This window comes from Ictidomys tridecemlineatus, chromosome 6, assembly GCF_052094955.1.
Source record: "Ictidomys tridecemlineatus isolate mIctTri1 chromosome 6, mIctTri1.hap1, whole genome shotgun sequence".
Classification (NCBI taxonomy): domain Eukaryota; kingdom Metazoa; phylum Chordata; class Mammalia; order Rodentia; family Sciuridae; genus Ictidomys; species Ictidomys tridecemlineatus.
In genome coordinates this window covers 38,164,749-38,236,837 of record NC_135482.1, presented here as the reverse complement: position 1 = coordinate 38,236,837, position 72,089 = coordinate 38,164,749, and the positions used below count along the sequence as shown (strand labels likewise).

The window sequence follows — 72,089 nt, the reverse complement described above, 5'->3', positions numbered from 1 at the left end:
CCTACTATTTTTTTTAAATATAACTTTATAACTTTGAGTGGCCGGCTCAAAGTGTAAAGTTTTGACATCTATTTATTCAGTCAAATTCCATTCAGAGTGAATGTATTGAATACCTATGAGGTTTTAGTCACTGACATAGGTGTAAAAATGACACCAAGATAAATAAGATTCAACCTCTTCTCTGAAGGAATTTACAATGTAGTGAGGGAGATGGGTATACTTAAAATAAAATCATTCATTCTGAAATAAGTGAAACTAAGTAAAATAAAATCACCAAGGGAGGACTACCCCAAGATAGACAAGAAAATGAAAATCGGTGTCCTTGATAGACAAGAAGGGATAACTAACCAGAGTCTCTGGATATTCCTGTTGTCTAGTGTAAAGGAGATCACATGTAGAGAATAAACAGTTCATGTGCTCTACCTGTAGAAACCAGGCCATAATGTGAAAGTTTTTGTTCAGAGGTGCCTGAAAAACATAATACATTTACATTTATAGTGATATACATGACTAAACACATAATTTCTCAAGTAATTCAGTAATCATAGATATTACTTTAGAGTCATTAGGGAGTCCTTTGAGGAATTATTAAAGAAAGTTTCCAAAGAATGAGTAAAAATTCTATATTTCCTCAATTAAAAAAAAAGGAACACTTAAAAAAAAGGCAACTTGTCTTAATGGACCTATTAACCACAGAATGACACAAGAGCTAGGAAAGCAACTTTTTCATTATGCTAAAATTATAGAATTTTAGGATATGTAACAATTGAAACATCAGATATCCCAACTATTTATTCAGGGCTTATTCTATAACATTTCCACAAATGAAGTTGTAGACTGTATCATTTATCTGTAATTCCTCTTTTTCCTCCCTGGCATGATTCACTTTGGACCTAGCATCCTTCCCTGCCCCATTGACTTTGGCCTTGGCTGTGGGACTTCATTTGGTATTGGAACAAGGGTGGTGAGAATATGCCAGTTCTGACTAGAAGTCTCGTGAAACATTCAGGACTTTAACTTACATTTCTTGGAGATTTTTTCCTTTGGATTTGAGAAGTACTTGGTCCAGTGTCAGGACTGGAATGAGAAACACATCATAGTGAACTCAATTTGCAGTCCAAAGTAGAGCCAATTTATACACCTGTAAGAATAAGCAGGTGCTTGTTATTTTAGGCCATGGAGGTGTTTGGATGGCTATACATCAAGAGAAACCTGACACATACAGATAATTATCTCACTGCCTCTTAAATCTGTCTTTGAATGAGGATAATGAAGATAAATAAATTGCACTAGTGCTTGCTTTGTTAGACATTGTTGTAGATATATAATGTTTTGTGTGTAGTAAAGCTTCATGATTAAAACTCAGTTCAATTTCTAGCTTCATCACTTGGCCACCTGTGTAATCTTGGGAAGGTTATATAATATCTTGGTGCCTGATTTTTCTTTGATAAATTGGAAACATAACATAATCTATTGCATTAGCATTTTAAAGTTTACCTAAAATAAAACAAGAAACATATTGCCAGGCACATAATAAGTACTCAATAAATATCGGCTAATATTTTATAAATACTCTTTATCACAGGCCAGTGAGGCATGTTTTAAGTTTTATAGATGACAAAAAAGAGCTGTATTAATATTTTTTTCATCAAATTGCTCTCATGTTTGCTTAATTATAAAGGCCAGACTTGTTACACAGACCTATAAGTTAGAAATATTTTCCCCTAACAGATCGTACATTTAAAAGAAACCTCTTAAGTCTTTTAGTTTTTAAATGTCATGTTGTTTTTTGGCAAATGCATCTATTTATATTAGTATGCTCTAAAATATGTGGAAAGAGCTAACTGAAAAAAATACAGAAGGAACTAAAGTTTTATTTGAGGACAAAGAGGAAAGAAGACATGAGAATTCATTTTCTGATTATTTAAACATTTTAAAAGAAACTTTGTGTTTTTTTAAGCATACCAAAGTGAATAATATTATAAACCTTCATGTACTTTTTAACCAACTTTAACAGTTATCAACATTTTCAAATTCAGAATCAGATCACAAGATGTGATAAGACAAGGTAATTATACAAGTTATAAAAATGTAAGTTGGTTATCTTTTGCTGTATTGAAAATTGGCTCAAAACTTGGTGGTTTAAATCAACAAATATTTATTATCTTAAAGTTTTTCTGGATCTAGCATCTAAGCAGAAGTTAGCTAGACAGCTAACTCACATCTTCATGATGCTGCAGTCAGACCATCAGGCAGAGCTGTAGTCTCATCTGCAGGCTCAAGTGGGAGAAGATCTGATTCCATACTCAATGATAAAGGTGTTAGTAGGACTCAGCTCCTACCGGACTTCAGTTGCTTGGTGGAAGGAATCTTCCCTCATTTCAGGTGGCAGGATTTTATTTCTTTTCATTTGTTGGCCAGATACTGTTCTCATTTCCTTGTCACATGGCAGCTCACTACCTGGTCACTGGCTTCCATTGTAGAAATGAGTGAGAGACTAAGAGGGAAAAAAGCATACAAGGTGCAGTCCACAGTATTTTTCAGAAGCTCATCTCAAAAATAACATTCTCATTACTTTTGCTCTGTTCTGTTTGTCAGAAGGAATTGAGTTAGTCTAGCCCACACTTGAAGGAAGGAACAAAAGGTGTGAAAACCAGGAATCAGGAAGTTGGCAGCTATCCTGAAGCCTGCCACCCACGGGTTAGGAACAACTTTAAAGTAGAAGATGTCTAAGACAGCAGTACTGTGAGTACATGAAATGGACATTAATCAAGATATTTGACTTATATAACAACTGCATGATTGGGCTGGATCTGGTTGTGAATTGTATTCACAAATTTCTTTAAGGGAATGTGATTATCTTTAACCGACTAGATCACAGATTAATCAGAGATCCATGAAATTCTGGGGTGTTAATAAATACTTTTAGGATTCTCTTCTTTTAGAAACACAAGACTAGATACTCTGCCATTAGGAAATTATGTCATCTGTATGTTGCACAAAATAGGAAATATGAAACAATGAAAAAAATCCTGGTTAATAAATCTATTCTCTTATAGGCTTTTAGGTAATCATATCTAAGTGGAATCATTAAATAAATCACTGAATTGTTGAACAAAACCTACTCATTTCTCTGTTAGCCTGTCAATAAGATGGGTTTCATATATGATTATTAACTCTGGCATCAATCATCTAAAGAAGGAGATTCTTTTTGAAAGAAAACTAATTTTGGTTTATTATACCGTCTTACAGCTTTTCCATAGATTAGAATATCTAGCAATTACACTTGTATTTTTTTAAAAAATATTTTTTTCTAAAATAAATACTAATTTTCTATTTGAATTTTTGTAAGTTCTCTTTCAGTTTATATTAATATTTTGGTAGTATTTGAATGATATAAAATATTTAATGAATTATGAATGAATAAGCTTTACATCCAGGCTTTAATGCATAGAAATAGTTGTATTTTCCCAGTGATTGATGACATTGTGAAGTTAGATTTTTACTTTCTACTGCAAAATCAATTTTTAAACTAGAATAACCTACAACTATAATGAGTTTGGAAAAATCTTTTCTGGTTTCATGCTGAGATTCCATTAGCTGCATTTTGAGATTGCTTTATACACAGATGCACAGTATCAGTGGAATACTGTTTGTCTATCGTTGCCCCAAACCATTCAGTGACATGAAGTTTGAATGGGTGTCCTAAAATTACAGCCTTCGGAGAGTCTTAAAAGTCTGGGAACAAATGTTATAGTGTCAATTAATGTAGATGTCTTCAAATCTGCAAGCTTATTTCTCCAGAGTAAATGTTTTGCTTGGGGAACTTCCAGAAATAATAGGCTTCTCAGACCCTGTGAATTCTACAAGTAAAAATGCTCCTAAAATGCCTGTGTTTAGAGAAAGCTATTTAAGTTCTTCTTATTTTCCTTTACGTGTGTGTTCTTTTTTTTTTTTTTTGAGATAGTCAACAATGACAAAGCACATTTTATAAACTAAAATAAATTAGTATTTTATTTAAAAGTTACAATATATTGGCAGTCATAATCTGATTCATATTGCAATATTCTTTAGCGTGAAATTGTTCATTTAGAAATATTTGTAGCTGGGTCAATCAAGGGCTTTAAACTAGTATTAATTAAAACTTATAATTTATAAGTCTCATGAAAGAAAGTTTAAGGAGTAAAATCTGAAATGTCCATAGTTATAAGATCATCTTATATAATTTTTTCTTCTATTTTTTAGACTGTACTTTTTTGGATGCATCCACAAGACATTAATATGTATTTAAAAGCAAAATCACCTATTTGATCAATGTTTATGTAATGGAAAAGAACCCAATGATATTTTCCACAAAATTTCTTGAATTCATCAGTATTCTCCACCCTATTTATTTAGACTTAGAATGTTTTAAAAAATTATTCTGAAATTGACAAAAGGGAAGTCAATTTTATACCTCTTGAGGGGAAAAAAATAAATCTAGTGCAAAGCATGCAAGGTGAAGGAAAACTTGTGAAGAAATAATGTTAAAATAACCAGAGGTGAGAGCAGAAAGAAAATTGTATATGACCTTGCATTATCCATCCAACTGTAGCAGGACCACACAAAATGCTATTGAGATTTCCCACTGGATACAACTCGATCATATTACCTATTAGGGAGGTGACAGACTTTCTACTTATGTTGCCCTTGTGAGAAACCCCCTGGAGTATTAAATTCAGTCCTGCACAACCCAATACTGGAGAAGTAGAAAAGACTGAAGGGGGTTTTAAGAAAAACAACACACTATAGGAAATATCATAGGATCATAGGGCTGAAAGAGACCCAGAAGGTCATCTAATCTCTCAGCCTGCCTCTAGGCATGATTGCATTTAAAACCATTGAATCTCCTTTGAGAAGGTGAATTGTACAGCACTTTTTCATTGTTTTAATCTCAGATATACATTTAGGACGTTTAACCTAAACTCATCAGATATTTAACTCTTTTTATAACATATGAAAAAAATCCTTGCACAAATTTTAGGTTTAAAACTCCATGAATTAACAAACAAAAAAATACAGCAATGAAATTACAACCAAAATCAAAGTGTGATATTCTCAGCATTCTAGAAACCTCAATTCCCTATAAGACCCCACCCTCCACCCATACAGTCTGAAAGTAACTACTGTTCTTGTTTCTATACCTGTTGTTTGTTTTCAACTTTTTAAAAATTTTTTTTTGCTTTTGAATTTATGTAATTGAAATAGTATATATTGGACTTTTTTACGAGTTTCTTTTTTTAATATTATGTAATTTAACCTGGAATAAAGGCATTTGTTGTTTTATTGTTCTATGCTATTCTATTGTGAATTTATTACAATTTATTCTATTGATATTTATTTTTCTGCTTTGTTTATTACCAATGAAGTTATTTTGAGTGTTCCTAAACATCCATTTGTAAAAAAATTTTGTATAATTACACACACACACACACACACAGTTTTCTTGTGAAGAAAAACCTAAGAGTGTAATTGCTAGATAATAGAAGATATATATGATTAGGAGCTGGGGTTATGGCTCAGTGGTAGAGCGCTCACCAACACATGGAAGGCCCTGGGTTTGATCCTCAGTACCACATAAAAAATTAAATAAATAAATAAAATAAAGGTATTGTGTCCAACTACAACTAAAAAATAATTTAAAAAAAGAAGATATATAGGATTAGCTGTAATAGTACCCTCAAACTTACAAAATTACATTGTTACTGTCATTGTATAAGAATGTTTTTCTTCCCAGTTACTATTACTTGACACTAAAACTCATTTTTAAATTGTAATCATACTGGAAGGTATGTAATAACATTTCATTGAGGTTCTAACTTGCATCTTCTTGATGACTAATGAAGTTGGCCTTTTATCTCCTTATTGAATATTTTTATATACTTTTTTTTCTGAAATACTTATGCCTGGTGTCATCTTAAAATGTGCATTAATAAAATTACATGGGTGCATGTATTTTAAATGAGTCTATCTTTGATACAGAACAGTGAAATTTTCCCTGGGGTCACTCTATTATAGCTCTATTAAACAAGAAAGAAATGGAGGATTCTATGAGAATACATTTATAGAGAAGACCTGCAATTGATGTGCATCATTTCTAATCACTTTCTGCAGGTCAAAATTTAATTGGCTGTAGGAGTTTCCTTAGCTATAGGAAAATGTCATATTGCAGATTGACAAAAAACTGGAAAACAAAAGTTTGCTTGAACACCTTGTTGGTTTCTGGCACACAATATAAATGTATTGTCTAGAAAAGGTTTTTGGAAAGCAAGGCATTGCGGTATTATAATTAATTAAATCAAACTAACTTAGTAACATGCTTAGATTGTTTCTCTATAAAATCTAAAACTATGTCTATATATAACCATTCATTTCTGATTTTGACTATATATATATACATATGAATTCATTACCTCTAGATGTATATTATATTGAATTAATTTCATATAATTTCTTGTTATATTGATTTCTAAGTCTTTTATAGAATCCCAGAGTTCAAAAAGACCACAGAGGTCATCTGGTCCAATACTTATCCAATGCATAAATCCCCTCCAGCTGGTTAAACTCATTTTTAATTCCAGAGCTATTCTCCAAGCTTCTAGTCATTTCATCAGCAAACTTAATTAACAAAGACTCAATTCAATCTATTGACTCATGAGGCCAGCTTAACAAAACTAATAAATATATAATTTGGCTGACTGCACAGTGAGGTGAAAGATGTGGGAGTAATGTGCATTACTTTAATGCCTGTAATTCCTACCATAATAATACCAAACAATATTAGATAATCCTAAATTCACTTTTCTGGGTAAAAAATGTCTAGTTACAACAGCATGTTCTTGAGGGATCTAAAATAAAACATTGGGTTTGTACGTTAGAATGCACAAGCTATATGAATTGTCATTCCCAATGAACCACAGGAAATAAGGAACACTTAATTTGGTGACTTGATAAAAGTTTTCTTGAACAATGTATCAATTTTGGAAAAGTTACTGTGATTCTAGGCTGCTCATCTGAGGTGGTACCATTTATATGAACTCTAAAATGAAAAACATTCTCTAGTGTTGAGCATTTCACAGGCATATGATTCTAACCAGCTTGCTCATTTCAAATCTCAGCAAGGAGAAAAATAAAAAAATAAATATATATAATATTTGAAACTTAAATATGGTTACAAAGATATTGGCTATATCCATTTTTCAGGTATAAGATAAAATGGTTAACTTTATTTCATGTTGGTGAGTGTGTGTTTCTTTATCATTACCACTATTACAGTTTCCATAGTTCATACCACAGTGAAGATTACTGACTGATCAACTTCATGTGAAATTTATTTCCCAAGGGACCATACTATAATTGATCCATAACATAATAAGAACCATACTATAATTGGTACTAGTTCTTATAAATTACCTTCTGCAAATTATGATTATGAAAAAATTTCTTGCTTCAGGAGTAGATTTGAAAAATCTAAAAACAAAAGATTATTTAACTTTAATAAGTTGGATAAAATGTTGGTAAGGTTGATTTGATTCTTTAAATTCATATTTTAATTAACAAATAAGCTAGTTCTTAAGATTTTAAGCTTAGCTTACAAATATTTTTCTTCTTATTATAAGTCTAGCAAATATAAATAATCATTTTAAAGGGAAATTTTATTTAATATTTGGCCTCCTTCATACATTTGGAAAATTAAATACATCTAAATATTTTAAACTATTATTATAAACTATTAAATATACATATATGTACTTCTTCATATACTTCAAGTGACAAATCTTTTAATTTATTCTAGTGAATTTAAGTGTAACTCCACAAGGGAATTTTTTTAGGGTTATCTTCTTAGCTAACTGATAGTTTTAGTCAGTTTGTGTTATTGTAACAAAATACTTGACATAATCCATTTTTAAAAAGGAAAGGTTCATTTTAGCCTTCATTTTTGAAGGTTTCATCCTGTGATTGGTTGAGCCCACTGCTTTTGGGACTATGGTAAGGCACAACAGCATGGCAGGTATATATGAGAGAGGAAGTTGCTCACCTCATGGCATCCAGGAAGCAAAGAAAGAATGAGAAACTGGCATTCCATGGTTCCCTTCAAGGACACAGCCCCAGTAACTTGAAACATCCCACTAGGCCCCATCTCTTAAAGGTTCCACCATGTCCCAATAGCACCAAGCTGAAGACAAAGCCTTTACCACATGGACCTTTGTGAATATTTCAGATCCAAATTATAACACTGATTTGACTTATCAACCAGAGAAAGACCTAATACAAGGATGAACCCTGCAAATGTTTGAAATTAGTATAATTTTTCCCTCACCTTCCTGACTATCCTCATGAGACTTCTTCTTACAACTATTTACCTCAAACTCCTAAATATAAAAACAATTAGTCTGATTACACAAAATAGAGGGCTTAAGCCTTATTATATTGCCTGATTTCAGTTTAATGAGCGCCTGTAATTCTCAGTAAGATGAATATATTACTTGTTGAATATAACTAATATATTTTTAAATTCATTTAATTTTAAATTCTGCTCATATTTTTGTCTTCCCTGTTAGGACTACAGTCCTACAGATATTAAAATGTCTTAGTGAATTTTGGATACTTTTATTAGTATATTTGTACCCTAGAGTCACAATCTGTAAAGTCTTTCTATTGACACATAATACTAAATATTATGCATTAATTTTAAGTGTAATCATCTCACTCATTTCACATTCTAGGTACCAAGGATGCAGTACAGTGAAGTTGGAAGTAGGAGTAGAGAAATAAAATCACTCCATTCTTGGATTTTCCTGGTATTTCACCTCTCTTATTGTTCCAGGTGTAGTTTTCAATGAACTTTCTTATGTTAATGTGGGTTTTCTAGCAAGTAGCAAAACCTGCTAGAACAGATACAGAAAATATACCCACAGCCCCCTGGTCTATTTGGAGAAAGCAATATCCTACTCCACAATTTTTTATAAAAGGCCAAAGATGACCAAGTTAATGTACTGTATGCAGCAAGGTCCCTGGTGGCCTGCCTTCATCTAGAGTACCTGGAGTCATGCTTTTCAAACTAGGGTAAATGCAGTGGTCTGAATGTTTATGTTTCTCCAAACTTCATATATTGGAACCCAGTCTCCAACGTGGTGGAATAAAGACAAGAGTCCTTTAGAAATTGATTAGGTCTTGAAAACGTGGTCATCATGAATGGGATTAGTTACCTTATAAAGGAGATCTGAGGAAGCTCATTCATATCTTCTGCCATATGAGGACACACAGAAGGCATGATCTACGAATAGTGGGCCCTACACGACATCAAATCTGTTGCTGCCTTGGCAACATTATCTAGAACTGTGAGTAATAAATTTTTCTATAAATTACCCATAGCATTCCAAAGAAAGACAGTGTCTTCCAGATGACAGCTTGTAGAGAGTGCAAATGAATTCAGTTGTGCCTACCATCCAGTTCAGTGTTAATTTTCTTTGAATATTTGGAGAAAATAATGGTTTTGAATGTGTCTGCTCTTTAAAGTATCTTAATAAATGCTCATGTGCAAAATCAGCATAACACTACTTTTCTATAGTGGTCAATCTCAGGGGTATTTTTTGATAGTTCTTTTGAACTAGGAAGCTCTATGGTACAATTTTATTGACATGAACAAGGTATATACTCTTTTAGAGTAAATAACATATACCAATATATGGCATAAATGAGCATCATGATTTTTTGTTAAAGTTATAAGAGGATTGAAAATGTGTTTTGAAAATTCGGTTTATCATTTTCTGAACAAGCTTTAGTTTTGTTTGTAGCTTAATGACTTAAATAAAACTTGGCCCACAAATTCATTCATCTTCCTGCTATAATTATTCTAGATTAGATTTTTGGTTACATATTATACTTCTTAGTTCTAATTTCTCAAGAAAAATACCAACCAGTCCAAGGTTTGTGACCTAGTTACATCTATAATTTACCATTTTATATTATTCTGTTTTCAAAAGAATGTTACCTTGAAGCAATAAATCAGAAATTTAAAAAATGAAAGTGTTAGAAGTATAAAAAGGAATCCTGCTAAAATATGTAAGAATATTTTTAAAAGTTCAAAGGAACATTAAATCATTAAGACTTCACAGCAAGATGTATATTAGCATCATCCCAATAATAACATGTGACTTAATGGTTGGTAGCAATGAGCATTAGAAGTAGAATGTATTTACATCCTTATTTAAAATATGGATGCCAAAGACAAAAATATGTTATCATCCTGAGAAAAAATTATATTAATTCATGTCTGTCTATACTAAGTACATGGTAATCATGGAAAATTTAAGGGAAAATCACCAGAGGAATTTACACATCAAAGGAAAAAGGTATTGTTTGCATAATACAAGTATAAGAAGTCAAAATAGCAAATTAAAAAAAAGGCTTCCATAAATATAACTGACCTCATAGAAAAAGAGAGGAGAAGAGTGGGCACTAGAGATGGGAAAGGTTAGTGGGGAGAGAGAATGGAGAGAGGTTAGATTACAGGTACCCAAATAAGTTCCATAGGGGGTCTTCTAGTGTTCTGTAGCATGGTGAGGTTAACTATAGTCTACAACAATTTATGATATATTTCAAAATATTTGAAGGTTACCTACCACACAGAAATGGTAAACATTTGAGTAGATGAAAAGCCTAATAACCCTGATTTACCACTACATATTGGATATACATATCAAATTATTATAATAAACCTGTCCACATAAATAATTTTTATGTAACAGTTAAAAGAATTATCTCAAGCTTATTTTAAAACCAGATTCAGAACTACATAAATAGTTTAGGTTCCAGGGCTGTAGCTGTAGCTCAGTGGCACAGCACTTGCCTAGCCTGTGTGAGGCACTGGGTTCGATCCTTAGCACCACATAAAAATAAACAAATAAAATAAAGGCATTATAATTATAAAAATTTTAAAAAGTTCAGGTTCTAGATAGTATACATGCTTATTGTCTTAGGTAGTTATTATTTTAGTTATAATTAACCTATGATAGAAATGAATAAAATGATTTGGGTAAAAAGCTGATGATAAAACTGAAAATAGTCCTTATTAAACAATGCTATCTAATCATAATTAAAATGCAATAGGAGACTGTGGTGAATCTATGTGACAATTAGTCAATGAATGTTTGTGTCTCCTGAAGATTCAAATGTTGAGCCCTAATCGGCAGTGGGGCCTTGGGGTGATGATTAGGTCACGGGTGGAGTTAATACCCATATAAAAGCGGCCATAGAGGCCTCAGGGACCACAGAAAGCTGATTTGCTTCTTTCATCATGTGAGAACATATCAAGAAGGTGCCTCTGTCAACCAGAAATGGGCTCTCACTAGCCTGACCCTCCCAGCACCTTGACCTTGGACCTCCCAGTCTCTAAAACTGTGAGAAATAAATTCCTGTTGTTTATAAGCTACTTGATTTATGATATTCTAAGTGCAGCCTGAATAGATTGAAACAAACTTTAATATGAATTATTTATTCATTGCATTTGACTTTTATATATTTATAATGTAATGATGATGTCTCTCAAAACATGGAAACTTAATAGAATGATAGGATAAATTACTAGGTGAAAAAAATCTACAGAATATATAAAGATAACTTATAGATAACTTATTGATTAGTCTTAAAGCTTATTTTCTGAGAATAATAGAAGTAACAGTTCTGTGTATGGAGAGGACTCTGGGAATAGTTATCCACATAAAGGTCATCATATACCCTGTTCAATTTTCTTTTTCAAAATCATCCACCTATTTTTATTTCTCTGTATCTTTCCATTGTTTTGAAAATATTTTTTTCAACTACAATGAGGAAAAAAACCTGGAGTTTTAGCTGAGATTTCATTGAAATTACAAATCACTTTGGAGGAAATTTATATCTTTACATTAGGGGCTCCAATACACAAACTGTGGATCCTTTAAATGTCACGATAGCATTTTGTAGTTTCGTGTGTATATTTATTTTGTTTTCCTTCCCTTTTACTGCAAGTGATATAGTATACAAACCTATTTTCAGTGAGTAATTTCTTTAGTATTTCTTTTGCTATCATATCTATCAACTTATTCATTTGTTTATTTGTTTATTTATTTTTATTTATTTATTGTGCTGGGGATGGAAACCAGGGCCTTGTGCATGCAAGACAAGCACTCTACCAAGTGAGCTATATCCCCAGCCCCAAGTTATCTGTTTTTTTATATATCTTATTCCTTAGCTCTAGATTTTACATGGCTTTTATAGTAAATCCTCATAGATCCCAGTTACATGCTGACTAACCTTATCTACCCCCATTTCTTTAATATGTAATCATAACTATTTCTTAAGTCCATGTATGATGTCTCTATTATTGGAAGCTTATAAAGTTCTCTTTCTTTTCTTTACTCTTGTGTAATTTGGTCTTTTCTACTGGTGTGTTAGTTAAATTTTGATTGAATGCTGAATATTTTGCATAAATACCACAGAAACAATTTAAGTCTCTTGAAGGTGTTATATTTCCTCAATGAGAATTTTCTGTTATTTGGCAGGAGTTAGACTAGCAGAAGATCATTTGAGTCAATCACAGATTAAATTCATTTGAGGTTGGATTTCTGTTACAGTGAAGACTCTATTTCTAGTTATACATTGTCTGTTGTAATTTTTCAAGTACCTCAATTAAGAATTTGGAGATTTTACTATTCTTCTTCTTTGATAGGCTCTAGCTGTACTCTTCTTTCTTTGCTGCCCCTTGAAACTGATAAAAGTTGCTCAGTGGTTCATGTATCACTAATGAGGTGGCAAACACTGCAGGGAGGAGAGATGAACTAAATGTCAGACTGTCCCTATGTATTGCTCTTCAAGATCTTGGCTCCAAGTTCAGGGGCCTTTGTAGCTCTCCCATGCTTTCAAATCAATGTTTTCAATATAAGTTAAACTCTTTTCATGTTATTGTGAGAGCAATAGTCTGATAAAAGCCAGTTCATTATAATCAGAATTAGAACATCATTCTCACCTCTTCATTCGGAAACAAACTTTAAAGAGTATTTATATGAGATTGTCAAAGTGAATAAGCCACCTTGGGTGGCTTTGCAATTTCATGCAACTTCATTTCTTAACAATAAAATGCACATCAAATTTCCCCCATTGGTGACCTGTGCTGTGCCATCTGTTTTGAGAGTACCCTGGATATTTCTCTTCTGTGATCACCTTAACCTGCTCATCAAGTGGCAAAACCTCTTGCCATTTCCCCCATATTCTAAAAATTTTATTGTGCCTAAGATGACACGGATTTTTAAAAATAACACATCATATTGAAAGGATAAAAGAAACTAAAGTTAAAATGTAAAGGACCAGGTATTGTAAAGTTTCTAAGCTGCACTCAAAGCCTGAAATTCCTGTAGCAGTTAAGACGATTCCCGGAACTGCCCATTAGATGTGTGTCGAAATCCCCCCTGACCCCTTAGCTGCTTAACCCTGACCACTTAGTTTCTTAACAACCTGGACACCATGCAGCTCTGCACGTATGCACCCCAGGGCCTAAACCAATCAGTTTGAATGTATACCCCGCCTTAGGACTGACCTATCACCCCTACCTGACCTGTTCCCGCCAATGAATGTGCTAATCATGTTTGAGAGTTGTTGTTTGATTTTCCCTCGCCTTATGATGATTTGCTCTGATGTATGCAAAGCCCCCGCCCTCCCCAAAAGGTGTACTTAAGCACTGCTTAACCCCTGCTCGGGGATCTGGGCTGCTCTCCCTCCTTGAGTGAGCACAGAGCCCCAGTGCGCTGGATCTTCAATAAACCCCAGTAGCTGTTGCATGAGGCAGTCTCTTGGAGGTCTCTTCGCTGGTCCTTTACAATATGCTTCAAAATAAAGAAAAAAAATCTATCAATTAAAACTTCAAGGTGACAAAGATTTTTAGAAGTCTTTTGATTTAAAAAATGACAATATTAAGGGTTGGGAGTACAGCTCAATGTCAGAGAACTTGCTTAGCATGCAAGAATCCCTGGATTTGATCCTTAGCACCACCCATACATAGCAAAAAGACAATACTTTATAATATAAAACCATATAAAATATGAAACTATATTAAATAAAGTTTTACAGAGTTTTTACTTAAAATTGAGATCTCAAAATAATGGAAAGAAGAGAAAATTTGCCTGTTATTGCAATCTGATGTATAATGTGGATTTTCTCAATTCAGTCATAATGCCAGAGCTCACCAACATATTGAAAAATAATTAATGAAAAAGTTGAAAAACTTTAAAAAATTATCTTATAGTAATGTAAAATAGTTATATTTTAAAGTATATATACACACACATTAAATACTTGAGTACACAAGTTACACGGCACACCAAAGTTCTTTGTGAAGTATTTAACAATAACTAATTATGAGAAAAGGGTAAACTTTGCAATCTTTTAGAACTTCTTCAAAATAGTGATCCTTTAATACATTTCGACTGCTGCCTAGTTAAACATTATGTTTCTGTCAAGTGGAAATTTGTCTGAATGAGGATGAAAGAACAAATATCAAAGCATATACATGTTTTTTTAGTTTCTGTATTTTACTAATTCAACAACTATTTAGCACCACCATGCCAAATAGTATAATGAACACAGAAATTACAGTTCATGTTATACTACCTGGCTCTAATGATACATTAGGCATGATTCTTGCTTTACAGATGGTTCCATATAATGAGAGAATCAAGAGTGCAAATAGGTTATTTAAAACATATAATATAAACTGGGTGTTGTGTCATACACTTGTAATCTCAGTGACTCTAGAGGCTGAGGCAGATGTATCACAAGTGTGAGGCCAGTCTCAACAACTTAGTGAAATAAAAAGGTTCAGAGATATAGCTCAGTGATAAAGTACCCTGGTTCAATCCTTGATACCATAAATAAATAAATAGATAGATAGATACAATAAAACAGATGAGATTGGACATAATGGCAGAAAAACAAGATAGTGAGAATATAAATACAGAGAAGACATTCTGGTTCCCCACTGGGAGGAGAAATATGCTAGACAAATATTCTTGGCTTCCAAGGTTCATAGCCTCTTGAAGGACTAAGATATGAAAAAACATAGCCTATTTAGGATCTCAGATAGTTTCTTCTGACTAAAGAATTATCATCACTTGAGGTGGAGAGCTAGAAAGTAGTATTGGAGGGACAATAGCAAACCAAATAAAGGTTTGCTACCAAGTCAAGGGATTGAATCTTTACCATGTTGGTTTAGTAGGGTTATTAAAGAAGTATAGTAAGAGAATGATCAGATTGCAAATATTTCCTAGAATCTTCAATTGCTGAGAGCCATTGCCAAGTAGGAATGACGCATGGCAATTTCTTTGTCAGCCTACCCCATGTTGCTTAGAGGAAGGACTCTCCATTATGGAAATGGGCTTGTCTTAGACTCAGGTCATTTGCAGTGACTTTGTATTGAAAGATGACCTTGCTCAAGGACCAGGGCGGATCCTGGTTTAGGGCGGATCCCGGTTTAGGGCGGTTCCAGGTTTAAGGTGTATCCTGCTGCCTCCAGGCACCTGCTCCTTGAGTTCCGGTTGAGTCCTCTTGGGATTCAGAGAGTATTTGGGATTCAGAGCCCCGTGGAGAGCGTGGATTTTGCCCAGAACCTGTGTGTACAGTTCGAGAATAAAGAGTTGCTGTTTGAATCTACAAGGTGTGAGTGGCTCATGATTTTGTGCCCAGCCAGACTACAGCATTCAATAATAGAATTTGACTCATCTCCTATAGCAATAGACCTTTGTTCAAAGAACAGATAAAATGTTAGTGATAATTTGTCATAGTATCATTTTCACCTTCATCATAAGAGTTACCTTATTGTCAAACAGGAGGATCCTTGCTCCAGAGCAGACTCAACAACTTAGCAAAATCCCTATCTCAAAATAAAAAGGGCTTGGAATGTGGCTCAATGGAGCATCCCTGGGTTCAATTCCTAGTACAAAAAAAAAAAAAAAAAAAAAAAAAAAAGAAGAAGAAGAAGAAGAAGAAGAAACCAGCAGGATATTAAGGGTTTAATAAGTACCAGGTATACCTCACTGTGCTTTACATCTCTCAACTCATTTGTTCTCCTCAACAGTCCGGTAAGGAAGCAGTATCCTCCTGAGGCTGCTTCTCCCATTTGACTGGTGTGGCAATTGGCTTTAAGAAATTAAGTAACTTGTCCATGTTCACATCCTTAGGAAATGTTGAAGTTGAGAGTCAAGGAATGAGCTCACAGCCTGAATTCAGAGCCTGTGCTCCAACTCTTGCTACTCAAGTGCAGTACACTCGCCAGAAGCATTGGTGTCATCTGTGAGCATGGACAATTTCAGGCCCCAACTTACCAGACCTGAATTTTAAAGACATCAGGTGATTTATGTGCATATGAAACTCTGAGAAGTGCAGCACACTATTTCTGTAACCGAGGCTTTTGGGGGCCTCATTTTGAGAGAAAAAATTTTAAATACCTTATGTTCCTATGATCCTTGTCATAGTTTTTCAGCCATCACCAGAGATTATACCTATATAACAGCAATAAATCTGGATAAAAATGAGAAAACTCACTGGATTTTTTTCTACAGAGTGAAGTGCTTATCATATATTATCCTTTCCAGTAGTGGCACCAGACTTGGAGGCTAAACAGCTCAAAAGACACATGATGAAGAGGAAGCACTGCTGTTTTTCTCAACAGATAAGTATCACTGGATATGTGGGGATTTTTCGGTGGCTCATGGACATGGTGTCACATGGCACAGACTGAGAACATAACTCCATTTTCAATTTCTTTTAGTCCTCTGAGCAACCATGATCAGGGATATTAGATACTGTTTATTTCTTGTACCAGTCTACTACCACTGTCTTTTTTTTTTTTTTTAAACAAGAAAGAAGTAGCTTTCGGACTATCAGTAATAACAAAGAAAGATTTTTACCATTGTTTTGGTTTTATTGCCTTTGAATTTATATTCTGTTTAAATTTGTAAAGTGATAGATTTGAAATTCCCTTTTAAGTACAGGTCAAGTTAAAAAACGGATCGATTTTTTAAAAAGAATTTTAAAAAAATAATAATATAGTTGATATACAGATATGGCAAAAACTGAAGGATGTTTAATACTGAAGATTAACGTCACTGATGTACAGAATTAGTTTTAAAATGAGAGAAATCTAAAAACATAAATCCATAACAGAATTCTAAGGAGTTTTGAGCAGTCCTAAGAATTCTTTTTAATCCACAGTGTCTTTTATTCCCCTTGGTTTGCAGTAAGGTCTTAATGATGCCCTTCTAGGAGGGCAGGTGGTCTGGGTCACCCTAGACTCACTACTCTTACCTCCAACCACTAGGACACCTGGCAGGAAGGAAGGACATGATGTAGTGACTACTTGAGATGGGGACACATATTTCCTTTTGACAGGAGCACAGATTTTTTCCTTTCTGGGAAGATCTCTAAAGACAGCAACTAGTGACTGCTCAGCTTGACCCCTACTATATTCCTGACCTTGTCCGTGTTGGAGGAGGACTAAGAAATTCCAGGATGAGACAGAGGAATAAGGCGTCTTATATAAAAGATCTTCATAAAAGAAAAGGTGCTCTACAAATGTTAATGACATAGATTAGTATTTTTATTCAAGGGAAACATTATCTTTTCCATCTACAGCTACAAAACAGTGAGGGAAAATTTGGATTCTAACTTACAATATTTTTTAAATCCAAAACACATAAAATAACAAGGAACTCTTTCTCAGAGGCACAAAGATCTATAAATCACTGTATTTTTTTTTTAATGCTGTGGAAAAGAAAAGATTACCTCTAAGTGCTTCAAATCCCAGCAGTGTTTTTAATGAACCAAGTTTGTTTTTAATCAATACTTAAGCTGTGTGGTTTTATTTTTTATTTTTTTATGGTGTTGCTTTTAGATTTCTGTGCTTGCAAAGAGATAATAGAAAATGTCATGCTTAAAAAAAGGAAGTGACTTTGATGCCACAAATCAATAGAAAGCATTGTTCAACTAAGTATGACAGATAAAAGTGAAGACAAATGCCATTTCCCGATATTTTAAGAAATCACCATTATGGTGCATTCTGTGCATGTGGACACTAGAAACAGTAGCCTTTGTGCCTGGAGCTTTAGGATGTTTGCAGAAATCTTTTCGGGTTAATATGAGTTGAGTATAATGCATTCCAGAACATTAAACCTGTCTTTAATTGTTAATCTCTTTTATTTGTCGACCGTTTTATTGTGTACAAAGAGCTTTTACCTCCCATTATATTGTTTAAATCTCACAAAAATCCTGACAGGCTGGCAAAGTGGGTTTTTATTATACTCATCCTACAGATGGAGAATTGGAGACTCAAAAATATTAACCAATTAGCCTAAGGTCATGCAGACTGGTAAATGGCAGAACACAATGAGTGCATAATTCATATGGAGGGTGAGGACAGAGAATCTGTCCTTATTTCCTAGTCAAAAATTTTGTAATGGTTCTCTTAAAGAAAAGAGTTTAAGAAAGGTTGTATTCAGTTTTAAACATAAAACTGATTAGATGCAAATTGAATTCTTTAAATCTAATGTAATCAATATTGACTTATTCAACTAATATTTATTGTGGGCTGACTGCATGCTTTTCATAGTTCTGACTTTGAGAGCACCATAGTAGCGATCCCGGAGTCTGAGGAGTTCACAGTGTACCTATGGCTAAGTGTTTTATTTGAGCCTTTACATCTAGTCTTCTTGTTGAGGGTTTTGACATTGTGCAGTCAAATTTAAAATGGATAAATTTGATGTAGCAATTCTATTTTAAGAATTTGCCATAAAGGATATCAGGCATATACACAAAGGGGCATATATTGGAACTTCTGGCAATTTTATGGTAATAAAAATAGGAGATAACATATTTTCATCAGTACAAGTTTAAATATATTATGATAAAAATCACAAATTTGAACTATTATGAATATTGATGTTGACTTGGTTGTTACGAATATTAAAAACTGTACATGTTATTTTTAACAAGTATATTAGAGAATATATTATGTTATCAAATTTCCATAATAAATTAGTATGTAAGGTTAGAGAGTTATCTGAAAAAATATGAGTGAAGTGTTAGCTTTTATCTCTGATAAGACTTTTACTCCCTTTTGCTTACTGTATGCTATTGCATTCATTCTTCATTATTTTATAATAAACATGTTGTATTTTATGGTTAAAAATAATAACATTTTATTTAAAATTCATTCACTGAAGATCAGTGGTTTAAAGAATCAAGGATATTGCTAGGGAAATTTTGAACCATGTCTTTTTTTTGTTTCTACATAGCTTTATTCTTTTTTTATTATTAATTTTTTATTTATATATGACAGCAGAAAGCATTATAATTCTGATTATACATATATGGCACAATTTTTCATATCTTCCTTTGTATACAAAGTATATTCATACCAATTCATGTCTTCATACATGTACTTTGGATAATGATGTGCATTCACATTCCACCATCATTTCTAACCCCATGCCCCCTCCTTTTCCCTCCCACCCCTCTGCCCTATCTAGAGTTCGTTTATTCCTCCTATGCTCCCCCTCCCTACCCCACTATGAAGCAGCCTCCTTATATCAGAGAAAACATTCAGCATTTGGTTTTTTGGGATTGACTAACTTCACTTAACATTATCTTCTCTAACTCCATCCATTTACCTGCAAATGCCATGATTTTATTCTCTTTTATTGCTGAGTAATATTCCATTGCATATATATGCCACATTTTTTAAAATTCATTCATCTATTGAAGGGCTTCTAGGTTGGCATCCTCGCCAACATTTATTGTTGTTTGTCTTCATAATAGTTGCCATTCTGACTGGAGTGAGATGAAATCTTAGAATGGTTTTGATTTGCTTTTCTCTAATTGGTAGTAATGATGAACATTTTTTCATATATTTGTTGATTGATTGTATATCATTTTCTGAGAAGTGTCTGTTCAGGTGTTTAACCCATTTATTGATTGGGTTATTTGGGTTTTTTTTTTTTTTGTGTGTGTGTGTACTTAGCTTTTTGAGTTCTTTATATCCCTAGAAATTAGTGCTCTATCTGATGTGTGAGGGGTAAAGATTTGCTCCCAAAATGTAGGCTCTCTATTCACCTCACTGATTGTTTACTTTGCTGAGAAGAAACATTTTAGTTTGAGTCCATCCCATTTATTGATTCTTTATTTTAATTCTTGAGCCAAAGAAATCTTATTAACGAAGTTGGGGCCCAATCCCATTCGATCAAGATTAGGGCTTACTTTTTCTTCTATTATCATTTGAATGTTTAGGCTTCAGTTTGCAGTGCTATGCCTATTTCGTTGCATGAACTGCTCCATATGGAACCTAAGTTGCTATAATTCTTCTATTTGAACTTGGTTATCTCATGGACCATGTTATATTCTCTCTGGCAGTTAGTTTATAGTAAAGTTTCTGAAAGGAATAAAACAGGCAGCTTCCTTTTTAGTCACTACCAGAACCATGCTAAATCCTCTGTGAAGTCCTTCAATTCAGGGTTTAAGAGGTCTATACTTCTTTGCAGGTAGAATTTTTTTTTTCCATAGCCACACAATTATTCTTTCCACACTCCACCTAAGGGCATAATTTCTTCCATTTTCTGAGACCCAGGCTTTACTTAGACAACAAAACCATTTTTGCTTTCCCTGCAATGTAAGTAGAAAAGACAACTTGTTTATGGGATGTCTTAATTCATAGAATTCATATTTCCTGAAGTTTGTTTTTTTTTTTTTTCCTTTGGGAATCTCTGAGTTTGGGGAGAAGAAATTCTAAACTTCTGTTCAGTAGAAACTTCTGCAGATTCTCATGTGCAGAATTTAGATTGTCAAAGGTGAAGCCTGTACCAGTCCTAATACTGGCTGAGTGAATTCTCCTATTGACCTGGTACAATATATTACAAGGATTGTCTACTCTATCAAGGCTCGGGATTGGAAAATAGGGACATAAATAAAATTGGAGGAACCATACTTTGACCTTCCAGTCTCAAGACACTGGTCAATAAAGCTCTTTCATTTTTCTTTTTAGAAGAGTCATGATAACAGTGAGGGGAAAATGGATGTCTGGTCTGAATTTCCAACTTCTCATCCAGATATCACAGGAAAGCAAGAAGGTGAAACTCCAAACCTTGGTTTTTGTGTTCCGAGAAAAGAAAATTTAAAGTCAGACACCAAGAGTCATGCAAGAGAACTTTATTATAAGTACAAGTAAAATGAAAGTGAAGTTAAAGTAAAAGCAAAGTGAGGCTTAAGCAGAGAGCTCTCTCAAGAGAGAGTGGGCTGTCTCTGAGTAGATAATGACAAAGGAGACAACACTATCTCCAAGTTTATTACTATTTGGTGTTTACCAGAACAGGGACCACCTTCTGTACTCTTTGCCAATCACGTGTTCAACTCTCCCTTCACAATGAACATGGAGTTTTCCACCGTAGTTGGTCCTCTCTGGAACTGTCATGTTGGCCATCCTATTTGGGGGGCTTCATCTACAAGCCAATCCCATGTTAATGTGGGCACTGGGGTCAATAGCTGGTCAGAAGTTACCTTAGTGTGCCTGCACTACTAAAGGAATCTTCCTTCCCAGGCAAATGGAGACACCTACAGCCATAATTGCTAGCTTCACATCAATATCAATGGACTCTGTCAAGAGTTAGTCCCATTAATCCTTTTCTCTTGATGTGTTTTACAAGTAGCTCCCTTGCTTTTGTTTTCTACAGATTAACTGCCACCATTTGATTTCTTAAGATAGTTTAAAGAAGGACCCTAAAGTAATTTAAAGAACACTTGTAACCTTGCCTGCATTTCTCTGCCCATTGCTAGCTACTACCTAACACAGGGAGTCATGGTCCTTTTGTCTACTGTCCTGATGTAAAGGTCTGTTTTGAGGCTGACTTCTCCATTCATTACATATGCATTCAATGGGACCTGGCAATCACAGCTTGCCTTCCTCATCAGGGCTGTTTAGCCTTATGGATACCCATAATCACCCATTTTAGAATGATATTGCCAAGCGTTTCTGTAAAGGGAGGGCAACATGGACTCATTAACACTGACCATTGGAGCTGCAATAAAGTGGGTTTGAGGGCCACACAGGCTCCTTACCAGAGTGCTAAACTCCACCAGTGATATCTGACATGTGCCCCACAGAGATGTAACCCCCCCCCCCACACACACACACACACACTTGTCATCTCTGCTGAGGCTGCCAACTGACATGTCTACCTTTCTGGAAAGGTATGCAAGCCAGGTTTCTTTGGCTGCTTCATAAAATACAACCTTAAAATACAACCTTAAGAATTAAAATGTTAATGGAAATTCTGATTTTTTTGGGGGGGGGAAGTAGTTTGCTGGGGTAAAACACTCAACCCAGGTCTGTCTAATCTGATAAAGTTACCACAATGATCTTTGCTGAACAAGTCATTACAATGATCCATGCTGATGTTTCTTCCTTGGTAAAATGGGACAGCACTTGTCCTTCCCCAGAAGATAGTTCTGACGCTATTTTCAAACTTTTACTATGAGTCAATTACTTGGCTATACCTTAGATTTTGTCTTTAGTGGAAAAACTCAAAGTAGTAAGCGAGGTAAATTGTCTTTTCAAAACCCAGATTTGTTAATCTTGGGAAATTGTGATCAAAATCATTAGCATTACTCAAGTAAGAGTGAGCACAAGTAGTATGGATATCCTGTTTACCAGAGTTCCTTAGAGAAATGGCCAATTCTAGAACTGTGTCAGTAAATATTCAAGATAAGCCTAGTGCATCTGTAATTTCAGAAATCACCACGGTACTAACACATACACGATGTGATAGGGCTGTGTCAAAGTGACCGTGAGCCAACTAAATGGGTTCCCAATAGCCACAGATAGAGCAATTTGATCGTGTTGTACTAGATGTTTTTTTTATCCAAAGTATAAAATGAATATCTTTGGATCTGTTTATGTAAATAAATGCATATATAAGTAAATGAAGTGGAATATACAAATTCCCCATGTAGAAATTTGTCAAATAATTTATGTAGACACTCCACCCTCAGGGAAGTGGGAAGTAACTCCCCACTCCTTTTGAGTGTGGACTGCACATAGTGACTTCAAAGAGTAAGTATGAAAACAGGCACAAAGAGTCACTTCGTAGTGAAGCAACCTAACCACACTAGCCCAGCCAGGTGGTCCTCAAGGTTAACATCAACAATGGTTAGGTTATGCTGACAGTAGGTAGCTGTGGTATAATGTGATGACAGTGGTCTTTAAAAACATACAGACTTTACCTGTCTAGTCTTTCTCCCCTGAAGCTACAACTGCAGTCCAGTAAGAAAAAAATAGCACACAGGTCCCTGTTGGGGGACATTTTACAAAAGAGTTGACAGTATTTCTCAAAACTATTGCGATCATTTATAAAAAGGAAAGTCTGAGAAACTGTCAGAGCCAAGAAGAGCCTAAGAAGACATGGCAGTTGCATGAAGATGGGATCTTGGAACAGAAAAAGATCTTTAGGGAAAAACTAAAGAAATCTGAATTAATTAGCTAATAACAAAATATCATTACTGGTTCATTAATTATAAGAAGGTACCATATTAATGAGAATTATTAATGATAGGGAAACTGGGTAATATGGAAACTATATTCTCTTTGCAATTTCTCTCTAATTTGGAACTGTTCTAATATAAAAATTAATTTAAAATCATAATAAGAGAACGATATCTTCCTCATTTATTTCTAACAGGGTTCATAACAATAAAATTATTCTTAATATCCTAAATAGCCCTAAAATATTTCTGACTCTTTAGAAGAAACCACCCAGAGGTAGATGCAAAAGTCTCCTACTATCCTTCAGGCTGGACTAGGATGCACCACTTTTTCTTAGAGAACACCTATTTTCATACTCAGAGTCATCAAAAATTATGTACTGATACTTGCCAAATGCCTAAAACTAAACATTTTAAAGGCAATAGCAATTGGGGCTTGCCTTTTTTTTTTTTTAAATAGGAACTCATAAGACCTAAGAAAAAAAGGCGGCAGGATTTAGAACTTTTGGAGTAAGGACCTAAGACAGAATAAAGAAATATATTCTAATGATACTATAGGATACTCACCCAAGGCTCTAAGTTTTATCTCAGAGTACAGTCTAACTTTCTATCTCTCCACTTGAATATACAAAACTTGGGTAAATGATCAGAGTTCTTGAGTAAAGAACTACATAAACCTTCATCAGAGTCCTGTGTGTGCTCAGAAAGGCTTGGGAATGGCAATGCTGGTGGTAATACTGCCCACCCAAACCTGTCTACATAATGGGCATCGTCTCCTGGTTGGTATTCCTGGACAGTGAGGTGTATCGGCTAAACATGATGCTACTGAAGTCATTGCAAGCCTGATTATTGTTCCTGTGTTGATAACCAGCTATACTTTATGGGCCAGAGAAGAAAGGGGCTTCTCAGACAATTTACAGCTTCTCTTGGAGGAAAGGTAATTAAGAACACCAAAGTCGTCATACTTTATTGTCTTTGGTTAATATTTCAAGTGTGTCCTTTTTCAGTAAAATGGCAGCATGTATCATCACTCTGGTAGTAAAAGTGAGCTGAATATGAAGAAAATAGCACTTACCCAAAGCCAAGGACAAGGAACCCTGGGCAGCATGGGCAGTGAGCCATCAGGGCAGCAGGGTGCTCAGTCAGTGATCAGCAGGGTGATCAGCAGTCAGGCAGCAGATCTTAGCTTGGAGACAGCAGGTGAAGAAAGAGATGTTGATGTTCAACTTTTATATACTTTGCTGAGTTTCCTCTCTCTTTCACTCAGAGACCTAGGTGTCCTTTTTGTGATGAGTCTTTTAGGTTGCAAACAAAAAGAATAATAGAGACTTTTTATAAGGACAGACAGGAGAAAGCAGCAACTTGGGGAAACCAACCAGGCCTTCCAGAGACTGGATATCTTGGAAGATGGAAGGTTGTTCAGGGAAGCTCACTGATTCTTTGTAATCAGGCATTGTCACAGGGTGTTCTATCAATCTATGATTTTGATGACTTTTGTTTTCTTTTGCTCACCCTTTAGGATTCTTGCAACCATAAATTCTTGTTTACTACTCAGCACTAGCTTGTAATGTTTTTCATAGTTTCTGCTTTCTCAAGTCTTTTGCAAAGACCATCAGATTCTCTCTGCCTGACTCAGTTAAATTACGAAGGAGACTTTGATTGATGTGAACTTTCAGAATCCAGTTCAAGAAATGCTTATTGGGCAGGGCTTTTAACTACACCAGACCCATGACCATCTATACTTTGGAAATGTCAGTGGGTATGGATGCCAGGAATGTGGAAAGCAGGACAGTGGAGGCTATTCCTGCAAGATACTGCAGCTAAAGAATTTCACATTGATTCCTGACTCCACAGAATGCACTTAGAGATTCCTTGTGGCTCAGAAAAGAAAGAAGCCTATAATATTCATATTATAGTCATCTGTAGGTAAAAGGGAAAATGCAAAGGTCCTGACTCTCACACACCACTTGCCTGGGAGGCCTTCCTAGGGCAGCAGTGGAAGTGACCATTTCCTTCAGAATTGCCTGTGAGTATGGCAGACATTTGGGTTATTTATTTATTTTCTCCTATCCCTAGCCATTCTTCTCTAAGCCAGAAATAATTCAATAATGAAATCATGAATGATTATGAAATTTGTCAAGAGTGAATGCCCAATGAGGTCCCAAAGGGGATTTTGTGATAGGTATTACAAGGAAACTTGGGAAATGGCCATGGTGGAATGTCTAAGGGCTGAGACTTGCCTGTGGGTGTGGCTGGGAAGGAGTGCCCAGGAACAGGCCCAGGGTGGGTTTCTCCTGTCACTTTAACCTGAATTTTTTCGGCTGTTTAATCATGTATTTTCCAATCATATATTTTATTGTCACGGGAAGTTTGTAGCTGGGCTCCTTTAACACCAAGCAAGTTCTCCAACAAGTCTTTCAGGCTTCTAAAAATAACACCATTTTTTTATCATTTAATATCAGTAATTATTAAACTACTACTTTTTCCACTTAAAATTTTTCTTTCAAATCCTCCTTTCCATATAAGTTTGATAGCTTCTGGTTGCGTGTGTCACTAATACTATTTGGTGTGCACTATTTGGAAATTTTTGATCTTTCAGTTAAAAAATACAAAAATAATAAAAACAAATGACATTCCATTATTACATAGTATAAATATTAAGATTATATTAAATTGTATTATACAAATTTGTCTTTTAAAGAAATTCCTTATCACGAGACTAGTTTCCCGTCGTATTTTACATTGAAAAACCAAAAAACCCAATCTGAAATTTGAAAGAAACTTACAAAAGAGCCAGAAGTTGTAGTTCTCTTCTGATTCCATCTAAAACATGCTCTACAAGATGAAGCAGAAAATGCGATGACAAATATGATACTATAAGATTATATACATATTGTATATACATACATACATATATTTCCAAGGTATAGTCTTCCTTTTTTATTCATAGTTAAAAGTAATCCTGAAAATATCATTGTATAATTTTTTTTTATTATTTACAAGGTATGCTGTGAAGTTTTTATGCTCTATGATGATAAACTTTTACTTTTCACATTGATCCTTCCATGGAGACATGAATCTCTTCTTTTTATTTCTCCTCTAAGACAGATTCTTATTTCACTGATGCTCAAAAATAATAAGAACCCCAGGCATCATAGTACTTACTAATCTATTTCTCTAAGTGTAGAACTGACCACAACTCAATATACATATCTGTATGTATATGTATAATCTTTTTCACTTCAAATATATATAAAATAATTCTTAAAATGAATACATATGAATCACATATGTATTCATTCATATGATTATCTACTGAAAATAGATAATAAGTGGTCTTAATGTTGTTTAAAGAAGAATACTTAGAACAATATTAATGATGTGGCTTGGAACATAAAAAGGATATTTGCAAAGTCTTGATGGCTGTGTTTTGTGTCTTGACTAGACAGAATATTTAAATGTGGTTGATTTAAATGGATGATCCACTTGAATTCTATACTTTCTAAAAAGCTCTTTCAACTAGTTCCTTATTATCAATGACAGCTAATCTTTACTTTATATCCTCAAGCACTTGTCAAAGGGCCAGAGACCATTCTAGGCTCAACCCCATAAGAGCTCCAGTTCTAAAATAGAAAACTGTCACTCAGTTCTATCATTTCACACTTGATGATCTCATTTATGCCCTCCTTTCTGTTCCCAGGGCCACCAACCTAGCTCAGAACCTCATGCTTTTCTCGTGGTGTTTTAGTGGCCTCTGACCTGAACTACGCCAGGTGGCTTACTCATGAATTCCAAATTCATGTCCTTCAGAGCCTGGTTTCCTGATCATGTCACTTGCTTACACATGCACTTAAAGTGATTACAAAATACAGGTAAGTACTTACTAAGTTCAATTTTGCCAGGAATTTTGCCAGGTCCTGCTAATATAAAGACAAAACAGAGATATTCATGGATTCTGAAGAGGGTAGGACAAGAACTTATGTAATATTTGCTATGTAGAATTTTAAAAAAATTAAATGCATAATCTTATGGCCATACTGATAAATATCTATATAAGTCACACAAACATTATATAGTCATACAGATAGAGCTAGGACATGTAGGTGGAAACCCAAGTGCATTCATTCTGTAAGAAAACAACATTGCATTTTATATGAACAATTAACTTCTTTTTTTTAAAGAGAGAGAGAGAGAGAATTTTAATATTTATTATTATTATTATTATTAGTTTTTGACGGACACAACATCTTTGTTTGTATGTGGTGCTGAGGATCGAACCCAGGCTGCACGCATGCCAGGCGAGCGCGCTACCGCTTGAGCCACATCCCCAGCCCAACAATTAACTTCTCATCTGAAACTTCATTCTATGCACATGACAAAAATGCACTAACACTTTGGACCCAATTCCCTTTTGCTCAAGTTGTGGTACAATCTTGAGGGAGTGTGTGTGGTCTCGCACGTTGCCTTACATGAGCAGGCATTCACTGAGTAGACTGTAACCATGTTGGGCCAATGTAGGTCTGTGGTTAGAAAAGCATGTTTTATTTCCTTCTACCATGTCATGTCAACTCTTGTCTGGAAGCCCTCTATTTTTTTTGTTACTCCTAATTCTGGGGCATCCCTATTGTCTTTAAGATAACTTTCTCAAGTATTTTGTTTATCCTTAAAACCCTCCCTCTTTCTCCAAAATGGCTACTAGGCTTTTACAAATCAAAGCTAAGAGGCTCCTTCTGTACTTTACTTTCCATTATTTCAGCAAGTCCTGAACAGCCCAGTGGCAAGAATAGAAGAGGAAGTGCATGGGGAAAGAGCAGAGCTGAGAGGTGGTGAGAGGAAAAGTACAAGGTAAAAATTATTTAATATTTTCTAACTTATTTTAGCCCTTATCCATGTAGAATAGACATTAGATCTATCCATATGTCTGACATATGTACCATAGAATATGTAATAGCTATATATTATGGCTAAAACACCATATCTGACCTCTGCATGCTATAGCAGGGGTTATGACAACAATACATCACTTTTAACTCTTTTTGGAACTGATAGGCTTAAGCAACATGTGCAGAAATGTGGACAGGCTCTCTGGCATGTACAGTTATTCTAAATGTTACTCATATTACATATGTCTGTCTGATTGCATTCAACAGTTCTGCTTCTCTTTGGCTGATGTTCTAGATGCTGTTCAAGGAGCCTTTTCAGAAACCCATAACCATACATGAAAGGCCAGTATTTAATTTTCAAACCAATATCAACTCTGGCATATTATGTTTGCCAGTTAACTATGATCAGAACTCTTTCAATTTTGATGTTCAACATTGCTCTCTAATCAGCCATGTAAAATAGATGATGGTGGTAATAATTCTTTTGTTTATTAGATACTAATTTTATTCCAGCTATAAATAAAATCATTTTATGTGAATTATTATTATTTTCATTTTTCATGGGGCTGGGAATTGAACCCAGGTTCTCACACATTGCTAAGCAAGCAATCCACCAGTGAGCTACACCACCAGCCCAAATTATTTTACTTAATTCACACAATGTACTATGACCTACCCCATTTTGTTATATATCCATTTTGTTGATAAAATATTAAGACTTATTTTTAAGAGAGAGGGGAGAGAGAGAGAGAGAGAGAGAGAGAGAGAGAGAGAGAGAGAGAGAGAGAGAGAGGAGAATTTTTCAATATTTATTTTTCAGCTTTCGGCGGATACAACATCCTTGTTTGTATGTGGTGCTGAGGATTGAACCCGGGCCGCACACATGCCAGGCGAGCGCACTACCGCTTGAGCCACATCCCCAGCCCAAAATATTAAGAATTAGATAAAATTCTTATTCAAAATGACTTAGCAAACTGTACTTTACCTTCTGACATTGGATTGAATGTCAAGTTTTGAGAGATTGCAAAAGAGGCAAATGGAAAGGAATAGGAGAATTAAATACTATGTTCTGTATGTTTTCTCCTCTATGCTGGCAAATTATAGTATGTAGATCCCTTGGAATTTTTCATATTAACAATACTATACATAGTATTTTGTATGTTGACTGGGGCTACTAACTATGCAACAAATACTAATTATTATTAAATTTTCATGCATGATTTAGGAGTAACTGTATTTGAAACAATAGATGTGCAAAGATTTTATTTGAAGTGTCAAGAATGTAGCATTAGCAAAGTTGAGAGATTGCCTTTCAAAAATGACTGGTGACCAGTGATATGACACCGATCAGCTTTATGATACCTACATTCTTTCTCCATCTCTATATGCTTCTTCAAGTAATCCATCAATTTTCCTTCATTTTCCTCTTTCTGTGCTTTATTTTCCAGGCCCTTAGCATTGGCTATAAGGTTGTATTTAAGAGCACTTCAGGAATTTTTCTTCTCATATGGAACCTTAGGGACTGAGCTTTCCCAACAAAATGTCAATGGAACATATATTTTTTTAACAGGTCTAGGATGAAAATTTGTAGAAGCACCCCCTACCCATTAAATTCTAAAATTCAAGAGAAAACATTTAAATTTTTTGGTTGGAAGTTTATTTTACCATGTCAAATCACTTTTCTCAGAATCAACTGTGTGTGAAGATATTTTTGATAAAGACCATGACTTGCTAGTAAAAATGTTTTATGATCTTAATTCCTTAAAAATGACCTTCCTGGGGCTGGGGTTGTGGCTCAGTGGTAGAGTGCTTGCCTAGTACATGCAAAGCCCTATTCAATCCTCAGCACCACATAAAAATTAATAAACAAAATAAAGGTATTGTGTCCAACTACAACTAAAAAAATGAATATATAAAAAAAGAAATGACCTTCCTTGCATTTCCATTAGAAGAGTTATGGCCCTCCTTGAATTTCTAGCTCCTAAAACAGTGCCTGGCACATAGCAGGTATTTAAAAAATTGGTTGAAGAAAAGATTAAGGATAAATAACAATTATAGAAAGGATAATAAACAATTATAATAATCACATAAGTAAATCACAACAATTACAATGTATGAATGAAAACTCCTTTTTTGAGCAATATACATATTGGCAGGGTTGAAACTCAGGTCTTAGCGATTTTGGGAAACTCACTATGAGAAATACATTCATACAGACCTCAAAAACAGCAGAAACACATACATATCTCATAGACACATGGCAAACCTAATTTAATCAGAAATGTAAATACTGGCCTCACTCTGGAAGTCTAATATTGATGGCACTGTGTACAAGTCCATAAGCCTCCAAAGAGGCCCCAAGTTACTTTTCAGAACTGCTTCACACCTTCAGAATGTCCCAGGAACATCATTTACAGAACTGTGTTAACGAGGCATAGGGAACAACTTCACGGATCACTGAGTTGGCTGCAGTTTCAGAACCTCTGCTGGTGCTGGGAGCTGCCCACTTCACAAATCATTTTTATTTTGCTTAAAACTTAATTTAATTGGCCTAAGGAATTTTCTTCTTAACAAGTCCTTTTTTTTCCTCTTAATTTTTAATTGACAATAACTGCACATATTTATGGGGTACAATATGATGTTTTGATAAATGTTTACAATGTGGAATGATTAAATCAGGCTAATTAAAAAATCCATCATCTTGAAAAAAATAAGAGGGGGAGAGAGAGTGAGTGAGTGTCCTAGAGATAAGCGTTAGCAGATTTTTTTTCCCCCACCCTGTTTCCAGGCATGTTTTAACTGGCCTACTTGAAATACTGTTAAGAAGCTTAGGGAGTGCATAATTATTATCTGAGAATTCTATGTTTATATATTTGGTTATAGCAAAGCACTTTAAACTTATAAAGAAGGACTCTGAATACCAGATGATTAATATTTCGCAAAAACAAAGAATAAATCGAGAAGCAAAGGAATTCATTATCGTTACTAAAATAAAATAACTAATGTGTAAATATGGGAAAGGTCATTGTATTCGGTTCTTGCATTATGCATAAAGAGAGGAGCCTTCTTTTGAAGTGTTTATTATAATGATTTGCCATGGGACTGAGTTATGAAATCATAGCAGATAATTAAAATGCAGAGTCTCTGAGATCTGTAGGTATGCACTAGTAAGCTTAAAACAGCCTAAGACACACCCTTGGCTATTTGTGAACATGCTTTATATTTAGAGAATAAAGGAATTAGCTGTTTGTGCATCATATTCTTAACTGAAAGCATACTTGCTGCAAAACAATTGCCATCTCAATATTCTTTGGTTTCTTCTGTGTAGAAAAAGGTTAGTGTGCAGGCTTTATCATGGGAGCGTTAATGTGGGCTCTGTAATGGAGCGTGGAATGGTGTAGTGATCTCATTAATAAGACTTGGAATCAAAGCACAGGAATCTACATTCTGGCTTTCCGCCTTCTGAGGGCATTTACTAATCTCCTTGAGCCACTGTTTCTTCATCTTTGAATGGTGGAAACCTCACAAAGTAGCTTTTGAGAAATTAAAAATAGTAAATCATGAAGATCATAAAAACGTAGTTAAACTTTGTCATTGTAAAGGACTAATGAGAGTGAGGTATTTTCAGGGACTGCAGAAATGAGGGTGGTTCTCAGGATCCTTGACAACTTCTACTTGACTTTTGCAGGATCTTTCAAATTTTAAAGGATGTTCATGCCAATGAATGTGGCTTTAGTTTCGGGTTTCTTTTCAGGGGTAAGGGTGCTAGGGATCGAACCCAGGGCCTTATGCATGTGGTTCAACCACTGAACTACATACCCAACCTTAGTTTTAGGATTTAATCTGATATTTTCATTAACTTTTTATCTTTTATAGGGTGAGGCAGATTTCCTAAGCATTTTATCATTTACTCTTAATATGATGCAAGAGATTTATGTGTGTTATTCCAATTTCTTTTTTAAGAAAATTTTTTGGCATAATTATCTTTTCTATTGACTATTTTATTTGGCTCAGTTAAGAGATTGCCACATTACTCAGTAGTCTAAAACTGACTATTCTGCTTGTATATATGCAAAGCATTGTAGGTAATAATTATATTGAAACTGGCATTAGTCACATAGGAGTGAAAATTACATTGACAGTCTGACTTGAGTCAAAATATCTTCTACGTGAAGTGATTATGAGATTTTGTTCTCCTCTTTATAACTTTTGTATCTTAGTTCCACAACTTTAGAGTAAGCGTGTAGTCATTTCTAGGACAGTTAGCTTTAAATATTGTTTATTTAGCTATTTATATACTTGGGAAGAGTAGAGTAGTTTTAGTTAAAAAGTGATTTTCTATATTTTTTAACAATATATGTCTTTACAGGTGGTTCAAGCATAACTAGGTTTTATAATTAAATATCTAGAGAAAATTAAATCCTTAGTTCTGACTTAGCTTTGTAACCTAAGGTAGTTAACTAATCTCTCTGATGCTCAATAGTTTTTCCCATCAACTAAGAAGAGGGATGATAGTACTTAGCCTAGCACAAAGATTTGTGGTGGAGATCAAATAATACTTAGATATTGGGCAAGGAAGAACTGTAAGCTTTTCAATAGCGTGCATACAGTTTTTCATAGCAATGGGTAAATTTATCACACTGGAAATATCATTAAATGCATTTTAATATGACAGATTTTCTTGTTCTTGAAATGCCTCAACTGAAGGAAAGGCCTCTGATTTCTAGTTGTGTCTTCTATACGTATTCTCAATGTACCTGTTACCACCATTTGGTTTTTGACCTCTCCTCAATCCTTATAATTTTAGAGGTTGGGATTTTCTAGTAATACCCTAATCTCTCTCTCCATACCTGTCTCATGAATCATATTCCTCACTGTGGGAAACTGTAACAGTATTTGCCCCATCACTCATGCCAGATGCATTACTTCCTTAACTCCTACCTCCAATTTGGTGTGGTTTACTAATCTCACTACTCAAAGGTTTCCCGAATACCTCTGTAGACAGCCTGTGTTGTAGGCTCTCTCACTCCGACTATTATAATAGCTTCTTCATTTTCCTTCTTCAGTCATCCTCCACCATTCTGGGAGAACCATCTTCCCTACACATTTTTTGGACTTTATTTGCTCCTGGCTTGTCATTTTTTTGATGACTTCCTGTACTTTACAAAACAAAGTACAAACTCCATATCACAGCAAGCTGATTTCCTGCTGCTTTCCCATATGCACCTCACACCATGCGTACAGGCCTGGTGGGACTTCCCTAAATAAAGCTTCAGCTCCAAAACTCTGTGCCTTTGTGTATGTCCTCTCCTTGAAATATTTCCTCTTCTTTTCCCTCCTACAGGCCTTGGAAAAGGCTGGCCTCAACTAGAGCTTCCTCTCTGGAGGCTTCCGGTGCCTGGGGGCTGTTTGAGGCCTAAGTTCCTCTGTGATTTTCAAGAATTCTTCACATTCTGAGACTACAGCCTCTAAGGTCCCATTATGTTCATTTTTCTCCTTCTGCATGAGGTTGAGCTTGTACTTCTCTGGTCTTTTTCTCTTAAGCAAACCAACAAACAAAAGTCTTTTTCAATGTTGTGGAGAGAATGAATTAGTGGTAACTCAGTTCAGTTTTTCTGCTTCCCATCCCTACAAAATGATAAGAGGAGGACAAGGCAAGGACAGAAATGGGCAGAAAGTGAAAGACTGGTGATAATACAGCTGCTATCTCTGAAGGAAAGAAACTTCTTACCCTCTTTGTTTTGAGCTTCAAAGAGATGCTTTTTGACTCATGTTATTTGTGACAAGTCAAGGCCTGTCCTCTTTTTTGTTCTTAAAGGATATTTGTAGACATTACCGTGCAATGAATAACATAGCACAATGATTTTTTTCTGAGGTTTCAAATTAATAAATGGCTTGTTTTCCATGTAAGTATTAAAAACTAGTGATTCTAACGATACTTCCCATTTTTGAACAATAGACTTATCTCTTTAGTGAGAGATCTTTTCATTCAATTAGATTATTATCCACATAATATAAAAATGTGTTTTGAAGGAAATGTATTTAAATCTTTTTTATTAAAAGTCAATAAAATTAAAATACCATTTTAGAAGAAAAAAATCTTTTGTTCATGCTAACTTGTTTGCCTATGATCTATCTATTTTTAAGCCTAAAACAAATCATCTAACTAATAAATTAATAAAACATAAAAGCAGCATTTTTTTTTTTATCAGAGAACCCTAATATACAATGGTGTGATCATATTCCTCAAGCTCAGGATTCATCCTGACAGGGAGCTAGTGTATCATATTGTCATGGCAACAGGATGTCTTCTTAGGTTTAAATTTGTTTGTGTTGCAGATCTATAACTTTAAAAGCTTATCCAGTGCTTTTACAGAACAATTTGTATTGCTTCCGAGGCTCATGCTGTATGCTAAAAATTCACGGTTATTTTACAAATGGTAATTTTGAGTGCTCTTTACTTTTGTTCTTTCTGTCTACCAAGTGTGCAGTTATCAGACTAAAATTGTTATGCCTGAGTGTTTTGTTCTGTCACTCGTGTTGCTTCAATATAGAACCGTGGGGGTAAAGATTTTCTTCCCTATATTTACAGTATGGAGACTCTGGATTTCTGTTTCAGATGTAAATACATAGATTCATTCTTTCACGGAGGCAAACATAAAATGAAAACCACGGATCTGTTTAACCTGCTGAATATTCAGAACTTGATAGGCTTGATATGTTGTTTCACAAAACCAAAACCTTGCAGCAATCTCATTTCCTTTTTGTATGGCAAAAAGACACTTTCCCTTGTTGAGAGATTCTCTGTAAGCAGTGAAGAAAAATAATGATCAATGGTCCTGTTCATTGCCTAGCAGAATGTCCTTGACACCTCTGGAATTGCAGCACAATGCTGACAGCTGGGCTCTCATTTGGAAGCAAGGAGCAGAGGGAGCCAGGGGAGTGGGAATCACAAAGGGTGGGGAGAGAGGGAGAAGAGGGAGGAAGGAGGGAGGAAAGAAGAGGGAGAAAAAGAAAGAGCCAGAAAGAGGGACAAAGAAAGAAGGATTTGTTGTTGTCTTTGCCCATTGTTAACCCCTTCGTGATAAAGGGGGAGATTTCCCACATCTCTGTGCATAGTGTTATTCCCTTCAGTGAAGCAAACTCTTTTTGTAAGCTTTGTTGTGAAAGAGGCACACAGATGAAGGTCATGGGGAGAGAGTGAATGAGGAAGGAAGGCAGCACCCATGAGGGTGTTAACCCTGTATGGAGGGGAAAGGCACAGGGAGGTTTTAAATATAATTAAGGTGGGAACTCTTCCATGTGCTGTCTTTTCCTATTGCCAGTTATTTGTCTGAGCGTACACAGGCGTGGCTGATGAAAAGACAAGGTGCAAGACGTTCAGCAGGTTTTTGAAATGCTCAGGTGTCTTCTGTTGTTTAAATTTTTTCCCCCTTCTTTCAGGGTACGATGTCAATCACAAGAGTTAAAAATCTTGGAGTTTGCACACTCATCTATCAATTTGCCACACATGCTAGCTTTTGTAATGTCTATTTTATTTTTGATCATTTGATTTTTTAAAAATTCAACTTTGGGATCAACTTGTAATTGGTATTTATAATGGCTTCTGAAATCCTTGGCAATATGCACTATAAAGCAAATGTGTAGTATTGTGTTAGATAAGAACAGAGAAATGACTCCAGGTTGGTCACCAAAAATTTGTCCTTCATTTTATTATGGGGAAATTGAGTGAGCTACTAATATCCCCGATGATAGCATAATATGTCCCACCGTGGAAAGATAGATAAAATACTTTGACATCACATTATGCCAGATGTTCCAAGGCATTATGTGCTCTAGGTCCTGGGTAGAGGATAGATTTTTGTTTTGTTTTAGCTAGTTCAAGCTTGGAACTGTTCATAATTATTAAAGACATCTCTCTTCTAGTCCGAGAGAATAAAAACTTGCTCTAAACATCCTACTTGTCCTAAGAAAATCTTTCTTGGTGATGAGACCATTATTTCACATGTTTCTGTTGGTATTATATACCATTTTACTAATTGTGTATCCTTGGAATATGTTTTCCAGAGCCAGATTTTCATCTGGGATGGGCTGGAGAAAAGATTCAGTCTTGTCAAGTGCTGCTGGGCCCCTCTCTAGACCTTCCCTGTATGCCCCACACTTGAACTAAAGGAAGACCAAGATCAAATTCGTGTGAAGGAGAGAGAATCATCACCTAGAGAAGAGACAGTTTCACTTCTTCAAAGACTGTATTCCTGTTCAGCCCAGTTGCAGGTAGTTGAATGGTAGACACCCAAAAGGCATGCCAAATCCCTGGAAAGATGAGATTAAGGATCTAGAGATGGAGTCATCTTGGATTGTCAGGTGAACCTTAAATCCAGCAGCAAGTGTCTGTGTGAGAGAAAGACGGGAGATTTGGGACACAGACAGATGAAGATGATAAACCTGTTGGCAGAGACTGCAGTGATATGGCCCCAAGTCCAAGAATGCAGTTGCCTCCAGCAGAGACGAGGACTAAAGCTGCATAGAGCCTCTAGAGAGAGCCCAGCAGCCTACAGCCTTGACTTCACACATTTGGCCTTCATAACTCTGAGCTGATACCTTTCTGTTTGATGCCACAAGTTTGTGGAGATTTATTGCAGCAGCCACAGGAAAGGAATACACAAGAGATCACGGGACCTCACAAACAATACAGGCGGCTACTGCTTCATAACCTGAGCAGAGTCCCAGCAGAGAGGAAAAGAGTGGGACAATGAGGACGCCACTGTAGTGGCCTTGGGTTATTCTTTTCTGCTGCTTCAGGCACTCTTCCTTGGCCCTGTGCTTGGTCCTGCTCCAAATGCACACAGTTTGGCATCAGCGACTTCTCGTTTATAGCCTCCCTTCTGCTATAGCATCTTTGACTTTGCCATCAATCTCAGATTTTTGTACTAATAAAATATAATTTCTTCTCCATAAAGTATTGTTTGTGTGTCTTAAAACAATCTGAGTTTTATTTTTTTTTAATGACACATTTTCCAATTTCTAGCCTTTTTTTCCAGGATAATTCTTAGTTTTACCAGGAACCAATCACAGAGGAATGCCAACCAAGCAGAATAGATAGGAAGGACTGGCTACTCAATGCTCTCTGCTGTTGCTGCTGTTTCCAGTGATCTGTGTACTCCCCCTCTCCCTGGTAATTATCAGTGCCTCTGATGACCAGCACCTGCTATCCTCCTAAAATCATTGCAGTCCTATTGAACAATGAGTTTCTTTCTTTCTAGCATTTTTCAGATCAAAAGCTATTAGGAGAGATTCTGATCAGGGAAAAATAGGAGATTGTGACTTGTCTTAATAGCAACAAATATAATTTCCAAAGCATCTCATGAGAAATAATTGACTTAGAAGAGATGGATTGCTTACTCATGTTTGCTTTCACATCCAGGGATAGAGATGTTACTGTAATTGTAGTGGTTTAAGAGGCTGGAAAAGGCTATAAACTATCAGGGCTTCTTTCCTTGTTACCATGTGATTTACAAAAACGAGATGGCAGAGCTTAGATATTAATATATGGCAGCTGATAAAATAACTCCATATTTTTCATTGTGTATATATACTATAGAGCCTGTTGATCAAAGATGGACAAAAATTTGAGAAGTGAAGATGCTTAAAATATCTGATAATTTCAAAGCTATGCTTTTGTTAGTACAACTAGGGACAAATCCCATTTATCACTTATACAATTCTTGTGGAACTGCTCTTTTATGTATAATAGTTAGACATTTTATTAATTAACCAAACATATTCTAAGTAAAGGAAACTCTATAATAGTTAAGCTTATGATTTGGGGGTTCAGGTAGATGGATTAAAGCCCTTTCTGTTTACATGTTGTTTGCCACCAGACTTAGATTTATGCACCTCATTTTCTATATTATACATGTTGTTTGCCACCAGACTTAGTACATGTTGTTTGCCACCAGACTTAGTTTTATGCACCTCATTTTCTATATTATCAGTGGGATGGCAATGTTACCTACCTCAAGGAATTGTGTAAAATTAAAGGGGGCATTGTATAACAAATACTTAGAAAAGTGGGTTTTACATAATAAGTGTTCAATAAAAATATATTATCGTTATTTTCTGCATCAGACCGCAGGACTGCACAACAGTACTCTCTAGTATAAACTCTGAGAAAGTGAATTAGAGCATGTAATTTGATATGGGTTAAGCATAATCTACCCTGCTTCTAAGATCTCCACATAATTTAAGGAAGTCACACACTCTGAAAAAGGGATTGATTGAGATGCAAAAGAAGAAAGTCTTTTTTTTTCCTGTGGAGTGACACCTAATTTAAACTCTAATAAATAAAAATAAAGAATGGACTAAAATCACCTTAGAACTCTGATAGCATGAAAGAGGGCAAAATCGACAGAGGCCATGAATTTACATGAATTATACTCAAAAGTGTAGACTAAACAGAACAAGGGAGGGAGAACCTACAAATCTTGTGGCAGGGATTTATCTTTTCAAGAAAGAAAGTAACATACTAATAGAAAAGCATAGAGAAAGGGATCCTTTTAAAAATGATTTAGGAAACAAATTTAGAAATAAAATCGGGGTTCCAAAGTGTTATGGTTTGGATATGAGGTGTCTCCCAAAAGCTCACCTGTGAGAAAATGAAAGAAGGTTTGGAGGAGAAATGATTGGCTTGTAGCCTTGGCGTGATCAGTAAATTAATCCCTGTCGTGTTTAACTGAGTGGTAACTAGAGGCAGGTGGGGTGTGACTGAAGGAGATGGTTCCTTGGAGGCGTGGCTATGGGTATATATTTTGTGTCTGGAGAGCAGAATCTCTCTCTGTCTGCTTTCTGATCATTATGCAAGTTGCTGCCCTCTGCCACACTCTTCCGCCATGTTCTGCCTCACCTCCTGAAGACTGGAGCTGGCCTTCTATGGACTAAGATCCTGAAACTGTGAGTTCCTGAATCAACCTTTTCTCCTCTACAGTTCTACTGGTCAGGTCCTTTAGTCACAGCTGTGAAAAAGCTAACTAAAACAGAAACGTGGGCATTTGTCTTCTTAGCAGCTCATAGCAGAGAAACTCGGAAGCAAGAATCTCACAAAAGGACAGAGATCAGACACAAAGAGAAATTGGAAGCAGAGATTATGCCTGCATTTTCCATCATTCTACGCCAATATCAGGGATCTTGGGGACATCAGAGAACTGTGATGGTGTTGGATGTAAGCCTCAATTGCTCCCATCTACTAGAATGTGCTTTGTGGTGCATCTGAACTGCGTTTCCCAGACCTGCCCTCTAACCCTAGGATGAATTTAGAGGGTGCAGACCAACCCAGCTAATGTTTGGCCTTGATTGTCTTCAGCTGTTTCTCTGTCACTTTGCCCAATATGGCTGTGCACCTGAGCCTCATTTCCCATCGCTCTGTGAAAATGTTTGTTCAAAGCATCCTCGTCTGGATCAATCGGCTCCCATCAGGGAGTGGAGCACTTTGAAACAAATGCTCACTAGTTGTGGCATCTTGAGAAGAATGATACAGTGTTGGTGCTGGAGCTCACAGAATGTCAAAGCAGAAGCAATAGAATAGAATCATGCAACTAGACAAAATCTTGGAGGTCTAATCTGAACTCCTCACTTTTCAAATGAGGAAATGTAACCATGAAGAAATTAGGTGGCTAAAACAACTTCACATTAATAGAGGTAACACAACTCTATATTTTTGTTTTCACAAAATGTGAGGCACTAGAACTATGATGTAAAACAGGGGCCTTTCTCTTTTGCTGAGGCTGACTTTGAACTCTGGATCCTCCTGCCTCAGCCTCCCGAGCCACTGGGATTATAGGCATGTGCCACTGCACCTGGCTAGGGGGCTTGTTCTTACAACTATTCCCACTGGGTGGACAAGTTCTATTAGAAAGCACTAATAATTTTGGTGATAAATGTGAGCCTGTGGTGCTATGTGAGCATGCAGGTGGGTCACTAAGTCAACCTTGAAGGGGGTTTGCGACTTTTCATGGATAAGTAGGTACTCTGTGCTTTGCACCCTTTCCCTTTTGGGAATGGATCCTTTGTCTTTGGGGGAAGGAATGGAAGTCTCTTTTGCTGTCATCCTATGCTTTGTTCCCCATTGTGCAGTGCATTGAGTGTGTGAGGGACAGATAACTGAAGATGCGTTTTTTTTTCACAGTTGCCAGATTGAAAAGACCTGTCCTTCAGGAATTGCACTTATGAGATATCAGAGGACCCTCTTCTGTACTTCGGGCTAATGTAGCTGAGAGATCCTGGACTTTAAACCAATTCCATAATGAAATAAGAGTTTAGGCTTTTAGGAGAAAGATGATGAGTCTCTCTGACATGTGGGAGGAATACGATCATGGTAGCCAGAGAGAAAACAAACCCTGGTGATTAATTTTCAAGGCTTTCCCTGTCTGTCTGGGTCTGCTGATCTTTACATCAATACACAAGATCTAATTGCCTTTCCATTAAATCTGAACTATCTTGAATGACCTTCTTGGGCAATGAAATACACCCAAAGTGACATTCAGGGACATCCAAAGTGAGTTCAAAAGAAACCTCCTCACTTCATCTAGGCCTCCGGGAGCACTTGTTCCTGAGAAGCTCCGTCTTGGAAGCCAGCCTCCAGGTGCTGCAGGAGCTGAGGCCACACAGGAGCCACAGCTGACAGGCCTGAGTTCCCTGCCTTTAGCTGGCAGCTCCAGCCACATGCAGGTGTCACATGGGACATGCAGACAAGTGGGATCTGTAGATGACTGGAGTCCCAGCGAACATCTGCCTGCAGCTGAATGAGATACACCAATGAACTGCCTAGCTGTACCCAGACAGCTGACAGACCAGGGAGTATAGCAATAACCCATTGTAAGGCTCCAAGTTTAAGGATGGTTTGCCATATAGCAACAGATACCAGAAACATCTTGTTGATGAAGAAGGTGAGGAATAAAGACATGAAGTCACTTCCCAGAATTCACAAAGTAAATCAGAGAGCCTAGATTTGAACATTTTCCATCAGTTTATTCCATGCCACAGTGTTCTTTCTTACCCAATAGATTTTGGTTCTTACTACTGTCAACATTTTAGGCACCTGGCTATGTGACCTTGATCAAGTCTGAGTCTTCATCTGTGAAGTGCAAATAATAAGTACGCTTAGCTCCTAATTTTCCTGTGTGTGTATGCGTGTGTGTGTGTGTGTGTGTGTGTAGCTAAATGACTTGTCACAAGTTATACAACAACAAAAGTGGGTCGGGCCATCATTGGAACATACAACATTTTAAATCTTAAATTTACGTTTTTAACCATTGCATAGTACTGAAAAATTATAAAATCTGGTGTCTCATGACATTTTGATTGTATACTATTGCTTCCTAAAAATCTGTAAGTGCCCAGTGTACACTCACTGTTTCAAGAGTATTTTCATAAACCTCAGCAGCTAGCACTGGGATGAGATTCAGAGAAAGCAGAAGTTCCGACAACACTGGTTGGTGAATGCTTAAACCATCCATAAAGATGAGAAGGCCAAGTAGTGAAACCCTCATTCTCTTTTTTCATGACTTTTATTGAGATAATTAACATACTATAAGATTCATCCATTTAAAGTGTATAATTTAATAGTTTTCTTACAGAAGTGGGCAGCCATTCTGATTATCTAATTTCATAATGTCCATCACCTCCAAAGAAGGTCTTTACTTTTCAGCAGTCATTTCCCATTTCCCCTACCTACTAAATGACTTTTTCTGTATAAAAACAGAAAAGGAAATATTACCTTCTCTCTTCTCCTTAAAGATATTAATATATTTCAGTTGGAATGCAGGTGGCTTGAATGCACAGATTAAATGCTATTTAATTATCACTGTGTCTGTGGTAGCTACTCTATAGCAGTGATACTGAAGGCACATTTGTGATATGCATATACATCCTGTGCCTAGCTGCTCTTCTTTAAGGAGACTGATGAAACAGGTTTTCATAATTCTCCAGTATGAAAATATCTGCTGAAATTCTAACTGGAAAAGGAGTTTTTGTGTACAGGGAACCAGTCATACCATTGCTGTCCCCCACCCCCCAAGCAACATGTATCCATAGTTACCCCAGAGATAGGAATTTCTTCCTTCACCAATAAAGCCATGTAGGGATGTTGGGGTTGGAAACTACAAAGGAGACATATTTTCTTATATAACAGCTAGAACTGACATGGGTATGGACTAAATTGTGACAACCCTGGCAAAAAATAAATAAATAAATAAATAAATAAATGTATGTATGTGTGTGTGTATGTGTATATACACACATATATATACACATACATATATATATATTGTTATGCTCGAATTCGGGACCCCCAAAGACCACCAGAGACCCAAGATCCATGTAAGCAGCAAAGAGGTGTTTATTGTGAGCTAGCTCGGTCCTCCGCGCACACACACAGTAACTGGTGACTCTGAGAGGCCCTGAACCCAGAGTTTGCAGCAGTTTTATACATTCTTTGGAGAAGGCAGGGACCCCCACATACATCATAGCCTCTTTTAGCAAATCATCACGCACCACGGGAAAATCAAATAACAACTCTAAAACATGATTAGCACATTCACTGGTGGGAACAAGTTGGGTAGGGGTGATTGGTCAGTACAAAAGGGGTATTTGTTTGAACTGATTGGTTTAAGCCAAGAGGGGTGTACGTGCTGAACTACATGGTTTCCCAACTTGTTATCAACCACCATAAACTACTGGGAGGGTCATCTGGCATCCCAAGTATTTCCCTGTCTCATGCTGATTGGTGGCTGCTAGGGGGTTGCTATGGGTCCCCACCTAGCCTGACTGAGTCAGGGACACCTGGCTCAGCAGATCTCTACTGTTATTTGTAGATAAACAACTTAGCAGGGTGGGAATGTGCCTAGGAGTGCTCTGTGAGTTTTTCCAAGGACAAAGGTCATGTCCCTTCCTTGGACAGGCTTTAATCCAAGGTAGAGGCTGGTTTTTCAATATATGCCTTAAACTCCGGTATGACTTTTTGGAGACAAGGCCTCAAAAGAGGTGATTAATGTTAAGTTATAAGAGTAGGTCCCTAATCCAATATGATGGTGTCCTTATAAGGAGATGAGATACCAGGGATGTTGGTACACAGAGGAAGAGCCATGAAGACATATCTAGAAAGTAACCATTTATCAGCCAAGAAGAGAGGCTTCAGGAAATACTAAAACTACCAATACTTTGATCTTAAACTTCCAGTCTCTAAAGCTTTGAAAAACTCCTAAATTTATATTGGCTAAATAACTAGCTCATGATCTTTAGTTATGGCAACCTGAGCAAAACAATATAGCTGTGGTCCTGAGAGAGTGTATTAGAGGAATATAGCAGTAATTCTTTCCCTAAAGACCCTTTGAGGAGCCACATTTCTCAATGTCTGAGAGCCTTGGTTAGAAATATTCAGAATGCAACCTCCACCTTTAGTCTGCAGATAATCTTTGGACTAGACCCTGTGTTTCACTTTGAGAAGGTCATAAATTTTCTTCTCTAGAGCTCCTATTTCATATGAGTTAAGTGGAAAATATTTGCAAGCAATGTTAATTATTTAAAACATGTTTTCCATTATGACATAGTTATATAACATGCATTCTGAGATAAATTTATGTATAGATGTATATGAAATAAACAGGCACAAAAGTGCTTATAATTCCCACTAACTAAAGAGCACCATTTCACAATTTTATTTTTAATAACAACATCAAAATTTTGGTGATAAAATATGACTTAACATTAAAAAAAAATAGGCACCAGATAATGTGAATGAAGTATGTTATTCTTGTAAGAGAAATTTTATATAACAATTTTGGAATAATTTCTCTTAATGGTTAATCTTTATGAACACCCATAGTGCACAAGCTTATGTAAATAAAAGTGGAGGCAGTGAGGCCATGGTGTTGGAAGGAGCAAAGTAAAAGAAAGAAACACACCCCTGAGGTAAAGGGATTAGAATAGAATTATGATGTGGAGGAGCTGGGCTTGTATGCTTTTAGCTGTCAGCATTTCAACACGGAATGCATTATTTTCAGGAAAACAATGCAAATTTCAAAAAAATGACAAAGCCACTATTTGCCTACAGATCTATAATTCTAAACTCTAGCAGGATGGAAAATAATAGCTTTGTGTACCATTCCTAATGGTTGTCAACTTTCAGAGTTGCAAAGCGTGCTAAATTTTTTTTTTTTTTTTTACTGAGTTTCTTGCAGTAAAGTTTGGTTAAAGTTGGAAAACATTTCTATGAAATTCTAGTAAAGAAGTCTGCTGAAGTGTGTGGGGTTTGAAAGTAATGGGGAGATCAATGTAATTTCCATACAAAGAGAGATCATAAACCAAATTCCCAGGTAAGGAAACAGGGTCTGAGAGTTTGGATGACTTAATGAGGATCACACAGGAACAAAAATAGAGAATTCAACCAAAGCCATATTTAATCTCAAAGCAAGAACAGTTTTCCACCATGGCTTGCTGAGACAAATGGGATTCTTATCTATTTTCCTGTCTAGCTTTATGGTCAAATCAATCAAAACCCAACTATCATATTTATAAATAATAATAAAAAATATATAGTCCCATAAACATAATGAAATGGCCAGAATATCTCCATGCTTCTTAGGTGTTATTAGATTGTCAGAGAGTTCTGGAATAGAAAATTCTCAGTAAGGTAAATTTGCTCCATAGTCCGCTAGATTTGGAAGTGGATTAAATAGTTAAATCAAAAGAGAAAAGAAAAGCTTAATGTTCTCTCTTGAATAATGTCTGTGTGGTCAATGTAAACCACATACAAAAAATGTGTAAAAAATGTATCTCTGAATAGTCTTGCACACTGAAAGTGCTTAGCATCTGCAGGGGCAGTTGTGGCTGATTTAAATAGATACAACTAACTGGAAACCTAATAAATCCATGCCCACCATTTTCTCTGAATTTCCTCCTAGGGAAATTTGGAACTGTGAATATTATTTTCAGGAGTGGGGGCCCAAGCTGTTCAAAATCATACTTTTCTCTCCATGTCTCTAGATAGCACAGCCTCATATCCCCAGAGGGCTTGTTAAGGGAAAATATTGCAGTCTTTTTCATAAAGAGTAGAACCAGAAATTTCAGAAATTATAACTCTACATAAACACTAAAGTAGATCATTAAACATTCACTGTTCTTTTACCTAGATCAGTGTTACAAAGTATCATGATTAGTAAAGACAGGGTTATGCCAAGTAATGGGGAAAAAAATGTTGATTTATTCTGTCCAAAGGGAAAGTTCTTATCCATAATGTAGAAATTATAATCTGGATTCTGCCTGCATAAAACATGGCAGATATGGTAAATTGTCTACTTATAGCTAAATTTCCCCCTTTTCTTTATTAATATATCCAATATTTGTTATGGTTGGCAATGTGCCCAGTTCAAATATTTGCCTCCTAGGGTTGCTTTTTAACTATGGAATTTTATCTGATACAGTTCCGACCATTAAGTTTAAGATGATGCCTTTTGGGTGGGGTTTATGTGAAAAACTATCATTACCTTGATTAAAAGGTTATTTACACCTATTGCTCTTTTTCTGGGTATAGGACAGCCATACATCAGTCATTAAGATAATGGACCCAACTAAGGATGGGGGCGGGGCGGAGGGGGGGACCAGAAAACAGGTAGGAGTCTGGCATTGTACAATGACTATGTCAATCTTAATTTGTTCTCTGTTCCCTTCCAAAGCTGCTATGGTTTGAATACAGTTTGTCACCACCAAAATTCATGTTGCAGTTTAGTCCCCAGATAAGCAGTGCTTGTAGGGAGAGGTGTTTGAGTCATGGGCCCTGAATCCTCACTCATGAATAAATTAATATCAGCTCTCCTGAGTGAGTCCTCACTCTTGGAGGACTGGGTTAGTTGCTTCTATGTTGGGTTGTTGGGAAGCAAGGTCACTCCTTGTATTTTGTCTTTGCTGCAGGCACTCAATCCACTCATCGTGTGCTCTGCCACATGATGCCATCCACCTTATTATGAGGCAGCGTGGAACCCTCTCCAGGTGGAGCCTCCAATTTTATGGCCATCAAAATTGTGAGTAAAATATAAATATCTTTTATTTATCATTACCAGTCTCAAGTATTCTGTTGGAGAGTAATGGACTAAAACAAAGGTTTTTTAGTGGATGAGAAAAATATACCTCATTTGCTGAAAGCACGTTTCATCTGAAGTTGAATGCAGTCTTCAAGTGGTTCATATGTGTACACTCAAGAAGTAATTATCATTTTAGTTGATCATTTATTGAACATTTCTCTATTTAGTCCCCCCTCCTTTGGTGCTGGGAACTTGATTCAGGGGTGCTTTACCACTAAGTTATATCCCCAGTCCTTTTCATTTTTTTTGTTATTATTATTTTTTATTTTGAGACAGTTTCACTAAGTTTCTTAGCTCCTCGTTAAATTGATGAGGTTGCTGTCAAATTTGTGGTCTTCCTGTCTCAGTCTCCCCAGTTTCTGGGGTTATAGGTGTGCACCACTATGCCAGCTCCTAGTTCGTATTTTTGTCAGTGACTTGGTCATATGAATCAAAATCCAGTTATCATATTTATAAATAATAAAATGATAAAGTTGCACAAATGTAATAGAATTCACAATGGGAAGAAATATCAATGATCAATTATTAATAGTAAAAATGATTATTTATAATAACAAGGAATACATAAAGAGAGAATAGAGCATATTTGTAGACCATGATGTAAATATGTTATTATTGTGATGCTGGATTTAACAACTAACCATTCCTACAAATCTAGTGAATTAAATAGTCCTAAATATCACATGTAGAGGTTGGAAAATAATCTTTTCATCCTAATTTTCATCAAACATTTCCACTACAGTTTTTGTGCATATCTGATCATTACATTCAAAAAAATTGCTAAGAAACTAAACAGCATCAAGATAAAAGTGACAGTGACCCAATGAATAAAGGACTAAGAAGTAAGCCTTCCTAGGAAAGGTTAAAATATTGGCATTTAGCCTGTAGATGGGCAACATGATTATCATCCTCAAATACATGGAATTTTTTTCTGGTCTGACACTATGATAGGGTGAAAAAAAGTTGATAAGTTTCACAGAGAAATCTCTGTGTGTGTCTTTTTTTTGTGTGTGTGTGTATGTGTGTATAATTTACATAATTTTTATTATTTTTAATTGCTACTAGGAGCCACGCCCTGGGTGAGGTGTTATGGATTGTATCTGGATGTCTCCCCATGTTAAGCATGAATCCCAAAGTATCATGTTAAGCATGAATCCCAAAGTATCAAGTTTCAGAGGTGGGGATTTAGGCAATGATTGGAATTCTGACCTAATCAGTGAATTAATCTGTTTACTGGATTCATCTATTGATAGTGGAAAGGACTACCCGGTGGTAATTGTAGGCAAGTGGGTGTGGCAGGAAGAAGTAGGTCAATGGGAGCATGACCTTGGTGACCTTATTTGTCCCAGGCCCCTTCCTCTTGCTAATTCTTGGTTGCCATGAACTGATCAGCTTTCCTCTGCCATGCCCTTCAGCCATGTTGTTCTGCCTCAGGCCCAGAGCCATGTAGTTGACCAACCTTGGACTGAAATTCTGAAATCGTGAGCCCAAAATAAACTGTTCCTCCTCTCAGTTGGTCTTGTCTGATATTTTGGTCAAAGGGACAAAATGTGGACTAATATATCTAATGAAGATGAATCTTAGAATTTTATGGAAATCTCCTTACAGTGGACATTCTTCATCTACATATTTTTTTGCATTCAGTTTAATTGGGTATTTTCTATAACATTCTATCTACTCTAACAGTCCATACTTTGGTAAGATCTTATGTAACTTAATAGCATTAGCATTGTCAGGCTAAGAATGAATTTAGTTCAATTCTTACAGTTCAGATTCTGTAAGCTCTATAACAAACAACTTTATAAACATGGCAAGACTCTTAAAATAATCCAAATGACCAAACACTCAAAAGGCCTTCTAATAAAATTATTTGTAATTTACTCATGAGTAAGTAAAATTTCAAACAGAACAAATTACATCCTTATATTATTGTATAAAGGTTGTATTTTTGGCAAGGTAACATACTTGTCCTTTAAGTAATTTCATTTTATATTGAAAGGGTAAAGTTTCTAAGCTGGAAAGCTTGAATGTAAAAGATTAGGTATTATTAAGTTCCTCTGTTACACCCAGATTCCTGAGATAGTTAAAACAACACCCTACTGTCCATTTAGCCTAGGGCCCTGTGACGAACTGCACAGGGCCCGAACCAATCAGTTTGAATGTGTAACCCGCTTACGAATGACCAATCACCCCCGCCCGACCTGTTCCCGCCAATGAATGTGCCAATCACGTGTCAGAGTTGTTGTTCAATTTCCCCGCGCCTCATGATGATTTGTTCTGATGTATGCAAAGCCCACCGACCTCTCCAAAAAGTGTACTTAAGCTCTGCTTGACCTTTGCTCTGGGCTCTGGGCTGCTCTCCCTCCTTGAGTGAGCACAGAGTCCCAGCGCGCTGGAATGGATCCCCAATAAATATCCCTTTTTGCCAATTGCATGGAGTCAGTCTCTTGGGTGGTCTCTCCCTCCGACGTTTTGCCAGACCCTTACAATATTAATAATTGGAGATAGGAATTCTTTGAGAAAAATCACAAATACTTATTACTAGATGTATTAGATTTAATTACTAAACCTCATTTTGTTAATCTCTAACACCTAAAGATTTTGTAAAAGTAATTATATTAATAGGCAATTTTGCATGAAATGGTCACTTAATTTAGCTCCAAAATATTTATTTTTTAAAAAGAAGGTTCCAGTAAATTAAAAAAAATTAGTTTTGATGCTTTTTATACTTCTTGACAAATTGACTAGTCATTTGAGGCAAGTCATTTGTGAATAGCTAAAGCCCATGTATCGTGAAGTCCCAGTTCCCCTAGTTTCTAATAAATTATAATTTATGTATTCTTAATGTGCTAAGATTCAAATTATGTAGTACAAAATAATTTAGTCCATCAGATTTCTGTGGCTAAAATATTGCCTCCTGAAACTTTAAATATTTAGAAATTAAACTTAGCACTTGTAAAACTATTTTATTTATCACAGAGAAGGAAAGTTCATGTTTTGTATATAACCAAAGTTATGCACAGAGAACAATTCAACCTGCTTTCTTGTGTACAGTTGGAGTGATTCTTTGCAAATTTATTTGGTTGTTTTTAATACAGCTCTAAGAAATTTCTAAATAATCGACTCAGACTGGTTGTGACTGAAAGGAAAGCGAGGAACCAGAGATAGGCAAATGCGAAATGAAAGAGGAGATCAGGCAGAGATATACAAGAGAGTTTATTTGTCAGAGCTGACAAATAAAGGCACATCCCTCCATAGTGGAGAGAGGCAAGACAGGCTTGGATTTGGGGGCTTTTATGGGCAAGGCTCAGGGATCAGAGCTGGGCGGGTCCTAATGCCCACCAATTTAAGGGTGAGGTTTGTATGAGGGAGTGGTCATACACCCAGGCCAGAAAGAATGCAGTAGGTGGAGGGTTGGGTTGGTACTGGTGGAAAAATGGCGGCTGCCACTTAAGATGGCTGCCCAGATGCTAAGCAAGGACCTTACAGTGAAATATCTAGAATATCTGATTACTGTTCATTTTCTCCCATCTTTTTGATTTATCAACAATTGCCTAGATAAATGGCAGTATAATTGGAATAAGATTCAGCATTCTAATGTTGAGTTTAACTGCTAACTTTATTACTAATTGTTTTATTGCATTTCTGTACTATAGCTAATGGAAGTATGGCAAAACTAGCACATCTAAACAGTAGTAATGTAACAGGGGTTCACTTGATGCTTTGACTATATCCTTTGTTGCTTTGAAACTTACATGTTTTTTTTTTTCCCCCAACCTTCTTCTCCCTGACTTTCTCTTCCCTCATCTTCTTTTCTCTGATCTTCTCTTTACTGATCTCTGTTCCTGCTAACGGCCAGAATCACAGCCTTTGGGACAGGAGTCTCCTGAGCTTCTGCTTTGCTAGCAAAGTAATAAACCATCTTTTTCCTTTTTCTCAAAACCATGTCCTTGTTCTTGGATTGGCATCGGCACAAGGACCGAGCTTTAGGCAACAGTAGGACATTTAAGAAGAAATGTATTATAAAAACCTCATGTTTAAGCTTTGAACCTTAGCAAAACGAAGTAACTTAGTAAGTGGTTAAAAATTACAACCCTTGCTAATCAGAAAGGAAGTGACTAGTTGTAGAGTAGGAAGTCTGCCCTACCTGGTACTATATTCACCAAAGAGAATTTATATAAGAATGTTTACAAAATTCATGATGAAAAAAGATCCGAATTTAAAAATGCAGTTTATTTTTATATCAAGATGTCAAAAAGCCTTAATAGTCTTTTGGGCTGAATCCAACAAATCAAAAGACTTTAATTATTCCTCCTAACATCATACCTCTTCCCCTCACAATAAAAGAAAAAAAAAAAGGATAGTGTCATATTGAAATAGGGCTCAGAACAAACAGTTGGTCAAAACAAAACCTAAACCAAAATAAAGAAAAAGAGAGAGGTGTGAGAGACTGACTTCCAAATTCATATAAGTACAATGTCTTAAACCAGGGTGGGCATGGTTGCTTGCTATTTTCATTGCTTGGTTTCAGACTGGAGTTTTAATTTCCTATGTTTGATTATGTAGTAAATCACATGGTAACCAGACTTACAGACAGCATTGAAAGCAATAGGCACGTTCATGTTGTAGAAGGAAAGATTTAGTAAGTCAATAGCAAAAATATTTTCTTCATTCTTTCAGGGATAAGAGACTAAACTAACTTTCCATGTCTTGAAGGGTATAAATAGGATGTTAAAGAAAGACAGATTTAGACTTATAAGAGAATTTTGTAACATATCTGTCTTGTCCTAAGATAGAATGAGTCACTGAAGAGAATGATCAATAACACATCTTTCAGGTATTCAAGAAAAAGTTAGTCCATCATTGGGTAAACATTATCATTTCAGGGATTATATATTAAATAGTTGATAAGGCAAGTGATGAATGAATATCTTTTGTAAGACATTTATTCTGTATATTTTACAAGATTTATTTTCTGGGGATCAACTCAGATAATATGCATCAAAATATATGATATATATTATATATTTATAATATATACGTATATTTGTGTGTGTGTTTATATATATGTATGTATATAATCTGTATATTATAGTTATCTCAAGGGAATATATATTTTGAGATAGAAGTTTCTTTAGGTCTATAAGTTTAATAAACTTAAATTCCATATCGGTATAGAAACAATTCCATATTGATACAGAAGCAATTTAACATAAACTTAAATTTTAGGAAAAATAAATGAAATCAGAATTTAGTACCTATCAATACTAAATAAGAGGTAATATTCTTATTTATGAAGTTGCACAAGAAATTATGAAGAAAAGTGATGATCAAATATTGTACCTTTCAGAAACCTGTATCCTTTTAATGAGATATAATAAAATAAAGATACTATATTTTATGGAAAAACTACTTATGCTGCAAAGAGACCGTTAATATCCTTGTTATATAAAGTGTTCACACAACTACAAGATACATTTTGAAATCCTGATATATAAACATGCAAAGGGCATGGTAGAGAGTTGCATGCTTATCTAGCATTGTGGGGCTCCTGGGTTTAGACCCCAGTACAGAAAGAAAGAAGAGAGGGAGGGAGGAGAAGAGAGAAATAAAAGCAGAAAGCAGGCAAATAATAAAACTATTTGCAAAAGCAGCAAAACAAATATTAAAAATACTTGCATGGAAATGATTGCTTTCTAATAATTAAAGAAATAAAAATTATCCATGGGATAATTCTATGTCTGCTAGATTATTATAAAGATGATCCTATCCAAATACAAGTAAATTTACTAGAAAAGTTATGTACAGATACTCAGTTGAAGGAATTGCAGATGGTCATAAATTCAAATTGTTAAGCAATTTTATACTGTGATTGTTGGTTTGGTAGTAAGGGACAATTCTCCACAGGCCTCTTTCATTTCTATGCATCTTGTGAACAGAAGTGCTGATGGCCTTTGTTCCAGATAATCTTTTCAAGGATAGTCTATTATAGCAAACAGTCTTAAAAGACAGGGGTAGTGCCTTTTTACTGCTTAGTATAATAAAAACACACTTGTCAGTATTAAAAACCATGTCTATTTTCAGGGCAAAAAAAAAAAACAGTCATGCTTATAAAAAAATTTTATATCATAAAAAATTTGAATTCTTTAAACATAAGATTCTTCCCCTGTAACACAGCCAATCCCCATGAATTATCTTCCCCTCTTTATGTTATCCTGCAAGATTTGCGGCTTGAGAAACTGATACCAACAAATGATGATATTCTGGCTATTGCCATTTCTGAGTAATAAGCTGTGCTTATCTCTGACCCAGGAGTCTCATGTGTTCTGCCAGCATCCATGAAACAATGGTAGACTAACCTGTTATTTTGCCAATAGAGTAAAACCTATTTTTAACATTTGGCACAGAGAAAATGCAATATGTTTAAAGGGAGCAGGAATTTTAGAATCAGACAAATTGGTATTTGAATTTCATCTCTGCCTCTTTGTAATCCTAGGTAAGTCTTTAAAACCTTTCCAAGTCTCAATTTCCTCATCTCTAGGAGAGAGGATAATAAGGCCTAACTTTTAATGTTTATGAGACTATTAAGAGAAAATGTCATTAATGTGCTGAGAGTTTGCTTGCCACAGACAAAAATACAAGTAATACTTATCTTTGTCTTTACTCTTTTTTCTCTAAATATCTGTTCCATGTGACTTCAAGATCAGAATACAAACTCGTAATTTATTAAAGCATTTATTGTGTGTTAGTGTCTGTCTCGCCTGACGTGATGGTTAGGCAAGATCTGAAGCTGTGCTATCTGGCAAGTTTGTATAGCTTCTTTATTTGATCTGTAAAGAGGTTTCTAATTATTAATGAGTCAAGTTCAGATATGTTCTTGTTCAGTGTTAAGACCAGTGGCAGAAGTGTCTGGAGGGCAAAGTAGAAGTGGGCATTTCTACCAGGCAGCAGCTTATTAAATCTACCCTGCTGAGATTGAAGATAAGAAGGAAGAAGGCATTAGCTTGTTTACTCTTTCACCACCTCTGCCTGGAGTTTTTCTTATCTGCTCAGGTCTCTGATGTTACTCCCAAATTTATCTGAGGCCAATTTCTCAGCAAAATGCTCTGAGGCAATTTTCTCTTTCTCTTCTCTCTTACTGGTTCCAAAAGACCTGGATATGATTCAAATGGTTCTTCCATCTGTTTCTTCTCCTAATGCCGTGACCTCAATCCTCTTTCCTTAGAGTTACATCTCCCTTGAACACTAATTATTGCTTGGGACCTGACTCAAGTTTGCTGCCCTCCCTCTGACTTGTGATTGCTCAGTGCCAGATTATCTCTAGAGCAGGGAGCTCATCCTAGTTCTGTTCTGATATTTCCTAGGAGACCTTTTGCGTCTCCATCTGGGTCTTGTTTACTCTCGGGTTCCGTGTGGTCACAGGCCAGTTTAGACTAAGAAGTATAATTTTGTGGAAAAAAATGTAAAAAAAAAAAAATCATCTACAGGACAGTAATTAATTCAATTATGGTGTATGCACTTATTGGTGAATGTTGATGTTATTTCTTCTTTTGTCATTACACTAAAATGTTGCAGTGAATAATAATAATAATTGTATACTTGTATGTAAATAGTCAGAATGAATTTGAGTGGGAATTAATGATTGAGCAGTAAATGCACTGCCACTTTAAGAATCACTAGAGACTGCCTCTTTGAGGTTGCACCATGTACTCTCACTAGCAATATATTATGGGAATATTTCCTCAAAAACTTGCTAACAGAAATTTTTGTGAATTTTCTATTTTTTACTTAAGAGGTTAAAAATTTGATCTTTATATAGTCTTTAGTTTGCTAATCTTTTATTTCGATTGTGCTAGCATATATTTAAGAGAAGTTTTCCCCCTTCAGCCTATAAATACTATATTCTTTGCCTATGATTTCACTAGGTCTTGGTTTTTTTTAAACCTCTTAATTTCTAGGAGCTTCTTATGTTTACTTTCTGTGATACGTTCGACTTGAAAGTGTTTTTGTAATTTGTTTTTTCTTATCATTTGTTTAATCATGAGAAAGCTTTACATAACTATGTATCTTTACCTATATCTACACATGAAGCTGCATTTATAAAATTTAAATGCCTAATTTAGTGTCATAAAAGTCATTGAATGGATTATAACTTGGAAGGCCTTCTCTACTCCAAGCCTATATGTATGTGCCCATATTTTCTTCCAATATCTAATGGTTTTATTTCCTCTTCTAAACTTCCTTTACTACATCTCCATTGTCCTGTAACAATGTAACATTTCCTTCCTACTGAGTTTGAGTTCTCAGTAAGAAAAGTGTTAATTCACACTATGGGATAAAAACACAATATGATGCATTCCAGTTCAAGAATTTATTATTTTACTTAATTCTTGACAGTAGGAAAATAAGAAAGACTCTAATGTGATCCAAAAATGGAAAAAAAATATATGGTTTCTGTCGGATAAGTCTGGAGAATCTGAAGGAAAATAAGGCCATCTGCACAGTAGATTACTTGACTGTTTTCCCTGGTTTCTTAGAATTAGCCATTTTTAGTAAAAGTCACTGGGTAGTTATTTTCAGACAAAGAAAGACTATTCATGTATACCTCGGGAAGTAGAAGAGATTGGTTGATGGTATAACTTCGCTACCAGGAATCTTCCCTAATTAGCTGTGATGCTTGGGGAGGATACCTCTCAGCCTGTTTTCTCATAGGCAAACTATGGAAATAATTACTTTTTATAGAGCTGAGAATATTAAATGAGATACAGTGCTACACACAGTGTCTGGCACATAGTGAAATTCAATATATAGCATCGGTTAGTAACTGAAGGTTGATTTTATTTTAGATGACTTCTTAGTTTTTTTTTTTTTTTAAGATTAAAATACTGTTAGGAACATACACATTTATGTAAACCAAAAACAAAGGCGGCATTTATGGATAAGATGGAGTTTTCCAACATACTGTCTCATTTCAACGTTTTGAAAATGGTACCTTTACTCTAGAAAATGAGGCCCTAGGGATAATCATCTCCAAAGCATTTGGAGAATAAACTTGCAAGAACTCAAGGCTAATGATAGTAATTTGGTTAGTTCAATATTTTTTTAGTGCAATCTACAGTAAAATACATAAAATCAAGTAATTCATTCTGAAAAAGGCCCCAGTGTGTCAGTGTCATGCATTTTAAACATACATCAAGCTTCTTGGAGACAGCTTAGGATAGATAGATGTTCAGCATGTGGTGTCGCATTTTTAGACACCTTATGAGGGCTCCTTATTTTGTCTCTTCATAGTTGCACTTCCAAAGCCAGAAATGGCTTTGCTGTTTCAAAATCCTGTGGTATCTTTTAATGGTAAATTTAGACTTTAAATGCCATTGTCACTTGGTGAATGCCCAAAGAAATGTGCAAATCAGCCAGAGTTCTTTTTGAAGCTGTGTTTTGGCTAAATTATCCTTACTTAATGAATAGTTACAAAACAAAAAGCCTGGGTGATAATCATTATCCCACTTTTGTCCTTGCTACCTTGGCAAAACTGCAGGAGACAATTGAAAACAATCAATTGTTCTTATCTCTGAATAGTAAAACATTTTAGTTACTGTGGCTTCTGGAATTTGGTTTTGTTGAAGCTACTGTTGGAGAACCAGAACTACAGAAATACAAGTGGGGCTAGTATGAAAATGAATTCATTAGTACACAAATAGGTAACACCTTGTACAAAGGGTGAAGTCTTGTTTTCTGTTGATGGACTATTTATTTCAGAAGTGGTATTGGAATATGAAAAAAAATTAAAATAACATTGCTAAACATGCCTATTTGGTCAATATAAAGAGGTGGTCAATAATTAGTGTTGGGGAACAGGCAGATGAGGATGGTGGGAAGATGAGATTAAGAGAATAATTCTATAAAATGGGCCCACTATGATGACCCCCACATACTTTCATTTCCAAGAAGCAATTTACCTGCAGCCTTGCCTGGCCTAAGTGGACAGGATATGTCACATTCCTCAGCAAATTAACTGTTTACTGCTGGAGAAATGCAGGCCTGAGATAATGTCCATGGGAGGAACCCAGGAGACTTGTGACTGGATCCTGAAACTCTGGGAGATAAGGATAGTTTCTCCTCACTGTAAAATCTGTAAGAATGTATGGTTAAGAATCTAATTAGAGCTGGGCTTGGTGGTGGTGCACACCTGTAATCCCAGAGGCTCGGGAGGATCCTGAGTTCAAAGCCAGCCTCAGCATAATCGAGGTGCTAAGCAACTCAGTGAGACCCTGTCTCTAAATAAAATACAAAATAAGGCTGGAGATTGGCTCAGTGGTTGGGTGCCCCTGAGTTCAATCCTCAGTATCCCTCACCTCCAAAAAAGAATCCAATTAGAACTGGTCAGCATAGGCCAAGGTGACCTAGAGTTGCCATGACAATGGGGACTTGAAAGTCTGATGTCATCAAAAATGAAGAGTTGGACCTGAGTAGGACCCTCTAGAAACTTCTCTGGGATCCCCATAAAACTGGAGTGCAGGAGAGGCACATTGGCCCTATTTCCTCTGAGAGGTCTCTCTCTCTTTCTCCTCCTTTTCCCTTTTTTAATCCCTTTAATACACTCATACCTGTTACTCTGAGCAACATGTCTGAACTCTTTCTGACTTGATAGCAAGAATCCGGATTTAAAGGGCATGTCTTCACACTGCCTCAATTTCTCAGAAGACTCCAGCTCTGTAGCATTAGTAATGCAGTATTCAGCTTTAACATTTATAAGTTGAGTGAAATTGAGGAAATTAACGGCAGTGAGCGTCAGTTTTCTCATATCTGTATCATGTGGATGGTTATACCAACTCAAAAGGATGATCATAAAGGATAAAATGTGCTGTTAAAATAGTGTCTAGTCTATAGAAAGCAAAAATCCTGATTATTAGCATACAAATGAAAAAGGATGGTATGCTTTTTTTATTGGTGCAGGTCTACACTCTATGCCTCTCTTTAAAAAATTGTTCTTTTTAGATATACATGGAAGTACAGTGTATTTTGACATATTATACATATATGGAGTATAAAGTATTCTAATTAGGATCCCATTCTTGTGGTTGTACATGATGTGGAATTTCACTGGTCGTGTATTCATATAGGAACATAAGAAATTAATGTCTGATTCATTCTACTGTCTTTACTATTCTCATCCCCCCTTTTCATTCCCTTTTGTCTAATCCAATGAACTTTTAGTCTTTCTCCCCATTCCTCTTTATGTGTGTTTTCATATGAATTTTAGATATGGAGCATATTACCACTTTTATATGGTGATCACATAGTTGATCTATCAATGTTACCTAAAGAACCTATGTAAAATCATATTTTTTGTTCTGAAATTCGGTTAAAAATCTGTTCAGAGTTTCAAGATTTACAAAGGGCAAATTAAGATTTAGTTCTGCAAGTATAAGAGTATACATATATTTTTTTGAAACTAAAAAATTTGTATACTTCTTTTCTTGCAAATATGTGTTGTATCTAGCATGTTTACTGAAAATGGATGATCTACTTTTTTTTCAAAACTGAAAAGCTGTGGAATCAAGTAATGCTCCCTCTTGCTTTCTGTGATGAATTTGGGGGCTACGTTATCCAATGAGATTTCTGTTTATGACTATCTACATTTAAACATAAGTTAAAATTTAATTATAGTATTGATCTAAGATGAATTTATTCATTAAGATTATGCTATACTTTCATTCCCTCAGTTTCACTAGCCACCTCTCAAATGCATGCCAGAATTGGAAGGTGGTAATTATGGGACCACACAGATATATTACATTTCCATCACTACAGGAAGTTCTGTCAGCTGGTGTTATAGAATCATAGGAGCTATCTTTACAGAAAGAGTAATATGCTCTGACCCTCTGTGGCCTAGACTTTTTCTTTTTTTTAATAATTAGACCTTCTTCACACTTAAATTTAAGGTTTGAAAGAATTTCTAGCCTTCTCCTACATTAACATCAAACTGATTGGCATGTGTCATGATGCGGATACCTTAGGCTAGTAATTCTTCACTTTGGCTGCACATCAGAATTAGTGAGATTTTAAAATTGAGGTATCTAGGCCACATGCTACATCATGGACTAATTAAAAATCTCTTAAGGAACTGTAAGCAGGCATCAGTGTTCTTAATGTCTTCTCTCTGGTCTCAACAAAGCAAAATTTGTGAACAGTGGTTCTTACCATGTAGTCTACGGATCTGGTTTTACAATATCTCACTTTTCTCATCACATAGTTATTTTATATTGTAAGGGCACACAGCTCTTTCCACGCATTGCATGGTTTACTCTTCTTCTGTAATACAATACTCCCTACTGTTAATTCTATATGCATGTGTAACATTATTTCCTCACAAAGTGAAAAAAATTTTTTTCATTCTTATTTTCATTTCAAATCAGAAGTCTTCTTGTCCTGGTCTTTTCTGAAGTCTCACTGATTTTGCATTTTTCAGGTGATAGTGAACACAAACTCATAAAACACCTCCAAACCAACAACAAACAGGAAAATAGTGCCAAAAAAAAAGAAAGAAAATTAAGGTGGAGAAAAATAAAACGACCTTATACAAATCTTCCAAATACTTGTAAAGGTGGTAGTTAGGTTACTTTTGCCCCTGAGCTCAGCTTGTTTATATGCACAAAACTTTTTGATTTAAAAGTTTATAAATGTAGGAGTTTCTGAACTGACTTCCTTCCAACAAAAATGATTTTCTAGGAACAAGTTTAAAACTACCTGATTATTTTGGGAAAGCTCATGGTGCAAAAAAGGGTTTATATTAAGAACTTTAGGCAAATGCTAACATTTTCTTAAAATAACAGGTGAGGAAAATCTATGGATGGTGATAATTGAGAAATACAATTTGTTAAGTAACATTTTAAGCTCAGTGTCGACTGAATTTTTTCATTTAACAAAATAATCCAATATAACATATGATGCTAGATGTTCCCCAATATCTTCTCTCCCTTTTTTACATAGTAATAACACTTTTAGTTGAATACATTAAGATATTTAAAGAGGGAAGGGGAGGAAAATAAATAAAAACAATATATTTAAAGGACCAAATAAACATGTATGTATAGATAGAAAGAGAGGGAGAATACCAAATCATTTTGTACATATTTAGTTTGAATATTGGTTCAACTCAGTGGCAGAGGGTAAAGATAATAGTTGCTTGATCAAAAGGGATTTTTCTCTTTCATGTGAACATCTAGGTATTTGGTCTAAGCTAGCATGCTAATTCCATAATTATCAAATATCTAAGGGCTTTCTCTTTTGTTGCTCTTTCTTCTTCAACAAGTTTCCATTTCATGGTAGACTATGGATTTTGATGGTCAAAGGAAAGGAAAATAGAAATAGAAATAGAAAACTGATGGCTCATTTCATTCCTTTCTGGCCATGGTTTGGACATTAAACATGAAAACCTTATTCATATTTCATTGATCAGAACCTAATCACTATGTCAAACCTTTTAGGTTTTAGGAGAAATTAGAAAATCTTAAATGGAAGTCTTAAGTTGTATATCTCTGTGCTCAACCTAAAATTTTATTGCTGTGTAAGAAGAAAGGAAAGGATTTAAGAGGGGAAATATTAGTCTGTACAATAAGACATTCAAATACATAGGCACATATTCTTCCCTCTAGAGTTAACATCCTCTCCTTCTTGAACCAGACAACCACTCACCATTCTCAGCTCAAAATGCAATATTTCTGGAGAATGCACATTTGTCTTTTTCAGAACTCAAACTGTGGTTTAAAATAAATAAAAATTCCTGGCTTTTTGTTAGGAATAACCCATATACATTAGATAGAAGAAAGAAGACATTAAATCTTTCTTCTTAAGCATCTTCCAAAAATACTGTTCTGCTTGAGTTGTCATTTTGTATCTTTCATAAGTAAACAAAAGTTATAAGGCATGGCACTGAGACATCAGTAAGGGTTGAATTGTCAAATCCTATTCGCAAATCTAGATAATTGACCCAATATTAAACTTTACTATGAATTCAAATGAAACAGGTAAGATATAAATTCTGAGATGAAAAACATGGTCTTTCCTTACAGTACATCCTTGATATAATATATAATTTATAATATATAATTTATATCAGATATAATATATCAAGTGTCTAAGCAATACCTTTAGGGCATTGATGACACATTGAGAGCCATTAGTGGCCGTAGAACTCATTTTATACAATGTTAATTATATAGCTAATATTACATTTTGTAGTGGGCCATGCTTCATTTATCTATAAAGTCCACATTTATTTAATATTAGCAATCTAAATAAACCAGATAGATTATTTTAAAAGCATCCAGAGATACCTTTCCATTGGTAATTATCACTCAATTTTTTTTATTAGAGATTAAGTTAGTTCATTATCCCTAAATAAAGACATCTTATCTTGGGGGAAACATAAAAGAACAACTCTAAATGTAGAATAGTTTTCAGGGTGGTTCAGTCTTTGACATCATAAATCCAAACTCTTTCCCTCTTTCAGCTCTACATTTCATTGTGCTAGCTTTCATCTTTAGGTTTGTTTTCTTATGGTCAAGATATGACTACCATAGCTTCAAAAATATTTTTACAAAGGATGAAAATCTTGGGCTGTGGATATAGCTCGGTTGGCAAAGTATTTGCCTTGCATGTACAAGGCCCTGGGTTCAATGCCCAGCACCAAAAAAAAAAAAAAAAAAAAAAAATCAAAGAATGAAAATCTTTCTTAGAAGCCTACTAGCAAACGTAACCTTGAGTCCCTTCAATGAATGTTGAGTCATATGGCTATATTCTATTTAGGAGATAATGAGTGCCTATCTGATATTTTCAGACTCTGGTATAGTATAGGATCTATTAGCAAAGAAGAATAGGGTAGAGGAGAAAGTTGGTATTGCTTAAGCTACTGAGACTCTTTTTCCTACCTTATACATTGCATTTATATTCATTTGGTACACATGTAAAGAGCAAAACCATTTTTGTTTCTATAACTATGTATGTACAAGTTCTTCCTTTTCTTTGCCCAGGGCAAATCTCTTGCACTGCTTTAATAAAATTTAATTGTTAAAATGGCATTGACTAGGAAATATTGAGGATTACACATGAGAAATAACTGACAGAATCAACTCAAGAGAACCCCTTATACCAATTGACTGAATTTTTCCTTGAAGCAGAGCAATGAGGCAAATCCCAAGGATGATCCAGAGGAATTTTTGTAATAGTGCTATTCCTTCATTTCTATTGATTTTCATCACCACTATGATAAGGTCTCTCATTTAAAAATCATACCTATATAATATATGTGAGTCCACAAACATTATATAAGAAGTGAATAAAGTCTAAATGAAGTTATTTTCTTTACTCACACTGAAAATACCTTAAAACTCACAAAATTGTTGTGTTTAGATAATGATACATGTATTTTAATAGGACATATAGAAAACTTCATTGAAACTATAATTTTAAAACAATTTTAACACTTTCCTTTCTTTTCCACTAGTGTTTATAGCACCTCCTCCTAAGAACCCAAGTAAAAGTTCATTATACTCTGTGATGTTTGCCTGTATTAAAAGAAAAACTTCATGATTCTTGCTAGTTGATAAGTGAGGATATACAGTACTGGTTGATGGGCAATGTGTCTGTTATGGAAGGGGAGAAAGCATAATGACCTACTAATTTCTTACTTGGGAATATGGAAGTAAAGGTAGCAATTGTTTAAAATACTAGGGTGTCACGAGGAATCATGTAGAAATGGCTTGGCAAGGCAAAATTCACTTCTGCAGAGGGGCGTGCTTACAGCAGTCTGGCAAGCAAGCACACTTGAGTGGTTAGTTCCCCTGCTTTTATCCCTAACACCAGACTGCCCCTTGTTCAGATAGGAGGAGTTTGGGATTATAATCTAAGTGATTGGTGAATTGGGTTATTTAAATAACCATACCTTTAGTTGTTTCCAATTCCCTTTGTTTTCTTGTGTTGGGAAAGTCTTCTTGGGGTGAAGGCATTCTGACATATATGTAGCTCTTTCGTTTTTTACCTAAGGTACTAATTTTTAGCAGAGAGCTCTCTATCTCTGTTGGTTAGGTGGACCCCTCCCCCAGCTCCTGTTTGTCAAGGGGCTCTTTGGATCTGCCGCATCCATAGGCTGTGGTGCTATTGTATAATTTTCCATTCTGCTCCATTTCCCCTCTAGGCTGCCTTTCTTACATGACAATTTTATATTTAAGGCTAAATGTTATATTCTGAAAAGGAACCACTGGACTTTCTATTTCTCACATAGTTAAGATTAGGTGAGCAAATAGAAGAAACCAGCATTGGATTTAGGAAAGGATAAGTGAAGGAGGATTTAGGAATAGAATTTACTGGTGAGACAAATATTGAGAATCTGAGTTTGTGGGATATAGAATTACAAGGAGGAAGAATTAAACTATGGACTAAATCTGTCTTATCTCTCCAGCTTCCTTTCATGTGTTCATCCTTTTAGTCTTTAAATACCTACAGCACTTTGATCAGGTGGGTTGGATTATCTGAGGCTCCTTTAAACGACATACCTAGCTCACTGCATGGGGAGGGAGATCAGTGCTCTTTATGTAGTGAGCTTCAAGGTGAGAGACTGCCTTAGTCCCGAGATGCTTTTTGCATTACAAATGTGATCATGCCACCTATTTCCTTCAAAGACTTCGGTGGTTCTCTATATGTCTTAGAATAAAAATTGAAATTCAGAAAAGACCTATAGGGATATGCACTACCTGGCTCCAATCTGGCTCCCCAACCTATGACTTCCTTCCTATCTCTCTCACCCTTCTCTCTTTCACTTTGTGTTTTGCCTCATTAGCTTCTTTTCCTTTCACTAATACTTAATCCAAGGTCTTTATGTCTGCTCTTTTTTTTTTTTGTACCAGAAATTGAACCCAGGGGGTTTAACCACTGATCCACATCCCCTTAGTGAGACAGTGTCTCACTAAGCTGCCTAGGTCTCTCTAAATTGTTGAGGCAACCTTGACTTTTTGATCCTCCTGCCTCAGCCTCCCAAACCACTGGGATAACAGGCATGCATCACCACACCTCCCCTTTCTTATCTTCATTTTAGCCTGTTGCATACCTCCTTTAGTTATCTGCTCAAATTTCACTTTTTCCCTTTCACAACACTTATTAGAACTGATGCTTACATGTTTATAACTTATTGATATCTCTATCAGTTAGAACCAGGGCTGAATCCCTTTCTAAAAGTCACAAAAACCTCGAAATGTCTAACAAACAATAAGAAAAAATTCAGTCAAAGCTTTCGCAAGTGGCAGAGTAATTTTGGAGAACATTCATTCTAAATAATGAATTCTTAGTGGAGATGAGATAAAGCAACCTCTCCAAAGGGGCACATCTGAGTTTTAGGGTGTGGGGTCACCCCAAGCTGTTGCATATTCTAATACACTTTCCTCCAGAGATGTGACCCTATTGTGGGTAAGCTATTATCTGCCAATGATGAAGGTATGTGCCTCCTGTGGAAAGTAGAAAATATCTGGTATCTTCTTTCTCTTCTCTAGTCTCAACTTCCCATTACACTAAAGAAAACAGAAGCAATCAGGAAAAATTCTATCACATCCATCATTATATATGTGTACCTTAAGTCATATGCCCAGCAATCCCTGCCATTAGTACATATATAATACTCCTGCTCTTAGCTAAGAATTCTCTTGCTTGCTCACTTGATTGAATCCTCTCTTACTTAAAAACATTTAACCATTAATTTCCCTCTCTCTATCTAGTATCTTTATTGTTTTCTACTTTTCTGGCTTAACCCAATACATATAAAATGCTCTGTGATATAAACCAAGCTAAAAAAACAAAACAAAACAAAACAAAAAAAAACCCAAAACTTCCTTGAGCTGACACTTATTTCTAGATACCCCAGTTCTCTGCTCACCTGTATAACAAAACCCTTTGAAATGTTGGACTATATTCTCTCTCTCCCATTTCTCTCCTTCCATTTTCCTTTGAATATTCTCCAATTCATTTTCATCCATGTAACTCTACTAAAGCAGATCTTATCCATGTCACCAAAGATTTTCAAATTGCTAAATCAAGTCAGTTTGCAGACCTCATCTTATTAAAACCATCAACAGCACTTGACACAACTAATCCCTCCTTCTCAAAACAAATTTCCCACAGGTTCCAAAGCACTGTGTAGAGCTCCCCTCTCTTCTCACCGACTCCTACTTCTGAGTTGGTTTTATTGGCTTCTCCTCATGACCCTCATCTCTCAGTGCTGCTGTGTCACAGAGCTCGGCCATCACACCTGTTCTCTAGCCCACTCTAAAAGAACTCATCTAATCTCAGGACCTTAACCACCATCTGAAGAACAACAAAGATTCCCAAATCTATAGTCAGGCTTTTTTAGCATCTGTTTCTGGATGTCTAACAGATAGTTCAAATTTAATGATCAAAAAACCAAACTGCTGATATTCTCCTCTTTCCTCAGTCTACTTCTATCAAAGATTCTCTTTAAATACAAGCCATTTTATGTCACTTCTCTGCTTTCTGGTCTCACTTCGAGTACAATCCAAAATATGGCCTACTGATACTCACCTTCATCATTTGCCCTTTTTATCTTTCCTAGCCCTGTATCCCACCCCTGGGTTTAACTGTTTCCATAGAGCTTGTCTTTGCCTATTTGGTATCCATTCATCACATGGATCAATTAAGGGCCAAAGCTGTTTACATTTCTCCCGTGATCGACTTTCATGGCATGTGAAAAATCACCTTATAGACCCTCCAACCAATCCTGAGTCCATCCTCTAACTACCGCCTTATGCAACTCTCACGTTCTAAGTCAATATTGCTATTGTCCTAAATCAACTCGGGACCAGAGAATGAAGGACAGCTCTATACCCCAAAGCCCACCAGAATTCTTCAAATTAGCCAGTGCTAAACTGTTTACCCTGTCCTGCTTTGTCTTTATTGTGGAAATCATAATAAATTCTGTGGCTAATACCCCCTCCCCCACTTTCTGCTACTTGACCAGACCTGGTGCTTCTGTTACCAGAGTCCTAGTCCAGAAGTCAGACTCTGGGAATCCCACCAATTTCCCAGTCATCCCACCAACCAAACAGAAAAAAAGATGGTGAAATCAGGAAAGGCCACATTGGGAAGGCAAGGTGAGATCAAGTATCTTAGCCCTGTCTGTGGGGCACTGACATTAGCTCTGAATTCAAATAGAGGAAGAATTGGGGCAGGGTATAAGAGGTATGAATAATTAAGCAGTCTTGTTCAAACTGGTCTTGTTGATGATCATCTCAGTTCCAATTCAGCAGGGTGACTCCTGGGAAGTCCTTATCACTTGAGGGCCAGTCTCCATTTGATGCACAGGCTGTTTATCAGATCTGTGACCTGGTTCCAAAGAGATGATTGCTCCCTCTTTGAGGAACAGTCTCATTGTGGGGTGATCTATTTCTGAGGCTCTGCTGTTCCTGGAAAGTGTAGGGCAATGAATAGGGACTTTGAGGTGCCCTTCTTTGGGAAGGATGTTGTAAAAGCCAGCAGTTGAATGTCCCTGCAAATTTTGAAAATACTTTAATTAGTCTTTCCTTGGCATCCTCAGTATTGAAGGGGGGAAAAGTAAGTAATAGGGCTAAAAAAACCTAGTATTACCAGTTTTTAGAGAAATGCTCCTTAAATGATTAACATGCCTATGTGCAGAGCTGAGCAGGAATAAAAAATTAAGGCAGAGCCAGGCACCCAGGCACCACGGCTCACTCCTGTAATCCCAGCAGCTTGGGAGGCTAAGGCAGAAGGAGTACAAGTTCAAAGTCAGTTTCAGCAAAAATGAGCAAAAGTAAGCAACTCAGTGAGACCCTTTCTCTAAATAAAATATAAAAAATAGGGCTGAGGATGTGGCTCAGTGGTTGAGTGCTTCTGAGTTCAATCCCCAGTACCAGAAAAAAAAAAAAAAGAAGGCAGAGATTCTAAGGTTAATCCTGATTTTAGTTACCCCTTGGACACTGCAGGTCAAAGTGAAAAGTCAGTATTTTTAGCTTGTAATTCTTTGCTACGTTTATGGCCCTGGATAGTGACAGATTGACACACACCCTTCTTTTAGTGACTGCATTTTATTTTATTTTATTTATTTATGTTTTTGCAGTACTGAGGATAGAACTCTGGGCTAAGCAAGCAATCTACCACTGAGCTACATTCACAGGTCTTCTCATACCAACTGTGCGTTTTATCACTTGGTATCATTATAAGATCTCAGTACAAATCACACTGTCCCTCATGGACTCTCCTTTACCCCTTCTCCTTACTGCTCCTCAGAAAAGCCAAACATGCTTCCTTCTCGGAGCCTTTGTCTTACCCTTTCCTTGGTCTGGAATTCTCTTTCCCTCCATTATCATGTGATTCAATCCTTCCTTTCCTTCAGGACTTGCTCAAATGTCATTTTTCCAACAAGACCTTTGCTGACTGTCCTTTAATAATAAAGCTTTCCTATCATCTCCCCCGACACTCTGTTCTCTTTACTGTTTTCCCATAAAACTTATCAACACTTGGAATATTTTCTCCATGAGGAAAAGGGACTCATTCACAATGTATATTCAGGAACGACATTAGCATTTGGAATCAAATTAGCATTCAGGAGATATTTACTTGTTGAATGAATGAAAGAATAGCTGTGGCTCCTCCCAGGTTGGTCCAGGCATAGTATATAAGATGATTGAAACCGAACGTCAACCCTTGTCTTTTTGTATTCATATGCAACAATTCCACCAAGACCCTGCCTGCATCACTGGTTAGACATAGGCTTCAAATCTGATTTGGGAAGGGTTGACTACATCTAAATATGAAAGAAAAAAATGATTTATAGGTAAATATTGACTTATAGATAATATATGATTCCCATTTTAAAGGAATAATTAAAGGCAACAATGAAGAACACAAAAGGGAGACAAGAGCTGTCCTGGGACAATGCTGGTCTGCCTCATGGTAGGCCTCATGAACTCAGGACTAGAAGCTAATAAGCATTCTATTTGTTACAATGCCTTGCACCAGGATATCGAATCAAACTGTTCAGAAATAGCATATACAATGAAAACAAAGGTCCAAACTCCTGGTACTACAGAATTTATTGAGGTCTTCTCTCTTATCAACAGTGCCTACATCTCTGTCATATGGAGAAATATAAACTACTCTATTTCCTCTCAAATATTTATACACTGATACACACATACATACACATATTCTTTCTAGATGGTAGAAAATTGATGTGATTTCTTCAATGTTTCACCCATGTGTTACATTTAAATTCTGAGTGATTCTTCCTCCTTTTTTCGTGTTAGAAAACTTTTCCAGTTGACCTCTAAGGATAAATTTTCATATATTATTTATAACCATATATTTTATATATGAACATTGGGTGGTTCCATAAAATAACATGCAGGTAGGCTTTTTCATGGCTCTGCTGTTCAGTTGTTTCTCAGCTGGGTCACTAACATCTAAAACAAAGGCAAATGAATGCCACTGTGCCATTCCATTCTGTATTTTGTGTTGTATGCAGATAATAATTTTTTTGAACTTAACCTTTAAAAAGAAGAAGAAAGAAAAACATTAGCTGGACTGATGTGATGGGGCATATGTGTAATTCCAGCTACAGGAGAGGCTGAGGCAGGAGGATCCCAAGTTCAAGGTTAGCCTGGATAACTTAGTGAGACCCCATCCCCAAATTTAAAAATAAATAAATTAATTAAATAAAATAAAAATGACTGATGATGTAGCTCAGAAGTAGAACACTCCTGGGTTCAATCTCTAGTACTGAAAAACAAAACAGGAAAGCCACTCATTTAGTACTTGTATGGTGTTAGACATTGTTAAGTACCACTCTGTGGCAGGAAAAATGAAATAGTACATATAGTACATAGCTATGCCACAGTTGAGATGATTTTTAGTGATTTGAAGTTACTTTATTTAGAAATGCAGATATAAGTATAAACACAAAAAGCCTGATTAACTGAAGAGATTAAACAGAGCAAATTGATGCAACAGGTGATATCAGCCCTTATAGCACCTTGGTCTAGTCCTTTGTGTCTTCCCCTCTTTTGTCTTTCTAATCCTGCTTTCATTTCCTACTTCAGAGATTGTTTGATTGTCCAATTAACAGTGTCTACCTCTTTCCCTTCTGGCTTATCTGTAATACAGTTGCTAGAAGAATCTTTTGACATCATTGTAATGAGCGTATGCTCAGGGTTCTAGGTACAGTGGTTTGACTTACAAATTTTTGACTCTATGATGATGCAAATGTGATATACACTCAGTTTAAACCAAACTTCAAATTTGGAATTTTGACTTTTTGCTGGGCTAGCAATATGTGCTAGGATATTTTAGTGATCCTAGGCGGGGACACTGAGTCACAGCTCCCAGTCAGCTGTCAATCAAGAGACTCTACAGCCAAAACTTGACAATAAATTGTGTTGCCAAGATATAATGTTCAATTGGTTAAATGCATTCTCAATTTATCATAATTTCAACTTATTATAGGTTTATTGGGTTCTCACTCCATCTAAGCCAAGGAGCATTTGTATGACTCCACCAAAAAAATTCTTTGATGGTATAATGTTTTCTACCATGGAATTTAAAACCCTTCTGATTTCACCTCCCTGGACTTTTACCTCTTGCCACTGTTCTTCCTCTATGGTACTCTGTCCTCAAACTATGATATCATGGTTCTTCCTCAATGATGGCAACTCTTTCTAAACTTCTGTTTTGTTCACGTTATTTTCTCTGCCCAGAGGCCTGAATCCTAGTCTCCCTTTGCTACCTGCTTTATAAAGTCTTTCTCTCTTTTTGGAATTAGTTTTCCATACTTTTTTTTTTAACCTGTAGCATTTTATAGCCCTTATAAAATTCTTCTTTTTTCCTAATGGTTTATTTCAATTATCTTGGTCACATCAAAATTTTAAAGAATATGTTTGAGCAGACATGGATTGATGAATCAAGCAGCTGCAGGCTACAGATACTTTGGGGCTCCAAGGAAGAGGTGGGGTTGGAGTGGGGAGGCTTCTGTAAGGTGAACACTGATCCAAGGTAGCAGTAGCATTATTTGAATTATTCCAGTGAAGTGTGCTTAGAAGTTAGCAGTTTCTGGTTGGATAAACCTAATATTGTTTTACGTTTACACTGAATTGGGTTTGCCTTTGCTACCTAGCATCTCAGGGCACTGGAGCTGCCTCAGCCTTTCAGCTTTATTTTTAAAACAATTGTTTATTGCACTTCTCACTAACTAGCCCGCTTAAGCAGACTACCTCTAATCCGTACCTATGCCTTCTAAAGCACCAAGTTAGCCCCTTGCCATGTACAAGACTCTTAAATATTTATCAAACCAGGATTGATAAAGTTATATTTAATATAATGAAGTTAAATAATCTTTCCTCTGTTCATGGCATCCATATGTTTGATTTATTTTTTACTTGTTTCCTGACTTTGAAACAGCCTGGCTAGGAATTAGTGCATACATCTCACTGACAGGCCTTCTGTCAACTTTTTCCTCCCAGAAATATAATTTTGAATTTTTAATATCTCTGTTTAATGCAGTATTGAATAAGGCTAAATTTTTATTCACAGGTAATAATATTTTTATTTATAAATCATTGATTATAAATTAGAATTATATCTATAAATTAATGAAAATAGCACCCAGAGATGATTGCCTCTTTTTTAATGTTTCTTACATTTTATTTTAATGTCCTTTTCCAAAATGGGATATGCATGATCTAACCTGTGCATTCTGATATTTTTTGCCTATTTTAGTAATATCAACCACTGAGAAACCAGTTTGTCACGTTTATTTTCATAAAGTTGATTATTAAATTCAAGTAAGCAGTTTCTGATAGAAACACTGCATTCATTAAAGAAACTATGGCATTAGCAACTGCCAAGCTCCTTCTGTGGGAGGACAACAGATGGGCTCTCAGGTAGGAGCCCAGCTTCACATCCATCCTGGACGCATGAGCTGGCTTGCCCCCATCATCTTTCATCTGTCTTGAGAACTGAATGGGATGATGAATAAAACTGCTAAGTAAGGTTTAAAACACTGCTTACATCCAGAGGCTCATGATTATTCGTGTTGTCTCCTACTTTATCATGTGATTAGAAGGTCATGACACCTTTGTTTTAAACAAATTTACTAGCAATTAAACATCTGAATGAGTTTTTGCCTCTTTGAATAATATTTGGGAAGTTATCCACCGATTCCAATGATGCAGCTGTTGCTCAAACATGATTTAGAATTCTTTCAAGAATAGAATAACATTGATAATATGCTGTGATTTTAAAGAAAGCTAGTTTTCAACAAGGTATATTTGCACACATTGAAGTTACATAATGCCAAGCACATACTACTGCACAAATAGACATTTAATAAAGAAGGAGAAGCAGAGATAATGTCAGAAAAAAGGAATCATCTGACTTTTTTTTTCAATTTTTTTTACTTGTATATGGACTCAATGCCTTTATTTATTTTTTTTATGTAGAGCTAGAATCTAACCCAGTGCCTTACACTTGTGTGGCAAGTGCTCTACAACTCCAGCCCTCTGACCTTTTCAAATCTGTTTATGTGATGCGATAAGATCTATACAGTACAACATATGAAATTTTCTTGTCACAAATCTGAACCTGAGTCTCATCAGCATGTAAGTATAAATTCCAAATTTAAAAAAATTCATAGGAACAGAACATCAAATGATAAAGTGATACAATCAGTCAATTGCATACTTTAAACATTTTCATAGGACAAATAACTTTTTTTGACAAAGCAAGGGGATCAGAACAAGAAGATGGGGAATTTTTATAGGCTGATTCAGATTCAAGTAACACATCAACAAAATGCTAAGTGTTGAACTTGTTAGGACTCTAAACAAATCAACTATGAAAATACATTTATGACATTTAGGACACTTGAACATTGATAGGATGTTTAATAATTTTAATAAATTATTTTTTATTTTGAATTTACAGGTGGCAATGTCTTTATGGTTATATTACAAAGAAACATGTATTCTTTAGCTGTATATACAGAATTATTTACTATTGAATGTAATGTCTAGGATTTGTTTCTATGTGCTACAATAACATGAAGTAGAATGAACAAAGAAGAGATCAAACAAAATGATAGAAAATTATAATTGATGAAGTTCAGTCCTAAATGCATTGGTATTTATTACATGATTCCTTTTAATTTTATGTATGATTGATTTTTTTAATTAAAAATGTTTAAAATAAGAGATAAAGGTAGGCATACAACCAGCAATAAGGTAATCAAGAATGTTTTGGGGCCTTATCCCACTGATCCAAGATAGCCCAGCTGTCAAGATGTACACAAGATATCCTCCAACTCCTCGTTCTTTAAATTTGCACTAAAATTATATTTGCGACCAAGTTCCCTAACTAATACATAGAGCTAGCCAAGAAGAATGCTAATGAGCTTCTCTAATATCATATT

At 35.7% G+C, this 72,089-nt stretch overlaps 1 long non-coding RNA gene across 1 annotated transcript; it reads left to right on the top strand.

Annotated features, from left to right (window-relative positions):
* The first annotated feature begins 16,643 nt into the window (after window positions 1-16,643).
* Window positions 16,644-37,417, top strand: LOC110598674 (uncharacterized). Its single transcript, XR_013440436.1, has 4 exons — window positions 16,644-17,629; window positions 27,293-27,464; window positions 28,349-28,437; window positions 36,543-37,417. It is a non-coding gene; the product is annotated as an uncharacterized LOC110598674 (long non-coding RNA).
* Window positions 37,418-72,089: the final 34,672 nt, after the last annotated feature.